The sequence below is a fragment of the Lynx canadensis genome, chromosome B2 (assembly GCF_007474595.2).
Source record: "Lynx canadensis isolate LIC74 chromosome B2, mLynCan4.pri.v2, whole genome shotgun sequence".
NCBI lineage: Eukaryota > Metazoa > Chordata > Mammalia > Carnivora > Felidae > Lynx > Lynx canadensis.
Window position 1 is genome coordinate 272,986 of NC_044307.1, and position 72,089 is coordinate 345,074.

At 39.3% G+C, this 72,089-nt stretch overlaps 4 protein-coding genes across 4 annotated transcripts; 2 read left to right on the forward strand and 2 right to left on the reverse strand.

Moving 5' to 3' along the window:
• Positions 1-9,404: 9,404 nt before the first annotated feature.
• Positions 9,405-10,385, reverse strand: LOC115514857 (olfactory receptor 12D2-like). Its single transcript, XM_030317037.1, has one exon. It carries the CDS (start codon positions 10,356-10,358, stop codon positions 9,405-9,407), a length of 954 nt encoding a protein of 317 aa, XP_030172897.1. The 5' UTR covers positions 10,359-10,385.
• A 22,752-nt stretch (positions 10,386-33,137) lies between these two features.
• On the reverse strand, positions 33,138-34,073 carry LOC115514675 (olfactory receptor 24-like). Its single transcript, XM_030316800.1, has one exon. The coding sequence runs from the start codon at positions 34,071-34,073 to the stop codon at positions 33,138-33,140; it is 936 nt and encodes a 311-aa protein (XP_030172660.1).
• A 130-nt stretch (positions 34,074-34,203) lies between these two features.
• On the forward strand, positions 34,204-49,953 carry LOC115514677 (olfactory receptor 5V1-like). The gene is given in 3 exon segments (XM_030316804.1): positions 34,204-34,266; positions 48,990-49,483; positions 49,485-49,953. Coding segments are annotated over 3 exon segments (1,026 nt in total).
• A 10,250-nt stretch (positions 49,954-60,203) lies between these two features.
• Positions 60,204-62,853, forward strand: LOC115514684 (olfactory receptor 12D3). The gene is made up of 2 exons (XM_030316811.1): positions 60,204-61,123; positions 62,811-62,853. Exons 1-2 carry the CDS (start codon positions 60,204-60,206, stop codon positions 62,851-62,853), a joined length of 963 nt encoding a protein of 320 aa, XP_030172671.1.
• The last annotated feature ends 9,236 nt before the right edge of the window (positions 62,854-72,089 follow it).

Below are 72,089 nucleotides of genomic sequence, written 5' to 3' on the forward strand. Positions count from 1 at the left end.
GTCCTCCTTAATGCCCAGCACCCTTTATAGCCAACCCCCTTACAAACCTCCCTTCCAACAACCCTCAGTTTGTTTTCTGTATATAAGAGTCTCTTATGAATTGTTTCCCTCTCTCTTTTTTTAAAACTTACTTATTTATTTGAGAGAGAGAGAGAGAGAATGAGCTGGGGAGCAGCAGAGAGATGGAGAGAGAGAGAGAGAGAGTGAGAGAGAGTGAAGGAGACAGAGGGTCCAAAGCAGTGACTGTGCTGACAGCAGAGACTCTGATGTGGGGCTTGAACTCAGGAGCTATGAGATCATGACCTGAGCTGAAGTCGGATGCCCAATCAAGTGAGCCACCCACGCATTCCTCCTTATTTTTCCTTTCCTTCCCCTATGCTCACCTGTTTTGTTTCTTAAATTCCACATATAAGTCAGATGATATGGTATATGTATTTCTCTGATTTGCTTAGCATAATATACTCCAGTTTCATCCACATTGTTGCAAATGGCAAAGTTTCATTCTTTTTGATCATCGAGTAGTATTCTATTGTATATATAAACCACATCTTCTTTATCCATTCAAAATCGATGGACATTTGGGTTCTTTCCATAATTTGGCTATCGTCAATAGTGGTGCTGTAAATGTTGGGGTGCACGGGCCCCTTTGAATCAGCATTTTTGTATCCTTTGGGTTAATACCTAGCAGTGTAATTGCTGGGTAGTTCTATTTCTAATTTTTTGAGGAAGCCCCATACTCTCTTCCAGAGTGGCTTCACCGTTTTTCGTTTCCACTAACATGCGTAAGTGTTCCCCCTTTCTCGGCATCCTTGCCAACATCTGTCATTTCCTGAGTTGTTAATTTTAGCCATTCTGACAGGTGTGAGGTGGTATCTCATTGTGGTTTCGAGTTGTATTTCTCTGATGATGATGTTGAGCATCTTTTCATGTGTCTGTTAGTCATCTGGATGTCTTTTGAAATGTGTCTGTTCATGTCTTTTGCCCATTTCTTCACTGGATTATTTGTTTTTTTGGGCGGTGTTGAGTTTGGTAAGTTGTTTATAGATTTTGGATACTTGCCCTTTATCTGATAGGTCATTTGCAAATGTCTTCTCCCATTTCATCACTTACCTTTCAGTTTTATTGATTGTTTCCTTTGCTGTGAAGAAGCCTTTTATCTTGCTGAGATCCCAACCTCTGGAGACATGTCGAGTAGGAAGCTGTTGTGGCTGATGCCAAAGAGTTCCTTTATATTTTCTCCTCTAGGATTTTGGTGGTTTCCTGACTCACTTTTAGGTTTTTTAGGATTTCTGAAATACTTTTGATTATGATGTAAGGAAGTGGTCCAGTTTCATTCTTCAGTCTATCACGTCTAGTTTTCCCAACACCATTTGTTGTAGAGACTGTCTTTTTTTCCATTGGATATTCTTTCCTGTTTTGTCAAGAAAAGTTGATCATATACTTGTTGGTCCATTTCTGGGTTCTCTATTCTGTTCCATTGATCTATGTGTCTGTTCTTGTGCCAGTACCAAACTTTTTTGATGATTACTGTTTTGTAACATAGCTTGAAGTCTGGAATTGTGAAGCTTCCAGCTTTGGTTTCTTTTTTTAACATTTCTTTGGCTATTTGGGGTCCTTTCTGGTTTGATACAAATTTTAAGATTGTTCTAGCTCTGTGAAGAATGCTAGTGTTATATTGATAGGGATTTCATTGACTGTGTAGCTTGCTTTGGGTAGTATTGACATTTTAACAATATTTGTTCTTCCAATCTATGAACAAGGAATGTTTCCCACTTATTTGTGTTTTCAAGTTTTCATAAGCTTCTATAGTTTTCAGCATACACATCTTGTACCTCTTTGGTTAGGTTATTCCTCTGCATCTCATGGGTTTTGTGCAATTGCCAATGGGATCAATTTCTTACATTCTCTTTCTGCTTCTTCATCACTGGTGTTTAGAAATACAACCAGTTTATGTACATTGCTTTTATATCCTGCGATTTTGCTGAATTAACATATCAGTTCTAGCAGTTTTTTGGTGGAGTCTTTAGGGTTTTCCAAGTAGAGTATCATGTCATTTGCAAAGAGTGAAAGTTGACTTCTTCATTGCTGATTTGGATGCCTTTTATTTCTTTTTGTTGCCTGATTGCTGAGGTTAGGATTTCCAGTACATTGTTGAACAATAATGGTGAGAGTGAACATACCTGTCTGTCATGTTTCTCATCTGGAGAACTTTTCCCCTATGAGGATGATATTAGATCTAGGTCTTTCCTATATTGCCTTTTATGTTGTTGAGGTATGTTGCTTGTATCCCTACTTTCTTGAGGGTTTTTTTTTTTTATCAAGAAAGATGCTGTATTTGTCAAATGCTTTTTCTGCATCTATTGAAAAGATCGTATGATTCTTCTCCTTGCTTTTATTAATGTGGTGTAGATTTGCAAATATTGAACCATCCCTGCTTACCAGGAATAAACCCTACTTGATTATGATGAATAATTATTTTGATGGTCTATTGGAATTGATTTGCTAGTATCTTGAAAATTTTTGCATCCAGTTTCATCAGGGGTATTGGCCTATAATTCTCTTTTTTAGTGGGGTCTTCGTCTGATTTTTGAATCAAGGTAATGCTGGCCTCATAGAATGAGTTTGGAAGCTTTCCTTCCATTTCTATATTTGTAACAGTTTGAGCAGAATAGGTATGAACTATTCTTTAACTGTCTGGTAATAATACCCCAGGAAGCCATCTGGCCCAGGACTCTTGTTTGTTGGGAGATTTTTAATAACCAGTTCAATTTCTTTACTTGTTATGGTAAAGTTTTCTATTACTTCCTGTTTGAGTTTTGGTGTTGCATCATTTTCTAGAATTTTTTTTCCATTTCTTCCAGACTGCCTAGTTTGTTGGCATCTAAATTTTCATATTATTCTAATTTCTTGTATTTCTGTGGTGTTGGTTGTGATCTCTCCTCTTTTATTCATGATTTTATCTATTTGGATTCTCTCCCTTTTTTCTTTTTGATAAGTGTTGCTAGGGTTTATCAATTTTTAAAAATTCTTTTAAAGAACCTGCACTTAGTTTCATTGATTTGTTCTACTATTTCTTTTATTTGTTGTGTATCATTCATTTATGCTCTAATCTTTATTGTTCCCTTTTCCTGCTGGCTTTAGGCTTTATTTGCTGCTCCTTTTCTAGCTCCTTTAGATTTAATGTTAGGTTGTGTGTTTGGAACCTTTGTTGTTTCTTGATATGGGTCTGAATTGCAGTATACTTTCCTCTTAGGACTGCCTTTGATGTATCCCAAGAATTTGGGCTGTTGTGTTTTCATTTTCATATGCTACCACGTATTTTTTAAATTTCTTCTTTAATTTCCTAAGTAACCTATTCATTCTTTAGTGGGATGTTGTTTAACCTCCATGTATTTGAGGACTTGTTTCCAATTTTTTACTCGTGGTTGATCTCAAGTTTCATAGCACTGTGTTCTTAAAAAATGCATGGTATGATCTTGATCTTTTTATACCTGTTGAGGGCTGATTTGTGACCCAGTATGTGATCTATCCATGTGCCCTTGAGAAGAACTGTATTCTGCTGCTTTAGGATGAAATGTTCTGAATATATATGTTAAGTCCATCTGGCTCAATAGATCATTCAAAGGCATTGTTTCTTTGTTGGTTATCTGCTTAGATATTCTGTCCATTGATGTAAGTGTGGTATTAAGGTCCCTACTTTTTTTGTATTATTATCAATGAGTTTCTTTATGTTTGTGATTAATTGATTTATATATATTTAGGTGTACCAAGTTGGAGACATAAATATTTGTAATTGTCAGATCTTCTTGCTGGATGGTCCCCTTAATTGTGATCTAATGCCCTTCATCTCTTGTTACAGTTGTTTTAAAATCTTGTTTGTTTTAGGCTCCTGGGTGGCCCAGTTGATTGGGCATCTGACTTCAGCTGGGGTCATGATCTTACAGTCCGTGGGTTTGAACCCTACACTGGGCTCTGTGCTGACAGCTCAAAGCCTGGAGCCTGCTTCAGATTGTGTCTCCCCCGTCTCTCTGCCCCACCCCTCTGCTTGTGCTCTCTCTCCCTCAAAATAAATATAGAAACATTAAAAAAATAAAGTCAGGTTTGTCTGATATAGGTATGACTATTTCAGCTTTCCTTTGATGTCCATTAGCATGATGGATGGTTCTCCATCCCCTCACTTTCAATGTGCAGATGTCCTTAGTTATAAAGTGAGTCTCTTGTAGACAGCATATAGATGCATCTTGTTTTTTTTTTAATCCATTCTATGTCTTTAATTGGAGTATTTAGTCCATTTACATGCAGATTGATTATAGAAAGATATGAATTTAGTGCCACTGTGTTACCTGTAGAGTTGGTGTTTCTGGTGATGTTTTCTGTCTGTTGTAGTCTTTGTTGTTTTGTCTTTTTTTTTTTCTCTCTCTTCTTTTTTTCCACCCAGAAAGACCTTTTAAAAATTCTTTTAGGGCTGTTTTAGTGGTCACAAACTCCCTTATCGTCATCATCATCATCATCATCATTATTATCTTTTTTGTCTGGGAAACTCTCTCTCCTATTTTGAATGGCAGCCTTGCTGGATAAAGAATTCTTGGCTGCATATTTTTCTTATTCAGCACATTGAATATTTCCTGCCACTCCCTTCTCAGCTATAATTTGTTCAAATAAATTTTCTGTCCCCTTTTTCTGCTCTTCTAATGAGACCTGTAAGATATAGATATTGTTTTATTTCATGAAATCACTAAGTTCTCTAAGTCTTCCCTCATGATCTAATAGTTTCCTTTCCTCTTCATTTCAGTTTCATTGTTTTCCATAATTTTATATTCTGTATCACCTGTGTCTACTCTGCTCTTTCAGTCCTCATGGTGACTGTATCCAGTCAGTATTGCCTGTCAGTTATAGCATTTTTTATTTCATCCTGACTAGTCTTAGGTCTTTGGTCTCTGCAGCAAGTGTTTCTCTGGTGTCTTTTATGCTTTACTCAAGACCAGCTAGTAGTCATATGAGTGTTTTAAATTCTTGTTCAGATCTATTGCTTATATCTGTTTTGAGCAAGTTAATGACTGTGATTTACTCTTGACCTTTCTTTTGGGGAGAATTCCTCCCTCTTGTCCTTTTGGCTAAGTTTCTGTCTCGTGTGTTTTAAAAGCTTTGTTATGTTTCCTGCACCTGAGAGTAGTGCAATAGTAAAAAGGGGTCATATGCTGTCTAGGGCCTCGCACTTCAGAGAGTGTTTCTGGTGTATGCTGTATGCCTTCTGCTGTTGTGTTTTGGCTGCTCTTTCCCACTGGTCAGTTCTCTGCAGAGCTCCTCCTTGCTTGCTGTGGGGAGTGTTTGGAGCTTTAACTAGGTGGGCCTGGATAAAGGGAACAAATGCGGGTCCCCTAAAAAAGAGAATAAGAAAGGCAACAAGAAAACCCCCAGAGAATCAAAAAAAAAAAAAAAAACTATAAGGTTGATTTCAAAGACAATGAAAAGAAAAAAAAAGAGAGAGAGAGAGAGAGAAGAAAGAAATAGAAAAGAGTAATGAAGCCTGAGGTCCCCAAAAAGTAGAAAAGAAATTGAAAAAAAAAAAAAACACAAGAAATTATGAGGCTGATTACAGAAGTAAAAAAGAAGAATTGAAAAAAAAAAAGAACAAAATGTAAGCATGGTTCTGTCTCCGGCAGAACGGCAGGTGTCATTTTGATGCATTGTCTTTTTAGTTTACTTGGTGCATGTGGGGTGTGGCCGTGTTGGTCTGAAGGAGAGGCCTGATGGCTCAGTCAGTCCTGCCCCAGTGAATAAACAGTTGCCAGGTACAAAGGGATGGGGTTTTGTCTAAGCAGGTCCTGCCTCCACTGGGAAGTCCCACCATTTTGGTGTTTGGGGGAAAATGGCCCCAACCCAATCTCTCTTCCTTGGATTGGGGATGTCGACCCCTGCTGTTCAGCCAGCAATCACGTAATAACGAGGGCCAATAGCTCACCCTACACCAGAGCTTTCATGCGTTCTTTGGTGCAAAGCTGGGATTCACAATTTGAAGTTTTAAAGGACCTTGCACTGCATGGACCCGCTTCTCTACCTTGGAGTAGAGACTCTCCATGCTATGTGAAGTCCTTTGTCCCTGAAAAACTGTCCTACACCTGTGCATTGCACGGAATCTGTGGTATAGCACCGCTAAGTGCAGAAAAGGTTATATTCCTTCTGGGTGAGTCTCTGTCCCCTGCTGATGAAAGACTTTTTACTGGCACTTGCAGGGTCTTTTTCCCTGATGAGGCAATATACCCTCTTCCCAAGCACTCCAGGAAGGGGACTGTTCTCTTCCGGTTCACCCCAGAGATTGCTACTCCACACTATGCACTCCAGGCCCACTCCCTTCTCCCCAGGAGCACACACCACAATTCCTCTCCTGAGAAAGTCACCCATTTCCAAAATTTCAGAATTTGAGCTCCACGTACTGTAAAACAAACAAACAAACAAACAAACAAACAAACAACTGGGACACTCAGTACTTCTCACTCCCCAGTGTGTATCCAGAGAGGTTTTCTTCTGGTACAACCTCAATGCAACACTTTTTCAACCCCTCTCACTTTCTCTCCCCTTTGTCTCTCCCCGGAATGGGTTCCCCCACCTCTGAGGAACTGCCTTTTTTTTCCTCCCCCAATTCACTTCTATGTACCTCATACCTTTCAAGCTGTGAAATCACACTGTGATTCAACATATATATGCATTATGGAATTTCCTACCACGATTATTGCAGTTACTATATGTCACCATATGAAGTTATTATAATATTGTTGACTGTATTCCTTCTACTGTACTTAAATCTCTGTGATTTATTTTCTCTATAATTGGGAGTGTGTATCCCTTAATCCCCTTCTCCTATTGCACCCATCCACCCACCTCTCTGCCCTCTGGCAAACACCAGTTTGTTCTCTTTGTTTATGTGTATGTCTGTTTGTTTTTCTTTATTTTGTGCTTTCAGATTCCACACATAAGTGAAAGATATGGTATTTCTCTTTCTCTGACTGACTTATTTCATTTGGCCTTATACCCTGAAGGTCTGTCCACATTGTCACAAATGCCTGCACTTCCTCTTTTTTGCACAACTGAAAAATATTCTATAATATACCTAAATCTATGTCTGTCTCTACCTAGGGCAGATAACTTGATCCTTTAATTTCAAGTTCTTTAGATCAAAAAGAACCATACTTGAGGAACTGTACCCAGCAAGCCCCGTGTATACCTTGACCCAGTGTAGGTGAAAAGATGTAGATTCTGACTGATGTTGTAATGGGAAGAGATTTTAAGATCATTTGGAGGGAGAGAAAGTATGTGGGGACAATGTTAATTATTAGTAGACAGAGTTGGGACTATGGTGGATTAAGGATGTCCACAAAATTTTTGATATTCTTTCCAGTTAAAGGTGAGGATTTCCTCTTTCTGAAGTTTGGTTGGCCTGTGTCTATTTTGTCCAAGGTGACAGAGGTGATGTCAACACTGGTTCTTGGGTTTGTTCGAGAGATGACTGGCAGCCTTTGTCCTGGTCCGTTGGCCCCCACGTAGAGTGTCAAACCCGAGGCCTCCATGCTGCAAAAGCACAGAATAGCCACTTGGAGAGAGTGGACCAAGGGAGACCCAGACAGAGACTTTGCCAGCTCTCAACTCTTCCACGCCAGGATGCTCAAGTCAGCTCAGCCACGGCACAAGCATGATAGAGGAGATCCAGCCCTGCCCTGCTCTGTTCTTCCCAGTTCCCGAGCCTCAGAAAAATGCAATTGACTGGTATAGGTGTCTTCAGCTTCTGTGTTTGGGGATGCTGGTGTGTTAGGCAGCAGTAGCCAACCAGATAATGACGTGTTCTTCTCTGGTTCACAGCCTGTGTGGAGCTTGGATTTTGTAAACAATTCTGATCAACAGAAATGAGGGGCTGAGACAGTTCAGGGTAGAAGATGCCTTCTCCACAGACATATTTTATTTTTTTTTATAAACAAAAGTAGAATTGGGGGACCAAAAACAGTGGATGAGATCAAACCACATTGTTTGTTTTCACAAAAGTGGATGCAGAGATTTGAACAGTCAGTCCCTGAGCTCATCAAGGCCTGTCATAGTCTTTATCTGCATCTCTAGTCAAAAATGCTGCCCCCACCATCCTTCAGGCCCAGTAACCACTCCCAAGACTTAGAAAGTAGGGAATATAGTGCCTCCTGACATTAGCTCCAGAAATGCCTCAATTCATACAATTATGACATATTATCTTTCACTATGTATGGGTTTGGTGACAAGTAGGGAAAACAGACAACATTTTGATGAATTCTGAGCTTTTCCCCAGTGTTACAATGTATGGTATCATTTATAATCTATGAAGAAAGCATAGAAATAGGAAAAGAAAATAGAAAAACAGGTAGGTTTTTGAAACTCATCATTTCTTGTGTCCAAAGATTGAGGGAAAAATAATATACTTATTAGCTAGGGAGGGATTTTGAGATTTTTTTTCCAGTCCGTCTCCACTTTTGGTAATATTTAACAGTATTCAATTACAGTTTTTCCAGTTGACTTTAAGACTTCTCTAGAGATAAGGTTTCCAAAACTCATTAGATAAACATTGGCTAATTTGTCCATGTTTATTAGTGCTTAAATCATTTGTTTTAATCACTTACTTGCGTCCTGCTTAGGGAGATACATACTGACTAAAAATTCCTTTAACTCATTTGTGAATTACCATTTCTTTAAAAAAAATTTTTTAATGTTTATTTATTTTTGAGAGAGAGAAAGACAAGGTGTGAGCAAGGGAGGGGAAGAAAGACACACACACACACACACACACACACACACACACACACACACACAGAATCCGCAGCAGGCTCCAGGCTCTGAGATGTTAGCACAGAGCCCGACGCAGGGCTTGAACTCACAAACTGTGAGATCATGACCAGATCCGAAGTCGGAGGCTTAACCGACTGAACCACCCAGGTGCCCCTGAGAATTACCATTTCTTATCCTATTCAGTAAATGTGGCTCAAAATTCATCCTCAAAATGTAACAATATAAGAATTTTTTTTTTACTCACATAAAATATGTTAAGTAGATGGGCCACACAAAGAGCCATAAGTAGTATTCTTGTACCTAATATATGAGTATATAGGCATATTTCTATCCCTGATGTCATTAGAGAATCCATAAAAATACATTAAAAATCATTTTCATGAACTCATATCCTGAACACAAATTGAACATTAGGATTCTATGGCTGGTGTCCCATGGGTTCATGTTTCCATTATGGTACCTAGGAATGCTTTATTTAACACAATCAGGCTGGACTTTCTCATTCATCTTTGGACAGCTCCACCTATTACACATATTCTACATGATCTGAGAAGCAGTCTAACCTCACACACCAACTTTATCATTTCCTGTTGATTCCTTTCTTAGAAGTGTGCTCTGAATTTGCTCAGGTCGTCCCTCCTTCTGAAGACCCTACTCAAGGCAGCCTTCACGTCCTTGTTCCTCCGTGTATAGATCAGTGGGTTCAGCATAGGAGTGACCACAGTGTACATGATGGCAGCGACCTGGTCCTGGTCCATGGAGCTGCCTGAGGTAGGGGATATGTAAATGAAGATAACAGGAGCATAGAAAAGAATGACCACCATGAAGTGAGAGGCACACGTGGACAGTGCTTTGTGGAGTGCACTACAGGAGTGGGTCTTGGAGAAAAGAGAGATGATTATGGAGAAGTAGGAGAGAAGTGTTAGGAAGAAGGGGCCCATGGCAATGGTCCCGGTAACCGTGTTGAGAAGCCACTGGTTGAGCTCCGTGTTCCCGCAGGCCAACTCCAGCAAAGGCTTGACATCACAGAAGAAGTGATGGATCTGATGAGAACCACAGAAGTTCAAGCGAGAGGTCATCATGGAGTGCAACAGGGCATGGAAAAAACCAATGGTCCAGACCGTGACAGCCATCTGGGTACAGAGCTGGTAATTCATGATGACAGAGTAATGCAGTGGCCTGCAGATGGCCACAAAGCGGTCAAAGGCCATCACGGCCAACAGCATGGCCTCCGTGCTGCCCAGGAAGTGGAAGAAGTGAAGCTGGCTTATGCATCCCAAGAAGGAAATTGCCTTGTGTGTAGAGAAGAAGTTCTCCAGCATCCTTGGCATTGTCACCGTGGAGTAGCAGATATCTAGACACGAGAGATTTCCCAGGAAGAAATACATGGGTAAATGGAGTCTTGGATCAGAGACGACAACCAGGAGGACTGCTCCATTGCCAACCACACTGACCATGTAAATTGCAAGGAAAACCACGAAGAGATAAGGCTGCAGTGCTTGGATGTCTGTGACTCCCAGGAGGAGAAATGCAGTGGCTGAGGTTTGATTCAGCATCGCTTAAGAGAAAGGATGAATTACTCTATGGAGCGTACCTCTGTTGAGAATCAGAGACTTTGCAGCTGAGGATTTTCCTGTCTACACAATGGTACCTTGAGGTTGAACATTATTGTTTTACACAGTTCCCACATCAGACCTTTTATAGGATTTGCCTCATTAAACTATTAGATATTATGGTGAACTGTTGGTTTTGGGCCATTGGTCCACCATTTTTTCCCTTTATTTGATTGTCATTAATATGTTTCTTTCTCCCAGAGACTCAGAGCGCGTAGCCAACCTACCATCTTCTCTGGCTGTGCACATCTACCTTCTGAGAAAACTTGAATGGGTGTCCAGACTGCTACCTCCAGACCTTGTAAGAAAGCCCCTGAAGGGTTTTTAATTAAGGAAAATAGACAAGGAGAGAATGAAAACAATGGAAGGAAATCTGAATGGAGATGCAGACATGGGGGTGCCTCCTACAAAAAGGGGATTTTTTTTCTAAGCTTGGGAAATCCCTGAGAGGAGAATAGAAAGATTTGATGTGAGAGGAATAAAGGAGTGGGTTGATGAGGCAGTACTTCTCCATAGCCTGGGGGATTCTACGCTGTAGAGTTGAAGGAATTTAGAGAACATACCTGATCTGTGCTGTACCTCTGTAAAAGGCTGGCTTCATGCAGGTCAGAGTAGCTTTCTTTGACAGTATGTTTTGCACACTGTTAATCCTACCTCTCCTGTGTAAGATACAAATGCTATGGCAAATATCATTTTGGGTTCTCTGACTCACCAAACAAAATTGGATCAAAAATTCATTTGGGGAAGAAACCTTTTTCTAACATTAAAGACGACTTGTCCTTACTCAGTCATTTATTTCACTGCAATTTTAATGCTGAGAGATTACATATTTACTCTGGAGAATATTTAGAGAAACAGGCCTCCTGAGGTGTGAATGAGATATGGCAATAAAAGTGTATGAAGAGTGGGGCACCTGGGTGGCGCAGTCGGTTAAGCGTCCGACTTCAGCCAGGTCACAATCTCGTGGTCCGTGAGTTCGAGCCCCGCGTCAGGCTCTGGGCTGATGGCTCAGAGCCTGGAGCCTGTTTCCGATTCTGTGTCTCCCTCTCTCTCTGCCCCTCCCCCGTTCATGCTCTGTCTCTCTCTGTCCCAAAAATAAATAAACGTTGAAAAAAAATTAAAAAAAAAAAAAGTGTATGAAGAGCCTTCACAATCCATAAATGCAATCAGGAATCCATCATAAAATAGGAAACCAGATCTAGATCTGGGAGCTTAGTTGCATATAAACAAGCATGCAGAAAATCTGGGGTCCTCTCAGCCCGAGTCCTAAGGCATTCTCTTACCTGATTGTCGGATTCACAGCCTGCCCAGCTTTTCAGGTTTACACTCCCCACAGCTGAGAATGGCAGGAAGATATTTGAAGTGAGTGTTCATATTGGGATTGCAGCATGAGCTCTTCATGTTCAGAAACGTCTTTGTCTCCTTCTGACATTCTTCCTGCCTCTCAGGAGCCACAGACCTTAGGCATATAAACACGGAGAGAGTGTCCCCTGGGTGTGAGCAGGATCGCTGTGAGAATAAACAGGATATTTTCCCACACATGAAATTCAAGACAATTCCTCTTGGGTGTTACTATCTTGAGTTCCATTGTTCCCCCTCCCCCTCCCCAGCCTAAAATTTTCTTTTCTATGTTTCTTCTTTATTTGTAGAGTCATGGACAGCACAATTGTCAGGGGCCTCCTCTGTTTTCTTAGTTCAATTACCTTTTCTTCCTTTGTCATCATGGGCACTTCCCTGGAAAAACTTTGTATAAAATGAAAGAAATCTGGCAAATTTTATTAAGGAATGGGGGCCGGTTATGTTCCATTGATCCATATAGAATGATGATAACCTTTAAAATTCTACGTATTCATTACTCTGATTCTATGGAAAACAAAGAGAGGAATGAGGAAAAGTGTGATTGCTTCTGTTTATTCTAAACCCAATTCTTCACTGTTGGTATTAGCACTAAATTAGTTTCTTTAAAATCGGGATACCAAAAGTCACATATCTCTCTAAGGAATGAGGCTGGTCTCTCCCATGTGTATCCCTACTTCTTTCTGAATCCTTCAGGTGAAAATATTCTGTGAGCCTCATCCAAGGAATATATGCAATGCTATCTATGCAAATTTTCTTATAACAATTATAAACACCACGTACCCTGTCCATCTTTGTGTTGAGATCCATTATTGTTGCTTTGCAGGAATTCATTGTAGGTTTATCACAATTAAATTCCTTGTTCACATATATGCTATAAATAGAAGGGAAATAACTTTTATTGTGCGCTTATTGTATTAGTTCTTATTCTGAGTTCCTTACAGGTGTTAGCTCTTTTTTTTTTCTTCCAAACACCCAGCAAGAGAAGTAGTAAAATCATCTCTCCTTATAAGAAAATGGGGGCTCAAATGATTTAAGTAATTTTGCTGTTTCCCCATGTTGTTGAGGAATCATCGACAAATATATCTGTATATGTGTCAAGTGTGCATGTGATGATTTGACTTCCCTGTATTGTCGTATGACCACCACCATGAAGGTAATGAACTCATCCATGGTTTCACATGTTGATGCTTGTGTGTGGAGAGAATGCTCAGGGTCTACTGTCAGCAAATTTCACTGCCGTTAAATGTGCCTGTGTTACAATCAATTGTGAAGCTGGGATTTAAACCAAGACTCCAGTTCTTCAGCTGACTGCAGTGTGGTCTAATTTCTTTCAAAATACCACCCACATCAACTTTATCTGAAGTTTCTACAGATGTCAAGAAATCCGGCATTTTGATGAAGTAACGAGGAACGATTTTCCTCTTTATGTGTTGTCTCTCTGAAGTCTTGTTTATAAATTATTTTCAAGTCAAAATGAAATAGTCTTGAACATTCTTTGATTGTATGGAAGCTTCATAGACATGCTGCAGCCACCATGGGCTCTGTGCCTGATTTGATGCTCTGTTTCACCATCTTGAAAGTCTCAGTAACTTTGAACGAGGAGCTCTGAATTTTTTAAATTTTTATCTATTTTTGAGAGAGAGAGAGAGAGAGAGAGAGAGAGAGCGAGTGAGCGAGTGTGGGCAGAGAGAGAGGGAGACACAGAATCTGAAGCAGGCTCCAGGCTCTGAGCTGTCAGCACAGAGCTTGACGCGGGGCTTGAACTCACAAGCCATGAGATCATGACCTGAGCCAAAGTCGGACACTCAACTAACTGAGCCACCCAGGTGCCCCAGAATTCTGTATTTTTATTTTGCTTTGAGCCCCACACATCATGTAACTCATTTGTTTATTAGAGTTTTACATTTGCTGTTTAGAACTATAGTCTTTTTTTTTTCTTCCAAGACTTTATTTAAATTCAAGGTAGTTTACATATAGTGTACTAGAATTTAGTGATTCATCACTTGTATACAACCTCCATTTCTCATCCCAACAAATGCCCTCCTAGTACCCATCCCCCACCCAGCCTATCCCCCACCTCCCCTCCATCAACCCTCAGTTTGTTCTCTGTATTTAAGAGTCTTTTAAGATTTAATCAAACAAATGCCTTCCTAGTACCCATCCCCCACCCAGCCTATCCCCCACCTCCCCTTCTTCAACCCTCACTTTGTCCTCTGTATTTAAGAGTCTTTTAAGATTTTATTTACTGTTATTGTCTTATTTTGCCTTCCTTTTCCCTATGCTCATCTGTTTGTTTCTTAAAATCCACATATGAGTGAAATCATATGGTATTTTTCTTTCTCTGACTGACTTATTTTGCTTAGCGTTATACACTCTAGTCCTATGTCTTTATAAATGGCAAAGTTTCATTAATTTTTATTGCTGAGTAATATTCCATTGTATATACACCACATCTTCTTTATCCATTCATCAGTCAGTGGACATTTTTGCTCTTTCCATAATTTGATTATTGTTGATAGTGCTGCTATAAACATTGGGGTGCATGTGCCCCTTCAAATCAGCATCTTTGTATCCTTTGTATAAACACCTAATAGTGCAATTGTTGAGTCGTAGGCTAGTTCTATTTTTAACTTTTTCAGGAACATCCATACTGTTTCCCAGAATGGCTGCACCAGTTTACATTTCTACCAACAGTGCAAAAGTGTTCCCCTTTCTCAATATTCTCACCAACACCTGTTGTTTCCTGTGTTGTTAATGTTAGCCATTCTGACTGGCATGAAATGATACCTCATTGTAGTTTTGATTTGTGTTTTCCTGATGATGAATGATGTTGAACATATTTTCTTTCATGCGTTAGCCATATGGATGTCTTCTTTGGAGAAGTGTGTGTTTATGTCTTCTGCACAGTTTAACTGGATTATGTGTTCTTTGGGTGTTGAGTTTGATAAGATCTTTATAGATTTTGGATACCAGCCCTTTATCTGATATGTCATTTGCAAATATCTTCTCCTATTCCATCAGCTGCCTTTTAGTTTTGTTGTTTTCTTTGCTTTTTATCTTGATGAGACCCAGTAGTCCATTTTTGCTTTTGTTTTCCTTAACTCCGTGGACGTATCTAGTAAGAAGTTGCTACAACTGAGGTCAGAGAGGTTTCTGCCTGTTTCCTACTCTATGATTTTGATGCTTTCTGTCTCACATTTAGGTATTTCACCCATTTTGAGTTAACAAAATGTAAGAAAGTGGTCCAGGTTTATTCTGTATGTCACTGTCCAGTTTTCCCAGCACCATTTGCTGAGGAGATGGTCTTTATTCCATTGGATATTCTTTCCTTCTTTGTCAAAGATTGGTTTGCCATATGTTTGTAGGTCCATTTCTGGGTTTTCTATTCTGTTCCATCTATCTGAGTGTCCGTTTTTGTGCCAGTAACATACTGTTTTGATGATTACAGCTTTGTAATACATCTTGATGTCTGGGATAGTGATGTTTCCAGCTTTGGTTTTCTTTTTCAAGATTGTTTTGGCTCTTCAGGGTCTTTTGTGGTTCCATACAAATTTTAGGATTGTTTGTTCTAGCTCTGTCAAGAATTCTGGTGTTACTTTGATAGGGATTGGATTTCATGTGTAGATTGCTTTGGGTAGTATCAACATTTTAACAACACTTGTTCTTCAAATCTATGAGCATGGAATGTTTTTCTATTTTTTTAAAAAAAAATTGAATATTTTTGAAAGAGAGAGAGAGACAGAACATGATCAGGGGAGGATCGGAGAGAAAGGGAGACACAGAATCCATGGTGGGTTCCAGGCTCTGAGTTGTCAGCACAGAGCCCAACGTGGGGTTTGAACTCGAAAACCATGAGATCATGACCTGAGCCGAAGTTGGATGCTTTAGCGACTGAGCCACCCAGGCGCCCCACATAGAATGTTTTTCTATTTCATTGTGTCTTCTTCAATTTCTTTCAGATGTATTCTGTAGTTTTCAGAGTACAGCTCTTTTACCTTTTTAGTTAGGTTTATTCCTAGGTATGTCATAGTTTTTGGTGTAATTATGAATGGAATTGATTCCTTGATTTCTCTTTCTGCTGGTTCATTATTGGTGTATAGAAATGCAACAGTTTCTGTATGTTGATTTTATATCCTGCAACTTTGTTGAATTCATGTATCAGTTCTAGGAATTTTTTGGTGCAATCTTTTGAGTTTTCCACAAAGAGATCATGTTGTCTGCAAAGAGCAAAAGCTTGACTTCTTCCTTGCCAATTTGGATGCCTTTTATTTATTTATTTTTTTGTTTCTGATTGCTGAGGCTAGGACTATCCAACAAGAAGATCTAACAATGGTAAATATTTATGTCCCCAACTTGAAGGAATCTAATTACATAAATCAGTTAAGACCAAATTTACAGAAACTCATTGATGATAATACAATAATAGTAAGGATTTAACACCCTACTTGTAGCAATGGACAGATCATCTAAGCATAAAATCAACAAAGAAGCAATGACTTTGAATTACACATTGGACCAGATGGACTTAACAGATATATCAGAACATTTCATCCTAAAGCAGTAAGGTACACATTCTTTTGAAGTGCCCATGGAACTTTCTATAGAACAGATCACATACTGGGTCACAAATCAGGCCTCAATGAGTGCAAAAGGATTGAGATCATCCCATGCATATTTAGACCTTATGAAACTCAAAGTCAACCACATGAAAAAAATAAAACTTGGAAATATAACCAATACATTGAGGTTAAAGAACATCCTATTAAATGATGTATGGGTTAACCAGGAAATTGAAGAAGAAATAAAAAAAAATACATGGAAGCCAATGAAAATGAAAATGCCATAGTCCTCAACCTCTGGGCTGCAGCAAAAGCAGTTATAAGAAGGAAGTATATAGCAATTCAGATCTTCCTCAAGAAGGAACAAAAGTCTGAAATGTACAACCTAACCTTACATCTAAAGAAGCTGGAAAAAGAACAACAAATAAAGGGCAAAAACCAGCAGAAGGAGGGAAATAATAAAGATTAAAGCTGAAATAAATGACATGGAAATCAAAATAATAGTAGAAGAGATAAACAAAATGAGGAATTTTTTGAAAGAATTAACAAAACTGATAACCCCCTAGCCAGTCTTCTCAAAAGAAAATAGAAAGAACCCAAATAGATGAAATCACGAATGAAAGAGGATAGATCACACCCAACACCACAGAAATACAAAAAAATTGTAAGAGAATATTATGAGCAATTAATGTCAACAATTTGGGAAATCTGGAAGAGATGGATAAATTCATAGAAACATATAAACTACTGAAACTTAAACAGGAAAAAATAGAAAATTTGAACAGATTCATAGTTGGTAAAGAAATTGAATTAGTAATCAAAAATCTCCAAACAAACAAGAGTCCAGGGCCAAATGGCCTCCCAGGGGAATTCTACCAGACATTTAAAGAAGAATTAATACCTATAGTTTTGAAACTGTTCCAAAAAATAGAAATGGAAGGAAAACTTCCAAACTAATTATATGAGGCCAGAAATACCTTGATTCCAAAAGCAGACAAAGACCCCACTAAAAAGGAGAACCACAGAGCAATATCCCTTTTGAACATCGACACAAAAGTTCTGAACTCTATACAGCTAATTGAATTCAAGAGTACATTAAAAGAATTATTCACCACAATCAAGTGGGATTTATTCCTGGGATGCAGGGCTTGTTCAATATTAGCAAATCAATCACTGTGGTGCACCACAATGAGAAAAGAGAGAATAAGAACCATATGGTTCTCTCAATAGATGCAAGAAAAACATTTGAGAAAATACAGCATTCTTTCTTGATAAAAACCTCCAGTAAGTAGGGATAGAAGAACATAACTCAAGATCATAAAGGCCATATACAAAAGACCCACAGCTAATATCATCCTCAATGTGGAAAAACTTTGAGCTGTACCCCTAAGGTTGGATACACAGCAGGGATATCCACTCTCACCACTGTTATTCAACATGGAACTATAGACTGTTTACATGCTGTGAGAGTATCAGCCAGACCTGGCTCTACTTTGTATCTCTGCAGACACACTAGTGATCCTTTCTTCACAAATGTGATACCAGCTCCAAAAATCCCAAGTTCCCTCCTATACATAACCTATTCTTCCACTTTCCCCCCATTGAACAAACTATATATTAATTAATATTGTTTTATTTTAGGTCTTCTTATCTTATAGAATGTTCTTTTAAAAAATGTCTTGAGGCTGGAAAACAGTGTGGAGATTCCTCAAAAAATTAAAAATAGAACTACCCTATGACCCAGCAATAGCACTGCTAGGAATTTACGCAAGTGATACAGGAGTGCTGATTCATAGGAACACATGTACCCCAATGTTTATAGCAGTGCTTTCAACAATAGCCAAATTATGGAAAGAGTCTAAATGTCCATCAACTGATGAATGGATAAAGAAGATGTGGTTTATCCACACTCAGATATCACCTCACGCCAGTCAGAGTGGCCAAAATGAACAAATCAGGAGACTATAGATGCTGGCGAGGATGTGGAGAAATGGGAACCCTCTTGCACTGTTGGTGGGAATGCAAATTGGTGCAGCCACTCTGGAAAGCAGTGTGGAGGTTCCTCAGAAAATTAAAAATAGACCTACCCTATGACCCAGCAATAGCACTGCTAGGAATTTACCCAAGGGATACAGGAGTACTGATGCATAGGAGCACTTGTACCCCAATGTTTATAGCAGCACTCTCAACAATAGCCAAATTATGGAAAGAGCCTAAATGTCCATCAACTGATGAATGGATAAAGAAATTGTGGTTTATATACACAATGGAGTACTACATGGCAATGAGAAAGAACGAAATATGGCCCTTTGTAGCAACGTGGATGGAACTGGAGAGTGTGATGCTAGGTGAAATAAGCCATACAGAGAAAGACAGATACCATATGGTTTCACTCTTATGTGGATCCTGAGAAACTTAACAGAAACCCATGGAGGAGGGGAAGGAAAAAAAAGAGGTTAGAGTGGGAGAGAGCCAAAGCATAAGAGACTCTTAAAAACTGAGAACAAACTGAGGGTTGATGGGGGGTGGGAGGGAGGGGAGGGTGGGTGATGGGTATTGAGGAGGGCACCTTTTGGGATGAGCACTGGGTGTTGTATGGAAACCAATTTGACAATAAATTTCATATATTGAAAAAAAAAAGAACATGTGGTTTATATATACAATGGAATACTACTTGGCAATGAGAAAGAATAAAATCATGCCATTTGCAGCAATGTAGATGGAACTGGAGGGTATTATGCTAAGTGAAATAAATCAGTCAGAGAAAGACAGATATCATATGTTTTCACTCATATGTGGATCTTAAGAAAGTTAACAGAAGACTATGGGGGATGGGAAGGGGGAAAAATAGTTACAAACAGAAAAGGAGGGAGGCAAAGCATAAGAGATTCTTAAATACAGAGAACAAACTGAGGGTTGATGGGGTGTGGGGGAGAGGGAAAAGTGGGTGATGGGCATTGAGGAGGGCACTTGTTGGGATAAGAACTGGGTGTTGTATGTAAGCCAATTGGACAATAAATTATATTTAAAAAATAAAATATAAAAATGAGGACCTTTGATCACTTCCCAAGTGATTTCAATGTTCTAGGCAACTTTGTTTATAGAAGACAAAGCTAAGGTCATCACATGTAATGAGTTAAAATGGAGATACTCGGGTAAAGCCAGGAATCTTGAAAGGTGAAATTGTAGTGAAAGCCTACCCACTACAGAAAGATGCTGTTTCCATAATTTGGCTATTGTAAATAATGTTGGCTATAAGTATAGGTGTGCATGTATTTCTTTGAATTAGTGCTTTTAAAAACTTCTGGATAAAAATAGTGTGATTACTGGATAATAGGGTAGTTGTATTTTTAACCATTTGAGGAACCTCCATACTGTTTCCCAGAGTGGCTGCACCAGTTTGCATCCCCACCAACAGTGCAAAAGGGTTCTCTTTTTCTGCAACCTGGCCAACATCTGTTGTTTCCTGTGTCATTAATTTTAGCCATTCTGACAGGTGTGAAGTCATATCTCATCGTAGTTTTGATTTGTATTCCTTGATTTTGAGTAGTGTTGACCATCTTTTCATGTGTTTATTGGCCATCTGGATGTCTTCTTTGGAGAAATGTATGTTCATATTTGCTGCCCATTTTTAGGTTGTTTTATATGTGTTTTGGGTGTTGAGTTTTATAAATTTTTTAATGTTTATTTTTATTTTTGAGAGAGAGAGACAGAGCAAGAGCAGGGGAGGGGAAGGGAGAGGAGACACAGGATCCCAGCAGGCTCCAGGCTCTCAACTGTCAACACAAAGCCTGACATGGGGCTTGAACTCATGAACCACGAGATCATGACCTGAGTCGAAGTTGTCACTTAACTAACTGAGCTATACAGGCACCCCTAGGTGTTGAGTTTTATAAGTTCTTTATATATTTTGGACACAATTCCTTTATCAGATATGTCATTTTCAAATATCTTCTTCCATTCCATAGGTTGCCTTTTAGTTTTGTTGATTTTTTTCTTTACTGTGCAGAAGCTTTTTATTTTGATGATGTCCCAATAGTTTATATTTTCTCTTATTTCCCTTGCCTCAGAAGACATATCTAGTAAGAAACTGCTACAGCTGATGTCAGAATAATTACTGCTTGTCCTCTGTTCTAGGACCTTTATGGTTTCAGGCCTCATATTTATGTCTTTAGTGCCTTTTGAATTTATTTTTGTGTATGGTGTAAGAATGTGGCCTACTTTCCTTCTCTTGTGTATAGCCGTCCAATATTCTAAAAAGCATTTTTTGAAGTTACTGTGTTTTCCCCATTGGATGTTCTTTCCTGCTTTTCAAAGATTAATTAGTTTTTTAATTTTTATTTTTTCCAAAGCTGTTCCAGAATTCATTTATGTATTTTATTCCGGAATTTACTTGTGTATGTTTCTTTCTGTATTTCACATATACTACCCATATACATTAGAGAAATCAAGGAAAAAATTGTCTTTCATTTTCCTTTCTGCCTCCTCCCTTCTCCTGACATGAAATAGAATTAAATTCTTTTTTTTTTGCTTTTATGTTATTATTATTATTTTTTAAAATTACATCCAAATTAATTACCATATAGTACAACAATGATTTCAGGAGTAGATTCCTTAATGCCCCTTACCCATTTAGCCAACCCCCCTCCCATAACCCGTCCATTAACCCTCAGTTTGTACTCCATATGTATGAGTCTTTTATGTTTTGTCCCCCTCCCTGTTTTTATATTATTTTCATTTCCCTTCCCTTATGTTCATATGTTTTGTCTCTTAAAGTCCTCATATGAGCGAAGTCATATGATATCTGTCTTTCTCTGACTGACTAATTTCACTTAGCATAATACCCTCCAGTTCTATCCACACAGTTGCAAATGGCAGGATTTCATTCTTTTTGACTGCTAATACTTCATTGTGTATACATATATACCACATCTTCTTTATTCATTCATCCATCTATGGACATTTGGGCTCTTTCCATACTTTGGCTATTGTTGATAGTGCTGCTATGAACATGGGGGTGCATGTGTCCCTTTGAAACATCACACCTGTTTCCCGTGGATAAATGCCTAGTAGTGCAATTGCTGGGTCGTAGGGTAGTTCTATTTTTAGTTTTTTGAGGAACCTCCATACTGTTTTCCAGAGTGGTCGCACCAGCTTGCATTGCCACCAACAATGCAAAAGATATCCTCTTTCTCCGCATCCTCACCAACATCTGTTGTTGCCTGAGTTGTTAATGTTAGCCATTCTGACAGGTGTGTGGTGGTATCTCATTGTGGTTTTGATTTGTATTTCCCTGATGATGAGTGATGTGGAGCATTTTTTCATGTGTCAGTTGGCCATCTGGATGTCTTCCTTGGAGAAGTGTCTATTCATGTCTTTTGCCCATTTCTTCACTGGATTATTTGTTTTTTTGGTGTTGAGTTTGGTAAGTTCTTTACAGACTTTGGATACTAACCCTTTATCTGATATGTCATTTGCAAATATCTTCTCCCATTCTGTTTGTTGCCTTTTAGTTTTGCTGATTGTTTCCTTCACTGTGCAGAAGCTTTTTATTTTGATGAGGTCCCAGTAGTTCATTTTTGCTTTTGTTTCCCTTGCCTCTGGAGACGTGTTGAGTAAGAAATTGCTGACGCCATGATCAAAGAGGTTTTTGCCTGCTTTTTCCTTGAGGATTTTGATGGCTTCCTGTCTTACGTTTAGGTCTTTCATCCATTTTGAGTTTATTTTTGTGTATGGTGTAAGAAAGTGGTCCAGGTTCATTCTTCTGCATGTCACTGTCCGGTTTTCCCAGCACCACTTGCTGAAGAGATTGTCTTTATTCCATTGGATATTCTTTCCTGCTTTGTCAAAGATTAGTTGGCCAGATGTTTGTGAGTCCATTTCTGGGTTCTCTATTCTGTTCCATTGATCTGAGTGTCTGTTCTTGTGCCAGTACCATACTGTCTTGATAGCTACTATGAAAATTGACCTCCTCCTGGTCGGTTTGGATGCCTTTCATTTCTTTGTGTTGTCTGATTGCAGAGGCTAAGACTTCCAATACTATGTTGAGTAACAGTGGCGAGAGTGGACATCCCTGTCTTGTCCCTGACCTTAGGGGGAAAGCTCTCAGTTTTTCCCCATTGAGGATGATATTAGTGTTGGGTCGCTCATATATGGCTTTTACGATCTCGAGGTATGATCCTTTTATCCCTACTTTCTTGAGGGCTTTTATCAAGAAAGGATGTTGTATTTTGTCAAATGCTTCCTCTGCATCTATTGAGAGGATCATATCGTTCTTGTCCTTTCTTTTATTGACGTGATGAATCCTGTTAATTGTTTTGCGGATATTGAACCAGCCCTGCATCCCAGATATAAATCCCACTTGGTCATGGTGAATAATTTTTTTTAATGTATTGTTGGATCCGGTTGGCTAATATCTTGTTGAGGATTTTTGCATCCATGTTCATCAGGGAAATTGGTCTATAGTTCTCCTTTTTAGTGGGGTCTCTGTCTGGTTTTGGAATCAAGGTAATGCTGGCTTCATAGAAAGAGTTTGGATGTTTTTCTTCCATTTCTATTTTTTGGAACACCTTCAAGAGAATAGGTGTTAACTCTTCCTTAAATGTTTGGTAGAATTCCCCTGGAAAGCTGTCTGGCCCTGGACTCTTGTTTTTTGAGAGATTTTTGATCACTAATTCGATTTCCTTACTGGTTATGGGTCTGTTCAAATTTTCTATTTCTTCCTGTTTCAGTTTTGGTAGTGTATACATTTCTAGGAATTTGTCCATTTCTTCCAGATTGCCCATGTTATTGGCATATAATTGCTCATAATATTCTCTTATTATTGTTTTTATTTCTGTTGTGTTGTTTGTGATTTCTCCTCTTTCATTCTTGATTTTACTTATTTGGGTCCTTTCCTTTTTCTTCTTGATCAAACTGGCTAGTGGTTTATCAATTTTGTTAATTCTTTCAAAGAACCTGCTTCTGGTTTCTTTGATCGGTTCTACTGTTTTTTGTTTGTTTGTTTGTTTGTTTGTTTGTTTTTTGGTTTCAATAGCATTAATTTCTGCTCTAATCTTTATTATTTCCTGTCTTCTGCTGGTTTTGGGTTTTATTTGCTGTTCTTTTTCCAGCTCCTTAAGGCGTAAGGTTAGGTTGTGTATCTGAGATCTTTCTTCCTTCTTTAGGAAGGCCTGGATTGCTATATACTTTCCTCTTATGATGGCCTTTGCTCTGTCCCAGAGGTTTTGGGTTGTGGTGGTGTCAATTTCATTGACTTCCATGTACTTTTTCATTTCCTCTTTAACTGCTTGGTTAGCCCATTCATTCTTTAGTAGGATGTTCTTCAGTCTCCAAGTATTTCCTACCTTTCCAAATTTTTTTGTGGTTCATTTCGAGTTTCATAGCATTGTGGTCTGAAAATATGCATGGTATGATCTCGATCTTTTTGTACTTACTTAGGGCTGATTTGTGTCCCAGTATATGGTCTATTCTGGAGAACGTTCTATGTGCACTGGAGAAGAATGTATATTCTGCTGCTTTAGGATGAAATGTTCTGAATATATCTGTGAAGTCCATCTGGTCCAGTGTGTCATTCAAAGCCATTGTTTCCTTGTTGATTTTTTGATTAGATGATGTGTCCATTGTTGTGAGTGGGGTGTTAAAGTCTCCTACTATTATGCTATTACTATCGATGAGTTTCTTTATGTGTGTGGTTGATTTATATATTTGTGTGCTCTCACATTTGGCACATAAATGTTTACAATTGTTAGGTCTTCTTGGTGGATAAACCCCTTGATTATGATATAATGCCCTTCTGCATCTCTTGATACAGTCTTTATTTTAATGTCTAGATTAAAAAACATTAAAAAATGAAAAAAATTTAAAAAATGAAGTCTAGATTGTCTCATGTAAGTATGGCCACTCCAGGTTTCTTTTGTTGAACATTAGCATGATAGATGGTTCTCCATCCCCTTATTTTCAATCTGTAGGTGTCTTTAGGTCTAAAGTGGGTCTCTTGTAGACAGCATATAGATGAATCTTGTTTTCTTATCTATTCTGTTACCCTATGTCTTTTGATTGGAGCATTGAGTCCATTGTCGTTTAGAATGAGTACTGAAGGATATGAATCTATTGCCATTATGATGTTTGTAGAGGTGGAGTTTCTGGTGGTGTTCTCTCGTCCTTTCTAATCTTTTGTTGCTTTTGGTGTGTATGTGTATGTGTGTGTGTGTGTGTGTGTGTGTGTGTGTGTATTTTTTTTTTCATTTTTTCTCCCCTCAGAGAGTCCCCCTTAAAATTTCTTGCAGGGCTGTTTAGTGGTCACAAACTCCTTTAATTTTTGTTTGTCTGGGAAACTTTTTATCACTCTTTATCTTTTGTATGACAGCCTTGCTGGATAAAGAATTCTTGGCTCCTATTTTTCTGATTCAGCACACTGAATATATCCCACCACTCCTTTCTGGCCTGCCAAGTTTCTCTGGATAGGTCTGCTGCAAACCTGATCTGTCTTCCCTTGTAGGTTAGGGACTTTTTTTCCCTTGCTGCTTTCATGATTCTCTCCTTGCCTGAGTATTTTGTGAATTTGACTATATATGCCTTGTAGATGGTCGCTTTTTGTTGAATCTAATGGGGGTCCTCTGTGCTTCCTGGGTTTTGATGTCTGTGTCTTTCCCCAGGTTAGGAAAGTTTTCTGCTATGATTAGCTCACATAACCCTTCTACCCCTATTTCTCTCTCTTCCTCCTCTGGGACCCCTATGATTCTGATGTTGTTCCTTTTTAATGAGTCACCGATTTCTCTAATTCTTAACTCGTGCTCTTTTGCCTCAATCTCCCTCTTTTTTTCTGCTTCCTTATTCTGTATAAATTTGTTCTCTATATCGCTGATTCTCTGTTCTGCCTCATCCATCCTTGCTGCCGCTGCATCCATCTGTGATTGCAGCTCAGTTATAGCATTTTTAATTTCATTGTGGCTATTTTTGACTTCTTTTATCTCTGTAGAAAGGGATTCTAATCTATTTTCGACTCCAGCTAGTATTCTTATTATCATGATTCTAAATTCTGGTTTAGACATCTTGCTTGTGTCTGTGTTGGTTAAATCCCTGGCTGTCGTGTCTCCATGCTCTTTCTTTTGGGGTGAATTCCTTTGTTTTGTCATTTTGAAGGGAGAAAAGGAGTTAATGAGGTAGAAAAGTTGAAATTACAGAAATTAAAATTTAAAAACATTAAAATTAAAAATTAGAAACACACACGCAAGTTGAATAGATGATGCTAGATCCTAGGTGTGTTTTGGTCTGGATGTTGAAAGTAGTTTGATAGAGTAGAGAAATGAAAAAAAAGGGGGGGGGGAGAAAAAAAAGGAAATTGTTTGAGAATTTGAAAAAATGGATACACTAAGGTAGACTAAAATGAGATGATGTGGATAAAATAGAATTTGAAAAAATATACCCCAAATTAGAGAATATAGGAGAAAAAAATGAAAGAAAAATATTTTTAATAAAAATTAAAAGGAAACATGATTTTTTTCATTTTCTATATGTAAGAAAAATGAAAAGAAATGAAAAAGAAAAAAGACAAAAAAGAAAAAAAATGAAAAAAGAAATCGTTTGAAAATTTGAAAAAGTGAACACACTGTAGTAGACTGAAATAAAGTGATAGGAGTAAGATAGAATTTGAAAACAAAATTACATAAAAGAAAAAAGTGTATGATAATTAAAATTAAATAAAAATATTTTTAAAAGAAATTGAAAGTAAAAATGAAGTTTTTCTCTTTATTCAAGAAAAAGTAAAGAAAGGAAAAAGAAAAAAGAAAAAGAAAGAAAAAAAGAAAAAAAAAGAAAAAATGTTTGAAAATTTGAAAAAGTGAGTACACTGAAGTAGACTAAAATAAAATGATGGAACTAAAGTAGAATTTGAAAAAATTTACATGTGATAGTAATAAAAATAGTAATAAAAATTAAAGACAGATATTTTTAATAAAAATTGAAAATAAAAATGAGTTGCTTCTCTTTCTGTATTCAAGAAAAAGAAAAGAAGTGTAAAAGAGAAAAAGGAAAAAGAGAAGAAAAAAAAGAAAGAAATTGAATAGATGAATCTGCTAACAGATTGAAGTAGGACTGAAATTGCTTCCTTTTACCCTAGAAGTCAGTCTATGTAGCTCTTCATAGTCAATAAACTAAGCTGGCGGTGAGACTTGTGTTCTTGAAGAGCAAATTTGGCCCAGTTGTGTAGGGCTCGGTGTAACCTCTCCACTCTCCCCTAGATGGCGCTGCTAGCCTATGGGGGTGGATTGTTGCGGCGCTTGTAGGTGGGCATGCGCGGGAATGGTGAAAATGGTGCCACCCAGCTACCCAGTCTGTTCTCCCAGAGCAGGAATGATGCATCTGTCCTGTCTTCAGCTCTCGTCCATTCCCCGTGTTTTCACTCTCTGTGACCAGGCCCCAGGCAGCACCTCTCTCCCAAATTTTGTCTCAGATGTGGCTGTTTTTCCCAGCCCCTTACTTCTGAAGGACTGAGGCTTTGACCCGGTCTGCCCCTCTGTGGGAGGGTCTCACTGAGCAATGGCCAAATGTCGGCTGCACCCAGGAATGCCCACTGGACCCTTTTGTTGCCGGTGCCCGAGACTGCAGCCAGGTGGCAACCCTTCCCAGAAAATGTTCGCAACAGTGTGGCAGCAGCATTTTAGGGATTATGGAAAATCACAACACACATCAGGCACCAGGCTTCACCCTTAATGACCTTGCCCCAGCACCAGCTAATGTGGCCACCTTCTGGGGTCTGCTGGGACCAGGTGGCTTCAACAGTGTCTACCAAACGTCCTTCCAGCAGTGGAACCGCTTTTTCCCGTGTGGCCTCAGAACCTCCCAGACCCCATTCTGTTCTTGGGGATTCACCTTCCCACCAGAGCACCACCAGGTATCGAGCTGCGGAGTTGCAGCCTTTGTGCTCCCCTTGTTTACTGTCTTAATGGAATTTAAACCCTCTCTTTTCTCCTTTCTCCCTTTTTGGTTTAGTTCCTGTGGCTGTTTCCAATTTTCTACTTTCTCTCCAGCTGCTTTGGGGATGGGTGTTTTTCCCCTATGCTCCCCCCTCCCCAGTCTCTGGCCTCTCTCCTCCCACAAAAGGGGTTCCCTACCTTTCATGGCTTCTTGTTCCCCACGTTCATCTCTTCGTGAGATACACAAAAAGCTTCACACAAAAGAGACACACAAAAAGCTTCACACGTGAGACACACAAAAAACTTCCATGCTGTTCCGCCATCTTGGCTCCTCCTCGGCACCTTACTTCTTAAGGACTCTGGCTTGGACCTGTTCAGCCCCTCTGTGGGAGGCTCTCACCAAGCAATGGCTGAATGCTGGCCACACCCAGGAACGTTTGCTGGTCCCTGCTGCTGCCAGTGCCCCGAGCCTGCTGTAAGGGTTAAATTGTAGTGTAAGGCTAACACTTAGCTTGAAAAATAACAACTTTGTTTTGAAACTGAAGGTCAAAAGATAACAGCCTTGCTTTTACTCTTGTAAATCATACTTCATACTCTTGTGAATCAGGCTTTACCAATGAAGGAAACAAAAGCTCAAAAAAAGAGCATCAAAGACAAGGTCAAGGAGATCCACTGGTTGCAACTTAGGGGCAGAAAGTCTAAAATAATCACCTCATTCAATAACTGTTTCTGACTCATCTGGCAACTGTTTCTAACTAATCTGGGAACTGTTTCTCTGTTCTGTTCCCAGATAATGATAAAACGATGTGATCGGCTTTAAAAACTCCGTACCCCGGCTGTTTGAGGCCATACGCTTATCAAGAGTGTTGGTCCCAATCAGTCGGCCTTGCCTCTCATTGTAATAAACTTTGTTGTGACTGTCACTGGTGCCCGTAGCATTGTTTCAGGAGTCGTGTGGATGCAACACAGCAGCCAGGTGCCAGCCCACCCCAAAAAAAGTTTGCGAGATAGTGTAGTAGCAGCATTTCAAGGATTATGGAAAATCACAACACACATCTGGCACCAGGCTTCACCCTTAAAGACCTTGTTCCAGTACCAGCAAATGTGGGCATTCTTTGGGGTCTGCTGGGACCAGGTGGCTTCAACAGTCTCTACCAAATGGCCTTCCAGCAGTGGAACTGCTTCTCCCTGTGTGGCCTGAGAACCTCCCAGACCCCACTCTGCTCCTGGGGCTTCACCCTTCCCACCAGAGCACCACCAGGTATTGAGCTGCGGTGTTGCAGACTCTGCACTCCCCCTGTTTATGGTCTTAATGGAATTTAAACCGTCTCTTTTCTCCTTTCTCCTTTCTCCCTTTTTAGCTTAGTCCCTGTGGCTGTTTCCAATTTTCCACTTTCTCTCCAGCTGCTTTTGGGGATGCGTGCTTTTCCGTATTCTCCCACCATCTCCGTCCTATCTCTGCACGCGAAAGCACCTTCCTGCCTGCCTCAGCTTCTCTCTTCCCCACTTCACCTCTCTTCGCCATGGACCTGCTGAATTCTGTGGTTCGGGTTGTGCAGTTTGTAGTGTTAATCCCCAGATCACTTTTCTAGGTGTGTAGGATGGTTTAGTGTTGGTCTGTACTTCATGGATGCGAGACACGCAAAAAAACTTCCATGCTGTTCCACCATCTTGGCTCCCACCCTGTCCAGTGAGTATCTTTATGAGCATTACTGTAAATTATCTATCAGGCATATTACTTGTATCTATTTTGCTTAGATATTTTGCTGTGGTTTGGTTCTATTCTTTCATTTGGGATCTTTTTTTCTGTCATCTCATTTTTTTCTAACTTTCTGTGTCTATTTCTGTGTGTTAGTAAAGTCAAAGCATTTCCTGCTCTCGTAGGCACTTAACCTTACGAGGAAGTCCTGAAGTGCCCGCAGTGCAGTGTTTCCTGTTTCCCAGGAGCTGGCACTTCCATGGAGTGTCTCTGGTGTGAGTTCCATGTGCTCTGTCGCATTATTGCCTCTTTTTCCTTCAATTCAGGTGTCTGCAGTGGCTCTCTTTTCCTGTTTTGCATAGTGTTTGGTCCCTGGCAGATGTGTGGTGTATTTTAAGAAGATATACAGTGTTGTACTTGCTAATTGAGACCTGGAGGACTGCTGCCAGGACAGGCAGCCCAGATGTATCTGCAAAGGCTGTGTGGGTGGGCCCCACACTTTTAACAAGGTGTGCCTCAGGCTTTAGGGTGGAAAATTATTAGGAATAGACATATGACACCCAAACTGAAAGAACACCTCAGGTCTTTTCATTCTGAAAATTCATGAAAGCAAGGTCTGGCCTTTATGTTTTTCATGTAAAGGGAACTCAGCTTGAAGAAGTTGGGACACTCAGAGATTAGGATTTGCTGCTTCACAGAAACCTTTTCTTTGAGGATGCTACAAAGTCGCTTTCAGATTGCCATAGAAGAAAAGCCTGATGGAAAAGCTTTAGTGAATGCTGATGCCCTGGAAATGGGGCGGGTGGTTTATGGAAGAGCACTCACTTAAATAATTCCTAAAAGATCACATTTTCTAAGAATTCTTTTCAAAACAGTTAGGGACTCAGCATATGGCTGTAGTTAGAATGAAACATTTAGCATAATCTGTGCCCATGTATAGGTTGAACCATATGTAATGTTAATATTTAACTGTCTTTTGTCCTCAAATCCAATAATTTCTTATTTTTTAACATAAAACCTTTAAAGATAATTTAGTGTGTATCCTTGAGCTGTCTCTGATCGTGAGATTCTTAACCTTCCAGGCTGCAGATGTGGAGTTTAACTATTCTATTTGCCTGTTCTGGACAAATGATTCTGGATTAGCACTCTATTATGCCATCAGATCACAGAAAGTGAGGATTGAATGTGTTTCCCTTTGCACAGGTTCGAACACAGCATGGGAGAGGCATTGCAAGGAGACTTCTGTGTTCTCATTATCTGAGTCAGAGTAGATGAGATCTTGTTCAATGAAGGAATAAGGAGGGAACATATTTTGTAGTGAAGTAGTGAATTTTATCTGGGATTCCTAGTTGGGGACTTGGGAATGCATTAAGTTCTTTTAAGGGAGAACAATTCTTATTGATATATACTTAACCTAAACTGAACACATAGAAAAGGAAGCCTCAGAGGAAACTTAGGCATGCAGAGTTACAATTAACATTTGGATGGATAAATATAGTAGTACTGACATTATCAGGACATGAATTTAACCTTGATTTACAACTTTTGAAGGTTTCTTTCTTCGGAGTGCCTCTAACGATGGAAATATTAAAAATATTCATCATTAAAACTGAGGTCAATACATTATACATTATATCACATAGGATATTCTTTTATACAATGTACAGAAAAGGTATAGGGGCGCCTGGGTGGCGCAGTCGGTTGGGCGTCCGACTTCAGCCAGGTCTCGATCTCGCGGTCCGTGAGTTTGAGCCCCGCGTCGGGCTCTGGGCTGATGGCTCAGAGCCTGAAGCCTGTTTCCGATTCTGTGTCTCCCTCTCTCTCTGCCCCTCCCCCATTCACGCTCTGTCTCTCTCTGTCCCAAAAATAAATAAACGTTGAAGGAAAAAAAATTAAAAATAAATAAAAATAAAAAAAGAAAAGGTATAATGTCAGTTAGATGGAGGGCTAGATGGTCCCAATGCTCAGCCCCCACCAAAACACAACAGAAACAATAAGCAACTACAGACTGACCAAAATAGCTCTGGAAGAGCTCTGGAAAACACTTTACTAGACTGTAATGATAATAAACAGTGCACCTCTATCTAAGGTTCAGTGGTGCCAGTGGATCACCCTTTTCAGTGCTTCTCACAATAACTTCTTCATAGTAAATTGCTCAATAGATGGTGTAGAATTAGCTTATATTTTGTGGAAAGGTAATGAGGGAAATGATGGTGGTGGATAGTAATGGGTGGTGTGGTGCTGGACAGGCATGAGAAGTGACTAGTGACAGCTACTGTCAACTCCTTGTTCCAAAATCCCTGGTCACAAGTGTGGATCTTTACCAATGCACAACTCATGGAGGAAGGTACACAAGTCATATGTCTGTGTTTTGTTTTGTTTTGTTTTGTTTTTTAATTTAGGAGACATAATTCTATTCTTCCCATCTTACCTTTAGCCAAGGTTATATACTATCAATAACAATCAAAAGACAGTTCAGAAAGGGGGTTCTGTTAGCTCTCAGAAACCAATTCTTATGATGTAAAGTTTCTCTGTATCCATCTATTCTCCTTTATCTTCACTTAATATTCCCAAGCCAGATTTCAGCTTTGGTTCTGGTTCTCAGGAATCCTATAATATGTCCTCCAATTAAGCGCTGAATGAACTTGGTGTTACATTTTACTACTGATTCCCTGGATTATTGTTACCCTTACTGTCTTCCTGATCCTTTAGTGGACTTTTGACCTCTGTTGTTCACCTTCACAACATCCAGTGGTTGGATTTCCTCTGATAAGTTATTTTTCAGTGCCATCTAATATCCTGCTGAAGGGGGGACATTCAGGGAAAGAAAAAAGCCTGTATTCACAGATCCTGGGGACCAGGAGAAACTGCTTGGGAAGCCAGAAGGGATGTGAACTCAGATTGTCCATTCATTTCAAAATAACTTCTGAATATATGCCGTGACAGGTCATTAGGTTGGATATGAAAGCAAAGGATTGACTTCTAGATGATCCAGGAAGTATGTCCAGGCTAAGAATTGGTCATCTGCATTGCTGAACAGAAACCCCAGCCTGAGAATGTCAAGTTTAGTCTTCCCAATTTAGGGTTCTTTCTAATCCATTGTAGCTTGAGTTGTTCTTCTGAACAGAATTAATCATCAGGCACTACACAATGCATAATGTGCAACCACATGATCACAGGAGCACCACAAAGAGATGTAACATGTATTCTCTGCCTTAACGTCGTGCATGGTATGTAGAGAGAGACGAGCGGACATGTCATAGTGACTGAACTGGAGTGTATTCTCTCTCTTTTTTTAACGTTAATTTATTTTTGAGAGAGGGAGACAGAGTGTGACCGGGGTAGGGATAGAGAGAGGGGAAGACACAGAATCTGAAGCAGGCTCTAGGTTCTGAGCTCTCAGCACTGAGCCCGACTTGAGGCTCGGATTCATGAACTGTGAGATCATGACCTGAGTTGAAGTCATATGCTCAACTGACTGAGTCACCCAGGCACCCCTAGAGGGTCATCTCTTATCACATGATGTAATAACCCTTTCTCTGCAGCAACCATGACCGTCTATGAGAGAAAGAAGAATCTATTCATTGACTAATTTGTAGACAACTTTATTTTTACAGAACTAAAGCCATGAATAAAACTTATATGGGGAAAACCCCTTTAGGTATAGCATATCTATATAATATACCTAAATATATATATCTTATTATGTTGTATGTGTGTGTGTATTACCCTCAATATGCTGTTGTTCAGTGGCAGCCAGTATCCAGCTGAAGGGTAGACATTCAGAGAAAGAAAAATGCTGTATTCATATAAGCATTTATCTGTCTATCTATTTATCTATCTATCTTGGATTAACTGTTCTTTAAATTGCTTTCTAACACTAATGCTATCAAAAATTGATCATCTGTTGCCATCCCTACTGCCATTTTTTTTTATCATTGCCATTTCTATCAACAGATTAATAATGAAGATCCTTACCATTATATCTATCTATCTAGAGAAAGAAAGAAACAAACAACCTCCCCACCCCCCACACTGGAGTGGGACTAGATTTTAGTTCTCTTTACTTCTAGTTCAGTGTTCTTTCCCATAGACTATGTAATGCTCTATTCCAGCCTTAGTGTTGACTGACTTGCTCTGTAAATATGATATGGAGAGTGATTTTCTCCAAAGTGCTTGTTTATGGGGATTAGTCATAATCCCATGAACCCTCTATGCCCAGAACCCTTTTCAGTGAACTCTTCACATCCTTGTTTCTCAGACTATAAATGAAAGGGTTGAGAGTGGGAGTTACCAGGGTATACATGACAGCAGCAGCCAGCGCCCCCACAGAGCGAGAGGTTGATGGTGGCTTCAGGTAGGTGGCAAAGACTGTGCTGTAGAAGAGGATGACCATGGAGAGGTGGGAGCTGCATGTGGCCAGGGCTTTCTTTTTCCCCTGTGCCGATGGAACCCTAGCCACAGCCTGGAAGATATGGGTATAAGAGCTTATGATGCAGAGGAGAGGGCCGATTCCTAACAACCCGGTCAGAAGCATCATTAGGATCTCATTAGGGTGGGTATCTGAGCAAGAAAGACGAAAAAGTGGACCAAAATCACAGAAAAAGTGGGGAATCTCTTGGTTAGTATAGAAATACAACTGGGATAGAAACAAGATGTGCACCAGAGAGACAAAATGGGCCACCCCCCACAACCCACCCACCAGCAGCCCACATCTACAAGGTGTCATTAGCAGTGGGTAGTGCAGAGGATGGCAGATGGAAGCATAGCGGTCGATAGCCATGGCAGTCAAAAGCAGGTTGTCCATATCGGCAAAAACAGCAAAGAAATATAATTGGGACAGACATCCAGAGAAAGAGATGGATCCGTGGCTGGTCCGTAGATCCTCAAGCATTTTGGGGGCTGTGGTGGAAGTGAAGCAGAGATCCACCAGGGAGAGCTGGCTGAGGAAGAAGTACATGGGAGTGTGGAGGCGCACGTCAGCTCCAATGGCCAGCAGAAGGAGCGCGTTTCCTAAGAGGCTTACCAGGTAGAGTACTAGGAAGACACCGAAGAGGACTGGCCTGTTCCCTGGGCCCCTGGACAGCCCTGCCAGGACAAAGTCCGGGGTCCTGCTGCAGTTCATTCTAGGTCCTGGAGTGCTGTAAGAGAGGGGCCATCATGAGGGGGAGTTGCTCACTATCGGGAGCCGAGGAAGACAGAACGCTGGACCCTGTCTCTTGCCAGTGGGTTCCCCTGAGCAATCGATATGGAGAATGAGTGAAAACCTAGAACAGCAATGGGAGGTACAAGAGCTGGACGTCAAAAAGGGTCACAGTGTGAGACACAGAGATGAGAGAAGGCAGGGAACGGCGAGGCTTCCTGGAGTTCTTTGCATGTAAAAGAGAAACTTGGTATTGTGGGATGGTAGAAATACTTGTTTGTGAATCTGTATCACAAAAGCATGAGTCTTTGAAGGCAGAGGCTGCATCTCTTAGTTTAGGGCTTCGCACACAGTGGGAGCTCAGTAAATGCTCCCGCCCATCTACACAGTCGTGACTGAAGCACAGTGAGCCTCTAAAGAGTTTAATATGCCCACCCTTGCCCCATCAGTGTGTTCTCCACACCGCAGCCATAGTGATCTTGTCAAAAAAGAAAATCTGATTATATCACTTCCTTGTTTACAAATAAGTGTCTGGAGGACATTGGTATTATGAGAATTCAGAAATCCCAGCCATGTCCTACAGAGCTCAGTTTTTATTGAGCCTGTGGCATCTCACCAACTTCACCTTGAATCACTCATTTTCTGCTCCCTGCCACCCCAGCTGCGTGGCCTCCCTTCCCTGAGTCCCTGTACTCATCTCCCTACCTCAAAGCGGTTGGTAACTTTCTTTGGGAGATTTCCTTTGCTTCTTTGATTAAACCAAACCTACCTTTTATTTCCTGTGATAGCATCTTTGTAGAATTCATTACAGTTGTGATGTAGGAGGTGTGATCACATTCATCTTGTGTAAATATTTATTGAAGGTATTTAGTTGATGGTGGAGTCATCTTAAGACCAGACGGTGCCTTGTGGCAGAGACCGCATCTAGTTGTCTTCTCTGTTGAATGCCCAGTGTTTGTCATACGAAAGGCTGAGTTTGCCTCAAAGTGAACAAGTATATTAATTATTGGAGAGTGAAGGCCAGAGAGGGCAATATGCTGTCCTTCCCAAGTGGTTCCCTTCCATGTCAACACTTTGTGAATAAAAGTTCTTTCTTCCAGTATCCTCCTAGGATGTGTGCTGAAAACATTGATGCATCTGCTTCCTTCATCCTGCAAATCCAGACCAAGGGCTCTGACACTTATTTTCTTACAAAGTCTTGCTCCTTTCTGTCTTCCCCATCTTCACAGTTACCTTCTATGGACTTCTGTCAGCTCACTCCCAGCTTATTCCATCAACAGCTTATTCCATCAGCACCTTACCTCCCCCTCTGATTGCTGTGATTCATGCTGAAAGCATCTGCACTGGGCCTGGCCCTGCCATGCTCAGGCTCCTCTAACACCTTATTTCCTACTGCATCACATCTGTCCATCTGTGCCTGCTTATCAAGAACGTCCACAGCAGGACCCTCCCACCTATAAAACAGGGCTCCCACTGCTCACCAGCACCCGGTGCTCTCTCTCCTGGGCTGCCCACCTCGTGGTCACTTCTGCCTTCTTACATGTCCTTTCCTTGACCTAAAGCCCCAGGCCTTTTCTCTCCTGATGTCTTTCCTTCCTGTCCAAATATCTCCAGGTCTCTGTGGAAAATATATTGCCTTTACCACCACATTTCTCAAGTATTCTAACACTCATTATTTTATATCTTCTGAAATATATAAACAGGATGATCTAGCCCTTAAGTGGATATTGTCTTAAGGTGTTTTCTACTTTTTATGACATATTTTCTCTTACCAATTGTAAATACCTTGGGAGTAGAAATGATGTTTTCTTTTTAGTAGTTCTGTATAGCACGAGCCCACATCTGAGCGCATGGTCTGTCTCAAGATTATTGCTTCATGACTGCTCTCTAAGTGTTTGCTACAGTGTCCTTTTCATTTTCCGTGTATGTGCTAATTACCTCCTTTTTTCTACTAATCGTAAAGTATTCTGATAGATGAGTGGTCTACTGTAAAGGGACAAATCTTTTCCCTCTTTATGTAGAGCATTTTTTATGTACTTGAGACTTGAGTTTCTGAAACTTTCACATGGTTAAGGGTCACCTGGAGAGCCAGGTAAGTCACAGGTTTCTGGGCTCCACCCCAGATACTGTCTTTAGTTTTGGAGTGAAACATGAGAATTTGCATTTCTGTCTCACTCAAACCTCAGGCAATGCTGACCCTGCCTGTCTGCTGAATTGAATTCAAAATGTGGGGCATCCTATTCTCCATACTTATATGAGTTTTTCTATTTTTTTCAACTCTTTTTAAAAAAATGAAAACTGGAAGATGTCCTTCTCTTACAAGATTAAGTCTTCCCTTACTCTTTTTTCTGTTACAAATAGCACATCTTTTGTCCAGATATGGCCATACCTCTCAATGTTTCCATATCTTTCCCCAGGTTGGATCTTCTTGATGATTTTGCTTGAATAATCTCAGTGCTACTATAGCCACTTTGAGTAATTCTTCTGGAAAATATATAGTTCATGTTGAATCTCAGATATCCCAGTTCATCTTGGGTTATCTGAATAATATTTGGGCATCTAAAATATGTAAGATCCTAACTATCTAAAATTGTGAGGTCTCAGCCTTCTAAAACCTTAGCCTCAGATGGATGATATCCCTAATAAACTAACCTGCCCCCACAGCCTTCTGCAACTATTCCTCTACTTTTCTATGCTTTATGGCAAATCCTTCAAAAAGTTAATTGCCTCCATCACTCACTGTCCATTATGGTCCATGCTCTTTTGAAATCTCAATCATGCTTTTGCCCTAATCATGCCACTGAAAATACTCTCATCTATACCAACATGCAGTCCTCAGTCCTTAAGTTACTTGACCTCTCAGCAAGATTTAGAATGGTTGGTTCCTCTTTTCTTACTCCAAACGCATTCTTCCCCTTGCTCCCAGGACCTGCCACACTCTCCCATTGCTATCACTGATGAACTCTCTCTTAGCTTCCTTGGTTGACTCCTCCTCTGTTTCCTTATTCACTTTTGGGCCTCTTCTGGCCACTTTCTTACAGTTCCAGGCTTTAAGTATCTATAAAAACATAGCTCCTAAATTGTGTTTTCAATTCTACCATCTTTTCAACCCTCTAGACTCATCTATTTAACTTCCTGCCAGATATGTCCTTATGAATGTCTGTTGGTAGCTTTACCACATAAGGTATTTCTTACAATGGGACTGATTGACATACTTCTTTGGAAGCAAGTACAGATCTGGACCCAAGGACAGAGTTTCCATCCACTATGTTCCTCTCTGAAATCTGAGCCCCTTACTCTGTCAGGTGCTACCCTCCATATTTACCACCTAGATTCCCTCATCTCCACCCCATGAGTGTTGCCCTTAAAAATATGTATTCTCCCCAATGCTCTTACTGAGATAGTATGACATTCTAGAGGATCCAGACCCTTTGACTGCGTTGGTGATACTGTGTCTGAAGGTAGAGAAGATACAGCTTGGGAAATGAACATTATTAATCTGCATTTCTCTTGGGACTACAAGTGGCTGGGCTGAAGAACGAAGCTTTCTTGACCTCAGAGACTTATTCCCAGAGATACTTATTAGTGGGAAATCTGAAAGTATTTTCTGAAGAAAAAGCCAAAGTTTTTACAATGGCATGGGAGATCCAGTATGATTTGTACTCCTATTAACTCTCTGATAACATCCTCTCCTCCTACATTCTTCTCCACTAGCTCTGAAATAGCTCAACCAACCTCCTTGTTAGGACTGAATTCCACCAGCCATTCTCCTTCTTTAGCTGCATTGCTCCCCCTGCTTCCTTACTTTGAACACAGTCCATTTCTCCCCAACCCTTCATTTCCTTCATGTCTTTGCTTAATGTTATTTTTCAATGAGACTTATTCTGGTGACCCTAGTTTATGCTATAAACTACATCCAACATTCCCAGTTTCCCTGATCCTAGTCTACTTTCTAACATACTATATAATTTATTTATTCATTATCTATCTTCTCTCCCCATAATGTAAACTGTATGGGAGTAGAGATGCTTGCTTGTTTTGTTTGCTAATGTCTCCCCAGCACATGGAATAGTGCACAGCACATGGTAGAGACACTATAAAATATTGAACTGATGACACTTCAGGCCGTTGCTTTTCCCATTGATCTCATTGTCAGTCAGTGTCAATGAACCAATATGGACAGGTTCAGGTCTATCAAGTAATAGCTTACATATCTTAGATCTATATTATTATGAAAGTTCTTATTCTAAATAAATGAAATGCATAATTTTGCCTAAACTGCGAAATCTGGTTCTCAGAGTGGGATACAGGGGAGTTCAGCTCCTCACTAGTGCTTATGAGTTGAATTGTGATGACAGCTATCACAAAGGCCTCCTACTTACATGAAACTTCCTTGTCACTTTATCTGAAAAACAGCCATCAATCTGCATGAATACAGATCATGGAAGACAAAATTTCAGTCTAAGAAATGAAACCATAGGGAATAAGCTAAGAGTTTAAATTAAAAGAGAAATGTGTGGGGGGAATCCTACTATATTAATAAAATTAATTCAAGGAACCTCAGCATGATTTTCTTGAACATAAATTCTGAAGGCAAAGGAAAAGCAGTGTCATATAGGGGTCAGGGATTTGAGTTTTGACATCTACTCCTGTACTTTCTGTTCTACTACAGGCAAGTATTGGTTTTCTTCTCCTTGTTCCCCTTCCTACTGCTTCTCTTCTTTTCTCTTAACTCATAGATTAATGATCTTCTTCAACTATGGCTTTTGGAAAGCTGTAGGCAACAGTTGGGAAGATAAGAAATTAAGGATTTCATGGAGCTCTCTTTTAGGGAGGCAGACAAGGTTGTGTCCTTGCTTGGGGTGGGGGCAGCCCAAGCACACGTAAACTGTGAAGCTTCCTTTAGCAGCTAATTTGATCACTGCAGGAGAGGTGTTTGCTCCATCTGTGATGCTGATTTTCTGAGTTCTTTTAACGAGAGAAGTCTCTCAGTCCATGACAGTGAAAGGACAAAATCCTACTGGATGGTAGGGCACACTGACTTGCTAGCACCTAAATGACTGTTATCAAGTCCATATTATATGAAAATCAAAGAAGTGAAATGTACCAGTGTAGTCTGGAGAGTCACTGTTTCACGCAGTCAAGTCTTTTATATAGAAGAGGGAGCAAACTTTACCTGTGGTTTCCAAGGGCAGACCTAGGACCAAATACGTGACATAACAACAGAAATAGTAATGTCTACCATTTCTTGTTATAATGATGTACTCTACACTTCCTTAGGGGCTCAATGCATCACTTCACTCAATGCTCACAATTTTATTTTGAGGAAGGTATTGTTATTTTCCCTCAGGAGGAGAAGGTTATAACTTGTTAGTGGTCACACAGCTAGGAGCTGGAGGTGCCTGAGCTCAACTGTCCTGCCAGCGATGGAGATTAAAGCCAGTGACCCACACCCTTTCTAGCACTAGGTGTGCTCCATCCATGCAGAGCTCAATCTTAGGCTGGATTATCACCTAGAAAATAATTGTGCAGGGTATTACCGTGGCCAGACTAAAGGACTTTTAAGCCTCCTTCTAAACTGGAAGTACAGATTCTGCTTGTGAAAGGTGGTCCACGAAAGCTGGTCCAGGTATGTTGTTGAGTTCCAGCACCAAGCATGATGCCCAGCATTCTAAATGCTGGCCGACTGCACACACAGCCACAGGTTAGCACATACAGTTCAGTGTGGGAAGGGGTGGAGGGAGTACACCATGTGGAAGTGTAGAGACAAGGTTCACTAGGATTTCTGCCTCCTCTGTTTTTTTTCAGGTGATGAGTGCAGTGCTGTTTGTCCTAGAGAAATCACTGATTAGTGATTACCACCGAAAGACTTCTCACAATGGGATTCTTTCAAGATGGTAGTTTCTTGTTTGTATACAGGACAGAACATTCAGATGATGCAAAGGAAAATTTGTTGTATAAATGAATTCAGATGAGATATGTCATTTTAATATTGATAGAAATTCTGGAAACCAGTTTTTATCTTTCCTTAGCTCTGGGCCAGAGCTTTGGGATTGCTGTTTCTTTATTGTCCATTCAGTTCTCCAATGAGATGGAATTCAGCCAAGCACTGTCCCCTGTAGATTAACTCATGAGAGATTTCCTTTATAAAAAGCTTATTTTTCATAACACTTAAACAATGCATGACATCCATGAAGTTAAGTAGAAATAAAATAATTCATATTGATTCATTGTGTTTTTTATTGTCCCATAATTTTAAAACACAAGACTATCAGACCTAATATTAATTTGTTTTTTCAAATTTCTTTTTTAAATTTAAATCCAAGTTATGTTAACCATGTAGTGTAATAATGATTTCAGGGATAGAATTTAGTGATTCATCACTTACATATGACACCCAGTGCTCATCCCAACAGGTGGCCTCCCTAATGCCCATCACCCATTTAGCCCATCCCCTGCCACCTCCCCTCCAGCGACCCTCAATTTGTTCTCTAAGAGTCTTTTATGGTTTGCCTCCCTCTCTGTTTTTATCTTATTTTTGCTCACCTTCCCCTATGTTTATATTGTTTGTTTCTTGAATTACACATGTGAATGAAATCATGATATTTGTATTTATCTGACTTATTTTGCTTAGCATAATATACTCTAGTTCCACCTACATTCTTCCAAATGGCAAGATTTCATTCTTTTTCATCATCGAGTAATAGTCCACTGTGTATATATATCACATCTTCTTTGTCCATTCATCAGTAGATGGACATTTGGACTTTTCCCATTCTTTGGTTATTGTCTGTGTGTGTGTGTGTGTGTGTGTGTGTGTGTGTGTGTCTGTGTGAAATGTATTTATTAATATGGGGGTACAACTGGCATTTCTATATAATTAAGACTTTCCATCCACAAAGAGGATGTATTTCTTCATTTATTCAAGCCTTCTTTGATAAGCTTTTGTCATTTTGGTCAAAGTTTGTCATGTATGGCGTATGTAGGCCATACACATTTTTATGACATTATTTTAGGGTATATTTTATATGTGGTTGCTATTGTCAAAGGGTTATTTTAAAAATCCTATTTCCCGACTAATTTCTGATATATTTAAAGGCTCTTGATATTTGTTTATTTACCGTGTATCTGGACACATTATGTAAATTTCTTATTGTTTTTAAGTTTTACTTATTTATTTTGTGAGAGAGAGAGAGAGAGAGAGGCAGCATAAGTAGAGGAGGGGCAGAGAGAGAGGAAGACATAAAAGATCCCAAGCAGGCTCCACAATGTCAGCACAGAGCCCCATAATACTTTGGCTATTGTTGATAGCACTGCTATAAACATTAGGGTACATGTGCCCCTTAGAATCAGCATTTTTGTATCCTTTGGATAAACACCTAGTAGTGCGATTACTCAGTCATAGGGTAGTTCTATTTTTAGTTTTTTGAGGAACCTCCATACTGTTTTCCAGACTGGCTACACCAGTTTGCATTACCACCAGCAGTGCAAGGGGGGGGGGGGTCCCCTTTCTCTGCATCCTCACCAACATCTGTCGTTTCCTGAATTGTTAATTTTAGCCATTCTGACAGGTGTGAGGTGGTATCTCATTGTGGTTTTGATTTGTATTTCCCTGATGATGAGTGATGATGAATGTCTTTTCATGTGTCTGTTAGCAATCTGGATGTCTTCTTTGGAAAAGTGTCTGTTCATGTCTTCTGCCCATTTCTTCACTGGATTATTTGTTTTTTTTGGGTATAGAGTTTGCTAAGTTCTTTATAGGTTTTGGATACTAACCCTTTATCTGATATGTCATTTGCAAATATCTTCTCCCATTCTGTTGGTTGCTGCCTTTTAGTATTGCTAATTGTTTCCTTCACAGTGCAGAACCGTTTTTCTTGATGAGGTCCCAATAGTTCATTTTTGCTTTTGTTTCCCTTGCCTCCAGAAACATGTGAAGTAAGAAGTTGCTGTGGCTGAGGTCAAAGAGGTTGTTGTCTGTTTTCTCCTCCAGAATATGGATGGTTTCCTGTCTTATGTTTAGGTCTTTCATCCATTTTGAGTTTATTTTTGTGTATGGTGTAAGAAAGTGGTCCAGCTTCATTCTGCATGTTGCTGTCCAGTTTTCCCAGCATCATTTGCTAAAGAAACTGTCTTTTTTTTTCATTGTATATTCTTTCCTGCTTTGTCAAAGATTAGTTGGCCATATGTTTGTGGGTCCATTTCCGGGTTTTCTATCCTGTTCCATTGATCTGATCTGTTTTTGTGCCAGTACCATATTGTCTTGAAAACTATAGCTTTGTAATACAGGTCAAAGTTTGGAATAGTGATGCCTCCAGCTTTGGTTTTCTTTTTCAACATTACTTTGACTATTCAAGGTAATTTCTGGTTTGATACAAATTTTAGGATTGTTTGTTCTATGAAGAATGCTGGTGTTATTTTGATTGGGATTGCATTGAATGTGTAGATTGCTTTGGGTAGTATCGACATTTTAACAATATTTGTTCTTTCAATCCATGAGCATGGAATGTTTTTCCATTTCTTGGTGACTTCTTCAATTTATTTCATAAGATTTCTGTAGTTTTCAGTGTGTAGATTTTTCACCTCTTTGGTTAGGTTTATTCCTAGATATTTTATGGTTTTGGATACAATTTTAAATGGGATAAATTCCTTGATTTCTCTTTCTGCTGCTTCATTAATGGTGTATAGAAATGTAACCAATTTCTGTATGTGGATTCTATATGCTGCAACTTTGATGAATTCATGTCATTTTTCCAGTTTTTTGGTGGAGTTTTTTGGGTTTTCCACATAGAGTATCATGTCATTTGCGAAGAGTGAAGGTTCAAATTCCTCCTGGCCAATTTGGATGCCTTTTATTTCTTTTTGTTGTCTGGTTGCAGAGGCTAGGACTTACAACACAATGTTGAATCATAGTGATGAATGTGGACATCCCTGTCATGTTCCTGACCATATGGGGAAGGCTCTCAGTTTTTCCACATTGACAATGATATTAACTATGGGTCTTTCATATATGGCCTTTATGATATTGAGGTATGTTCCTTTTATTCCTACTTTCTTGAGGGTTTTTATCACATGAGGATGCTGTATTTTGTTAAGTGCTTTTTCTGCATCTATTGAGAGGATCATGTGGTTTTTATCTTTACTTGTATTAATGTTATGTAACACACTGATTGATTTGTAAATATTGAACCCACCTTGCATCCAAGAAATAAGTCTGGCTTTATTGTGGTGAATAATTCTTTTAAGTATTGTTGGATCCAGTTTGCTAATATCTTGTTGAGGATTTTTGCATCAATTTTTATCAGGGACATTTGTGTGTAATTATCTTTTTAGTGGTGTCTTTGTCTGATTTTGGATTCAAGGTAATGCTGGCTTCATAGAATTTGGAAGTTTTCCTTCCATTTCTATTTTTTGAAACAGCTTCAAAACTATAGGTATTAATTCTTCTTTAAACATCTGGCAGAATTCCCCTGGGCAGCCATGTGGCCCTGGACTATTGTTTGTTTGGAGATTTTTGATTACTGATTCAATTTCTTTACTGGTATGGGTGTGTTCAAATTTTCTGTTTCTTCTTGTTTCAGTTTTGGTAGTTTATATGTTTCTAGAAATTTGTCCATTTCTTCCAGATTGCCCAAATTGTTGGCATTTAGTTGCTCATAATATTCTCTTATTACTGTTTTTATTTCTGCTGTGTTGGTTGTGATCTCTCCTCTTTCTTTCTTGATTTTATTTATTTGGGTCCTTTCCTTTTTCTTTTTGATCATTCTGGCAAGGGGGTTATCATTTTGATAATTCTTTTAAAGAACCAGCTCCTGGTTTCATTGATCTGTTCTACTGTTTTTATTTTGTTTTGTTTTTGTTTTGTTGTTTTATTTATTTTTTTTTGATATCATTGATTTCTGCTATAATCTTTATTATTTCCCTTCTGCTGGTTTTGGGTTGTATTTGCTGTTCTTTTTCCAGCTCCTTTAGGTGAAAGGTTAGGTTCTATATCCGAGACCTTTCTTCCTTTTTTAGGAATGCATGGATTGCTATATAGTTCCCTCTTATGACTGCGTTTGCTGCATCTCAGAGGTTTTGGACTGTCGTGTTTTCATTTATTTTTTTCCATGGACTTTTTAATTTCCTCTTTAATTCCTTGGCTAACCCATTCATCCTTTAGTAGGATATTCTTTAGTCGCCAAGTATTCATGGTCTTTCTAAATTTTTTCTTGTGGTTGATTTTGAGTTTCATAATGTTGTGGTCTGAAAGTATGCATGGTATGATCTCTATCTTTTTGTACTTGCTGAACACTGATTTGTGACCCATTATGTGAGATATTCTGGAGAATATTCCATGTGTACTCGAGAAAAATGTGTATTCTGCTGCTTTAGGATGAACTGTTCTGAGTATATCTGTTAAGTCCATCCTGTATAAAAGCCATTGTTCCTTGTTGATTTGCTGTTTAGATTATCTGTCCATTGTTGTAAGGGGGTGTTGAAAATTCCCTACTATTATGGTATTATTGTCAATGAGTTTCTTTATGTTTGTGATTAACTGATTTTTATATATGAGTTCCTCCACATTGGGAGCATAAATATTCACAATTAGATCTTCTTTTGGGTAGACCCTTTAATTATGATATAATGCTTTCTCCATCTCTTTTTACAGTCTTTGTTTTAAAATCTAGTTTGTCTGATATAAGTATGGCTACTCTAGCTTTCTTTTGATGACCATTAGTGTGATAGATGGTTCTCCATCCCTTTATTTTCAACCTGCAGGTGTCTTTAAATCTAAAATGAGTCTCTTGTAGGCAGCATATAGATAGGTCTTGTTTTCTTAATCATTCTGATACCCTGTGTCTTTTGTTTGGAGCACTTAGTCCATTTACATTCAGAGTGAGTACTGAAAGGGGCCCCTGGATGGCTCAATTGATTAAGTGTTGGACTTTGGCTCAGCTCATGATCTCACAGTTCGTATGTTTGATCCCCACATCAGGTTCTATGCTGATATCTCAGAGCCTGAAGCCTCCTTCGGAGGCTCTCTGTCTTTCCCCCAGTCACATTCCCTCCCTCTTTCAAAAATAAATAATAAAAAATATTTAAAAACTTTTAAATTTAGAGTGAATACTGAAAGATGAATTTAGTGCCATTGTGTTGCCTGTAGACTTGGTGTTTCTGGTTCTTTTTAGGTTTTGGTGCTTTTTGTCTTCTTTATTTTGTTTTGCCTTTTCTCCACTCAAAGAATCCCCCTTAAAATTTCTTGCAGGGCTGGTTTAGTGGTCATGAACTCCTTTGGTTTTTGTTTGTTTGGGAAACTCTTTACCTCTCCTTCTATTCTGAATGATAGCCTTGCTAGATAACATTTTTCTGATTCAGCATGTTGAGTATATCCTGCCACTCCTTTCTGGCCTGCCAAGTTTCTGTGGATAGGTCTGCTGTGAACCTATTCTGTCTTCCCTTGCAGGTTAAGGACTTTTTTACTCTTGCTGCTTTCATGATTCTTTCTCTGTGTGTGTGTGTGTGTGTGTGTGTGTGTGTGTGTGTTTGTAATTTGTGAATTTGACTATGGTATACTTGGTGATGGTCATTTTTGTTGAATCTAATGGGAGTTCTCTGTGCTTCCTTGATTTTGATGTCTGCATCTTTCCTCAGATTAGGAAAGTTTTCAGCTATAATTTGCTCACATAAGCCTTCTGCCCCTTTTTCTCTCTCTTCATCTTCTGGGACTCCTACGATTCAGATGTTATTCTTTTTTAGTAAGTCACTTAGTGCTCTAAGTCTTGTATAGTGATCTTTGGCCTTTGTTTCACACTTTTTTTCTGATTCATTGTTCTCCATAACTTTATCTTTTATATCGCTGATTCACTTCTCTGCTTTGTCCACCCTTGCTGTCATAGCATCCATTTGAGATTGCATCCCAGTTATAGCATTTTTAATTTTGGCCTAGTGAGATTTTACTTCTTTTAACTCTGTAGTAGGGATTCTCTGCTATTTTCTATGCTTTTGTCAAGCTCGGCTAGTATTCTTATAATTGTGGTTTAATTCTACACCAGACATCTTGCTTATATCTGTGTTGATGAATTCTCTGGCTGCCATTTCTTTCTGTTCTTTCTTTTGTGGTGAATTGCTTCATTTTGACATTTTGGGGAAATAAGAAATCAATAAAAGAAAAAATAAAAATTAAAAGAATTTTAAAAAACAAAAAAATTAAATAAAGAAAGCTAGATCCTAGGTGTGTTTTACTCCGCTTGTTGAAAGAAGCTTGATAGAGTAGAGAAAAAAGGGAAAGGGAAAAAAAGGTAACAAATATTTAAAAAATTAAAAAGTATATATAACTGAATACAATAAGATAAAATGAAATAGAATAAAAAATTTAAAAAATTAAAAATAAAGTAAAAAATAGTAAATCAAAATAATTTTTTCTCTTTTGTACCCAACCAAGAGGAAAAAAAGAAAGAAAAAAGGAAACAAAGCATAAACAGAAGCAAAGAAAGCAAACTAATATATGAACCAGCAAACGGAGTGAAACCTGAATGAAATTACATCTAGTTTCCTCTAGAACTGAAACCATGAGCCACTCTGTAGTCCATACCCTAAGCAGGTGGAGTGACTTGTGCTGGTCTCCTAGGGGATGTGCTTGGAGGGTGCAGTTGGGTGGGACTTGGTATAATGGCTGCGTTCTCCACCATGTGGTACTGCTTAGCTTACCGGAGTGGCCAGTGTGGCATGCATGTGTGTGTATGTGCATGTGCGTGTGTAGGAGACGTGGTAATGGCTTCACCCAGGTCCTTAGTCTCTGTCACAGGAACTTCGAACTCTCATCCACCTGTGATCAAGCACCCCTCCTTTGTCTCAGGCCTCCATCCGCTCCTCGCCTCTACCCTGTCCATGTCCAAGCTGCCTGCCAGAGTTCTATCTCAGATGAGGTTGTTTCAAAACTCCACACTTCACACTTCAGAGACGCCTGTGGCTTAGACCTGTGCTTAGTCTCTGGGGGAGGGTCTCACTGAGCAATGGCTTGGGGCTGGCTCCCCCCAGAAAATGTTCATGAGATCCCACAGCAGCAGAGGTTCAGAGATTTTGGCAAATCACAACACACAGTTGGCACCAGGTTTCACCACACTCTGGTATCTTTGTCCCGATACCAGTAAATGTGGCCATTCTCTGGGGTCCACTGGGACCTTTGCCTGTGGGGAGGCCATATGGCCTCTACCAGATGCTCTCCAAGCAGGGGAACCACTTCTCCCCTTGTGGCATACAGACCCTTAAGACCCTGCTATCTGCTCCTGGGGATTCACCCTGCTTCCTCACCAGAGCACCACCAGCCACTGAGCTCTGAAACTTAAGATTCCATTGTTTGTAGAATCCTGGTGGTATTGAAACCCTCTCTTTTCTTTCCTGTCTCTGGTTTTGGGGAACAGATTTCTTGTTCAGTCCCCTATGAGTGTTTTCACTCTTTCTCTCAATGTCTCCCCAACTTCTTTCAGGGGGGTGTTTTTCTTGCATGATTGATGCACCACACTCTCCCCTTTCCTTTTTCTTTCTCTGTCCTCTCTCTGCAAAAAAAGCTCCCTACCTTCCATGGCTTTTCTCTCCCCAGTTCACCTCTCTATACCACATACCTGCCAAGTTCTGTGGCTCAAGTTATGTAGATTGTTGTGTTAACCCTCAGATCAGTTTCCTAGGTGTACAAAATGGTTTGTGCTGATATAGCTGTGTCTCAGGGACAAGAGCAGCTCAAGGTCTCCATGCTGCTCTGCCATATTGATTCCTCTCCCTGAACCTCAATTTCAACAATATTTCTTATGATGTTCTTCCTGCCTTCAATTGTTTATAGTGTGTGTTATGGAAGCAAATAGTTTGGTTGACTTAGGAAAAAAAAAAACTAAACAATTACAAATAAAAAGCCAAATAAAATTTATTATTTGGCCTTGAATTACCAATGATCATTTTAGATACTACTTTGTTTCCTTGAAAACAAATATCCTACCCAGTTTTTTTACTGTTTATTATTTTGACAATTTTAAGTATGTAGTGTAAATAAAGTTTTATCTTACATCTAAGAAATCCAGGTTTAACATTCTCCTTTATTTTGTGTGTGAATGCTTATAAATTCCAACATTTGAATCAGAGTAATTCAAACTTTTCATGGATCTGGAGAAATTTAGGAATGAGAAAGACCAATGGATTTTGGTTTTATGAGCACCAACCCTGTACCAAGCATTATTTACTTTACTCAGTGTTTTATTTCGTATTTCCTCTCTGAGTCATAATATGCTGCGATCATTATTATAATACTTAATTTATTTGGGTCATGAATGTTTGGCTCTGTGCAAGTCTGGTGCATCCATATGATGGATGTAAATGTGGCCATTAGAAACCATATTGTAGAAGAGTGTTAATGACAGGAGGAATGTCATAATATGGTGTAGGATACAAAACTATAATCTTATCTCTATTTTGAATGTATGTGCATAGGAAAATATTGGAAAGATATATACAAAAAATTAGCACTCAGTGACATGAAGGATTAAGAGGATAAGAAGGACAAGGAAGCTTCTCAGGAAGAGACTCAAATGACCCCACAGCTCATACAAAGTGTCTGATGGATATTCACCAACCATCTCCAGGACATGGTGGAGAGTGAGGAAAGGGGCCTGCCTCTTCCCATATGGGCTTTTAAATATTTACTTATTTCTGTAAAGATGTTCCTAATGTCCTGAAGAGATATGTCTCATAGGAAATTTTGAGTATGGGGGTTTCTGGTGATGATTGTTGCATGCCTCTGTGATTTGTTGTGGATGCTAAATGCTCAGTGTTTATGCTGATAGAGATGATGATTGTTTTACCTATCAAGCTATATCTTCTTGTTTTGTAGATTTCACTCTTGTACTATTGGAATAACACAATTTGTAGGCTTCTCATTCTCAAGAGGAAGAAAGATAAAACCAAACTCTGTTCAAATTCATTATCTTGGGATTCTCCAACCTAAATGATTCACAACTTTTACTCTTCACCGTCTTCTTTCTGACCTATATCTGTACTTTGGGAGGAAATATCTTCATTATCCTGGTGACCGTGGCTGATCCACATGTACACACCCCCATGTATCATTTTCTGAGGAATTTGGCCTTTCTTGACATCTGCTACACCACCACCAACGTCCCCCAGATGATGGTGCATCTCCTGTCAGAGAAGAAAAGCATGTCCTATGGGGGATGTGGGGCACAACTGTTTGCATGTATTTTCTTAGTAGGATCAGAGTGTCTCCTCCTGGGGGCCATGGCGTATGACCGTTACATTGCAATCTGCAAACCTCTACAGTACTCAGTGATTATGAACAGAGCCCTGTATGGCCAGTTAGCCACCTCATGCTGGACTGGGGGGTTCCTCAACAAGGGAGTACACACTTCTGACCTTCTACCTGCCCTTCTGTGGCAACAACCAGATTCAGTATTTCTTCTGTGACATCTCCCCTTTGCTGCTGTTGTCTTGTGGGGGCACTTCCGTCAATGAGTTGGCATTGGTGTCCATTGGGGTCTTCATTAGGTGGGCTCCTTTCTTGGGTATCGTCCTTTCCTGCTTCTATATTATCTCTGCTATCTTGAGGATCCGCTCCTCAGAGGAGAGGCAAAAGGTATTTTCTACCTGTGCCTCCCACCTGGTCATTGTCCTTCTGTACTACGGTAGTGCCATCTTCACATACGTGTGGCCCGTCTCAACGTGGTCGCTGGAGAGAGGCCAGCTGGTCTCTCTCCTCTGCAGTGTTGTCACTCCCATGTTAAATCCTGTCATCTGTACTTTGAAGAATAAGGACATCAGAAAGGCCTTGAAAGCGGTGGGAGAAAAGGTTGCAACCTTCAAATTTCATTTCCCTTGAACTGTAGTGTTTACTTTTCTGTGATGATTAATAATAGAAAATTAGCTTCTTAGTGATACAATCTCATTGCTTCTTGCCAACATTGCTAATTAAAAGTTAATTTCAATGATTAAACAAAGAGGCAAAGTAAAGGGTTACTATATATTTTTGTCCCCTTCCTATTCTTGAAACACTTGTGTCTTTTCTGTATGTTTGAAACTTTTTCTAAATAGTTTAAGAAGTTAGTTTGAAGCTCATGGATATAACTACAAATATAATGCTTGTCTCCACATGTACATGATTTTTGATTATTTACCATCTGTGTCAAATATATTCTTTAGTTACTCTACTGTTCTTCCATTTTGCTTTTGTCCTATGGTGAACTATCTGTTGGCCTGCATTTCTGGTTCTTGCTACATTTGTCTCAAGGTCATTTTCTTTTGTCACCTTCCTTCTTATTTTCACTGTGCTTTCAAAATCTTGAGAAAATTTTCTCTCTAAGGATGTAGAAGTTCTCCTTGTTTTCATCACTGCCAATACATTTTTCTATTGAGACTACACAAATAATTATGTCTTAATTTAGTTTCCATAAAATGACTCATTCACTTCAATTTGGACAGCAATTTAATAAACATCTTAAATTCTGCATTATGCCTGAGGGATGTAGACCTCCACAGAAATGTGTACATCAGTATGAAATGGGTTCTCTTAAGTTCAGCTCTGAAGGGACATTTCGGATTTTTTGCTGACTGTGTAGAACAAATTCTGATTTATCTCCATTTGGAAAAGACCATGCCATAGTCTCTATACTCTTGTCTGTGTTCTTCACCTCTAAATATGTGGCATGTTCCCATCTTCTTTAAGGTATCTCTGTAAATAACTCTACTTCTTTTTAACTTTAAAAAATGTTTATTTTTGAAAGTGAGAGAACACACACATGCGAGTGGCAGAGGGGCAGAGAGAGAGGGAGGCAGAGGATCCTAAACAGGCTTTGTATTGACAGCAGAGAGCCCGATGTAGGGCTCAAACTTACAAACCCTGAGATGATGACCTGAGCAGAAGTCAGACACTTAAGGGACTGGAGCCCCCAGGTGCCCCTGAAAATAACTCTACTTTGTAGATCTGATGCTTCTGTGCTTCTTAGGTTGGGACACATTTTTATAAAAACAGCCTTGTACACACAATAAAATTCAGAAGGACAAAAATGTCTTATTTTTTTTAAAGATATAAAATATTTGGTTCACATGCTATTTAAATTTAAAACAGGGAACACAACATACATCTATAAAGAAAGGCAATTGCATGGATTTTAATTCAGATGTGAGGTGATATTTCAGTCTGGTTTGATTTGCATTTTCCTGATGGTTAGTAGATTAGATATCTTATCATATACCTGTGGGTCATTTGTATGTCTTCTCTGAAAAAAAAATGTCTATTCAAGTCCTTTGCTAATTTTTAATTTTTAAATTTTTTTTGGTACTGGGTTGTAGGGATTCCTTATATAGTTCGGATATTAACCCCTTATCATATACAGGATTTGCACATATTTTCTCCTGCTCTGTAGGTTGCCTCTTCCTTTTCTTGATTGTCTCCTTTGCTGGGTAGAAGCTTTTTAGTTCAACATAGTCCCACTTGTTTAGTTTTGCTTTTGTTTTTTGTGCTTTGGTGTCACATCCAAAAAAATCATTTCCAAGGCCAATGTCAAGGGGTTTTCCCCTATTTTTCTAGTAGCAATTTTATGGTTTTAGGTTTTGTGTTTAAATTTCAATCCATTTTGAGTTGATTTTTGTATATGGTATAAGATATGGATCCAACTCCATTCAATTGTATGTGGAGATCCAGTTTTCCCAGCAATTTTATTGCAGAGACTGTCCTTTACTCATTTGCTTTTATTCTTGGTGGAAGATTAGTTGACCATGTATGTGTGGGTTTATTTCTGGGCACTCTATTCTGTTCCATTGATCTATGGGTCTGTTCTTATGCCACTACCACACCGTGGTGTTTGCAAGAGCTTTGTAATGTAATTTGAAATCAGGAAGTACCTCTAGCTTTGGTTTTATTTCTCAATATCAGTTTGACTCTTAAGAGTCTGTTTTGATTTCATATGAATTCTAGGATTATTTTTTCTATTCCTTTAAAAAATGCCATTGGATTTCTAATAGGGATTACGTTGAATCTATATATCATTCTGTGTAGTATGAGTATTTTAATATTATTTGTTTTTCCAAAGCATGAACATGGGATATTTCTCCATTTATGTCTCTTCTTCCATTTCTCTTGTCAATGTTTTATAGTATTTAGTGTGCAGATCTTTCATCTCCTTGGTTAAATTTGTTGCTGAGTATTTTATTCTTTTACCATTGTAAATGTGATTGTTTTCTTAATTTCTTTTTCAGATAGTTTCTTATTAGTGTACAGAAGCACAACTTATTTTTGCATGTTGATTTTGTATCCTGCAAGTTTACTGAATTCATTTATTAATTCTAACACTTTTTTGTGGGTGGCATTTTAGGTTTGTTTTGTTTTGTTTTGTTTTGCTTTACAAGATCATGTCATCTGTGCAGAGAAACAATTATATAGCTTCCTTTCTTATTTGGGTGCCTTTTATTTCTTCTTCTTGCCTAATTGTTCTGGCTACAACATCGAGTACTATGTTGGAGAGAAGTGGTGAGAGTGGGCATCCTTCTCTTGTTCCTAATCTTAGAGGAAAAGAACTCATTTTTTCACAGAAAAGTGTCTTTCATAGTTACTCCATATTTATCATTTCTGTTGCTCTTCATTTCTTCCTGGAAGTTCAAGTTTGCACCGGGACACGTGCCCATTTAGCTTGAAGTACATCCTTCAGCTTTGCTTTTATCGCAGGTCTCTCGGTGATGGATCCTTGCAATGTTCTTTTAAGTGAAAATGTTTTAATTCGCCTTCATTTTTAAAGAATATTTTGACCAGATATAGAATTCTGAGTTGACAATTTTTTTTTCTGCCAACACTTTAAAATTGTAGTTCCACTGTTTTCTAGTCTCCATGGTGTATGATGCTAGGGCAGCAGTTACTTAAATCTTCTTACCCCGTATGCATTTTGCCATTAAAAAAAATCAATGTAGTGGCCTCATAATCACACCACCTCCCTCCCCCCCGCATAAATTGATATTTATGGGAATAGAAATATGGAGGAGAATAAGTCTTTGGAGAGAAAAACCCCAAGACATTAATTCCCAGGATGCCACTGGGGCGGTTTTCCAAGATTTAGTCTGTTTGTTCTCTGGTTAGAATGAGAGATGAAATTTGCTGAGATTCAATCTTTTAGGTATAAGCTGTTTGTAATAAAAATGGACATAAGAAGTTTTGAGCAGCCAGAACTGTCTCTGATAAGAGAGACATCTGATCTCTGAATTCTGAGCAGACATTATGTCATTGTGAGGTACGTGCAGAGAGAAGTACAGGGCAAACTGGCTGAGAGAATGGTTTTCTGATGTTGGGTCAGGGTGCCTGGAAGGTGCGGGTGGGGATAACTGGGAACTCTTTGAATATAGGCTGTGAAAATCAGAGTGGGACACACCAGGTGGCTCCCAGCACAAGTCATCAGCTGCGAAGCTTCAAACTCCCTAATCAATTTGTGTGTGTATTTTTTACTTTTTTTGTTACAGTGTTTTTCAGAGCAGATTGTTATCAAGTATAGGTGTATGTTTTGATAGAATTTCTTAGTGTGTGTTTTACAAAGAGAGGAGATAAAGGGAAGAAGGAAGTGAGGGAGAAAGAAAAGAATTAACTGAATAATGTCTTAATGTATGTGGCAGGTTCTAGTCCTAGCATTAGAGTGCTACATTGCACCTTGTGTCAGATAGTTACATAACTTTGCAGTAGTATTATTGTTAGTGGAGGATGGATGGTGTGACCATTCAGGAAAAAGGAAAATAATTTTCAGAACTATAGTATAATCATGTGTTTTCACATGGGTACATCTCAAATCCCTGATGTTTATCCTGGTTACAATGTCCTTCAATCACATATGTGATTCCTGAGATGAACCCTCTTCCCTCTGCTACTAATAATTCCAGTTAGAATATTTCTCCTATTGTCCACATCCATGGAAAACAGCTCCTTGACTTTTGTGTCCTTTCACTAATCATATGATTATTTAAAATTTAAAACTGTTTACTGATGCTAAATAATCACTAAGAATCACTAGTGTCCTTGAAGTCAGTTTATGATAAAGGTGATTTGCTAAAACAACAACTGGCCTTACATAGTTAAAAACCATTTACTTGATTGCAAATATCCATTCCTGACTTTCTGTGTTGCTGGAGGCTCTGATAAAGTGGAGGAGTCCTTTGTGACATAGCATCACATTCAGGGGAATACTGCAGGTACATTGTAGATTACTGGACTTAGTAAAGCACAGATCTGACCTCTTTGGGGTAATTTTAATAGTTGACAAACACTGAACTGGTAATAATAATCTACTAGTTAGTTCAATCAATATAGAGACAGCACCAAAAACAAAAAAAGTTCCAGTTTTAGATGCTGGGGGGTGCAATAGTGAATAAAATGGACAATAGTTTTTGTTTGTTTGTTTATTTGTTTGCTTTTGGAGCTTATATTTAAGTTGAGGATGAAAGACAACATGTATGATAAAATCCAATGTACCAGTGTAGGACGAGTGCCATTGGTGACACCATAGCAGGGAAGAATGACACAGTACACTTTTCTCATTTTTTGGTAAATTAACACAGGGCAATCAGAGCAATCTACATTGAGGGAGCGCCTGTGGGGCAAAGACTAAGAGATGTGGGGATTAGTTATGCAGATTTCACAAGTGTAAGAGTGCCCAGACCCGGACAGCTGTGCCTGGACCCTGAACTGAGTGTGATTGGTGTGTTCCAGGAACAGCAGTGAGCCGGGGCAGCTGAACACTCACAAGGGCAGTGGAAATAGACTCAGGTTAGTGTACTGACTTTGAATGTTTACTCTGATAAGATGGGAATCACTAGAGGGTGTAGCGCATTAGGCTTATATTTAGCAGAGTACTCCTGGATGCTGCTGAGAATGGCGGGTTGGGCAAGAGTGGAAAGACTGGCGCAATAACCCAGATGCCTGAGGAGGTGGCTTCACACCCAGGATCACCAAGCAGACAGGAAGAAAGGGACTCTGCACCTGTGTTCGTGAAACACAGGAGGTTGCAATTTTCTGTTCAGTCCTTTTCAAAGTGTTGATATTCAAAGTTATGCTGCCTTCTAAAGGAAGTTGAGACGTTTCACCCTTTCTTTATTTGGAAGAATTTGTGTGAGTCGCTATTATTTCTTTCTTAACTATTTGATAGAATTCGCCCGTGCAATATGGACTTGGTGTTTCCTTTTGGGGAAGATTTTAAATAGCAGCTCTGGTTTCCTAGAGTTATCAATCACATTTCCTCTTTGTTACTGAAAGTTTTTGTAATCCACTTTTGGTTTGAATTAATTTGTAAATTATATCTGCATTGTTAAGTTCATTGGCATGAAGGTGTTCACGATGACTTTTACATTGGACATTGACTTTCACTAATCTTTTCAAACTTCTAGGTTTTTATTTCATTGACTTTGCTCTGTTGTGCTCTTTTCTACTGTAATGATTCATGTTGTAATTTTCATTATTCCTTTCCTTCTACTTTCTTCAGACTTGGGTTGCTGGTATCCTTCCTTTATCCACCTGGCTTCTTAAAATGAAAGTTTAAGGTATTGGTTTTCAATATTTTTTTCTTTTCTAGTGTATGAATCCAAGGCCAAAAATTCCCCTCTATTTCTTCCTTTAGCTGAAGAACAAGAGCTTTGATATGTCTTATCTTCATTATCGTTCACTTAAAAATATTTTCTAATGCCTATTTCTCCTTTTATCTGTGAATTACTTGGTGTGTATTGCCTAACTTCAAGCATTTAGTGAGTTTCTAGATATCTTTTTAGTGTTTTCTAATCCCACCATAGTCAAAGAACAGTCTTTGGATGGTTCCATCTTTTGAAAATTTTGAAGCTTTTTTTTAAAAGATTTTTTTTTTTTAAGTAATCTCTACCTTCAATGCAGGGCTCAAGTTCACGACCCCAAGATCAAGAGTTGCACACTCCACCAACAGAGCCAGCCATTTTTTTTTTTTTTGGTAAAGACTCAACCTATGCTTGATTTTTTAAATGTTATGTGTGAAAATAATTTGAATTCTTTTCTTGTTTTTCATTCATGCATTGTACTCTATACAGTTTGAACATCCACAGGTCATAATCACTCTTGCTTTATATAGTATTTCTCACCTGTCTGGAGTCTGTTTTCCCTTGTGTGTGCCCAGATGTGCACCCATTCTGCAGTTCTCAGTCTCTTTCTGCATTTCCATTCCTCTGTCTAGTATCCCTTACTTCTTCCTCAAGAACTTCTTTTAGGGTATATTTAGTGTAGTGATGAATTCTCTCAGTTTGTGTTTTCTCTCTGTGTGTGTGTGTAAATTCTTTCTTGTTGGGTTAAGTGTTCTATATATGTTAATCAAACTTGTAAATGATGTTGTTCAGATGTTTATATTCTGATTTCTTCTCTAATTGCCTGGTTGACCCACTCATTCGTTAGTAGGGTGTTCTTTAACCTCCACGCTTTTGGAGGTTTTCCAGACTTTTTCCTGTGGTTGATTTCAAGCTTCATAGCATTGTGGTCTGAAAGTATGCATGGTATAATTTCAATTCTTGTAAACTTATGAAGGGCTGTTTTGTGACCCAGTATATGATCTATCTTGGAGAATGTTCCATGTGCACTCGAGAAGAAAGTATATTCTGTTGCTTTGGGATGCAAAGTTCTAAATATATCTGTCAAGTCCATCTGATCCAGTGTCTCATTCAGGGCCCTTGTTTCTTTATTGACCGTGTGTCTAGATGATCTATCCATTTCTGTAAGTGGGGTGTTAAAGTCCCCAGCAATTACCACATTCTTATCAATAAGGTTGCTTATGTTTATGAGTAATTGTTTTATATATTTGGGGGCTCCGGTATTCGGCGCATAGACATTTATAATTGTTAGCTCTTCCTGATGGATAGACCCTGTAACTATTATATAATGTCCTTCTTCATCTCTTGTTACAGCCTTTAATTTAAAGTCTAGTTTGTCTGATATAAGTATGGCTACTCCAGCTTTCTTTTGGCTTCCAGTAGCATGATAAATAGTTCTCCATCCCCTCACTCTCAATCTAAAGGTGTCCTCAGGTCTAAAATGAGTCTCTTGTAGACAGCAAATAGATGGGTCTTGTTTTTTTATCCATTCTGATACCCTATGTCTTTTGGTTGGCGCATTTAGTCCATTTACATTCAGTGTTATTATAGAAAGATATGGGTTTAGAGTCATTGTGATGTCTGTATGTTTTATGCTTGTAGTGATGTCTCTGGTACTTTGTCTCACAGGGTCTCCCTTAGGATCTCTTGTAGGGCTGGTTTAGTGGTGACAAATTCCTTCAGTTTTTGTTTGTTTGGGAAGACCTTTATCTCTCCTTCTATTCTAAATGACAGACTTGCTGGATAAAGGATTCTCGGCTGCATATTTTTTCTGTCTAGCACACTGAAAATCTCGTGCCAATTCTTTCTGGCCTGCCAAGTTTCAAAAGAGAGATCAGTCACGAGTCTTATAGGTCTCCCTTTATATGTGAGGGCACGTTTACCCCTTGCTGCTTTCAGAATTTTCTCTTTATCCTTGTATTTTGCCAGTTTCACTATGATATGTCGTGCAGAAGATCGATTCCAGTGACGTCTGAAGGGAGTTCTCTGTGCCTCTTGGATTTCAATGCCTTTTTCCTTCCCCAGTTCAGGGAAGTTCTCAGCTATTATTTCTTCAAGTACCCCTTCAGCACCTTTCCCTCTCTCTTCCTCCTCTGGGATACCAATTATGCGTATATTATTTCTTTTTAGTGTATCACTTAGTTCTCTAATTTTCCCCTCATACTCCTGGATTTTTTTATCTCTCTTTTTCTCAGCTTCCTCTTTTTCCATAACTTTATCTTCTAGTTCACCTATTCTCTCCTCTGCCTCTTCCATCCGAGCCGTGGTGGTTTCCATTTTGTTTTGCATTTCATTTAAAGCGTTTTTCAGCTCCTCGTGACTGTTCCTTAGTCCCTTGATCTCTGTAGCAAGAGATTCTCTGCTGTCCTGTATGCTGTTTTCCAGCCCAGCGATTAATTTTATGACTATTATTCTAAATTCACTTTCTGTTATATTATTTAAATCCTTTTTGATCAGCTCATTAGCTGTTGTTATTTCCTGGAGATTCTTCTGAGGGGAATTCTTCTGCTTGGTCATTTTGGATAGTCCCTGGAGTGGTGAGGGCCTGCAGGGCACTTCCCCTGTGCTGTGGTGTATAACTGGAGTTGGTGGGCGGGGCCGCAGTCCGACCTGATGTCTGCCCCCAGCCCACCGCTGGGGCCACAGTCAGACTGGTGTGTGCCTTCTCTTCCCCTCTCCTAGGGGCGGGATTCACTGTGGGGTGGCGTGGCCCGTCTGGGCTACTTGCACACTGCCAGGCTTGTGATGCTGGGGATCTGGCCTATTAGCTGGGGTGGGAAGGCAAGGTGCACGGCGGGAGGGGGGGCAGGCTTAGCTCACTTCTCCTTAGGTGATCCACTTCAGGAGGGGCCCTGTGGCAGCCGGAGGGAGTCAGATCCGCTGCCGGAGGTTTGGCTCCGCAGAAGCACAGAGTTGGGTGTTTGCTCGGAGCGAGCAATTTCCCTGGCCGGAACCGGTTCCCTTTGGGATTTTGGCTGGGGGATGGGCGGGGGAGATGGCGCTGGCGAGCGCCTTTGTTCCCCGCCAAACTGAGCTCTGTCGTCCGGGGGCTCCTCAGCTCACCCTCCCTTTGTCCTCCAGCCTTCCCACTTTCCGAGCAGAGCTGTTAACTTATGACCTCCCAGACGCTAAGTCGCGCTTGCTGTCGGAACACAGTCCGTCAGGCCCCTCCGCTTTTGCAAGTCGGACTCGGGGGCTCTGCTTGGCTGGCGAGCCGCCCCTCCGCCCCGGCTCCCTCCCGCCAGTCGGTGGAGCGCGCACCGCCTCGCCGCCCTTCCTACCCTCTTCCGTGGGCCTCTCGTCTGCACTTGGGTCCGGTGACTCCGTTCTGCTAATCCTCTGGCGGTTTTCTGGGTTATTTAGGCAGGTGTAGGTGGAATCTAAGTGATCAGCAGGACTCGCGGTGAGCCCAGCGTCCTCCTACGCCGCCATCTTCCCAGAATCCCCTAGATGTTTATATTCTTACTGACTTGTTGGCTAATTCTTCTGTCTGCATACAGAGAGGTATGTTAAAGCTTCTTATTCTGTGGTGGATTTGACTGTCTTCACTAGTTCTGTCACCTTTTGAAGTTGGGAGCTTACATTGGACTATGATATTTTGGACCAGTAGTCAGCAGGAGACTCTCAGTGTAGGTGGGTAAGTATAAGTTTTTCCAATTCCTTAGGTCAAGGGCCCACTTTTCAGTTGACAGGGTGGTGATTATTTTATTTTACAAACAGCAAGGGTTTCTTTGTTCTTATACTTCCTGTGCCTTTTCTCTCTTCCTCAGGGTTTATGCTTTGCCTTCTTCTAATTTTTTTCGCTTGTAGAAATTCCTGCTAATTGTGGAGCACTTTTCTTTTTGGGCTAAAATATTTGGGGTATATTCAAAGTTCTCCCACTGTTAGGACTTCTCACTATTTCCAGTTTTTCTCAACTACATCAACAGCCCCACTGCCAGGCTGCAATCTTGTGATTACTGATCCTAATTGTGTGTTTTTATCTTCTCCTTACACAATATTTGAAGTTTCTGGGATTTGCATCTCTTAATTTTACTGAAGGTTTGGGTGGCCAGGAAGGTGCTGGTTTCCTGGGGCTTTTATGTATCTTAGAAGAAGAGGGAAAAAATCCTCACAAGGCTATATCTGCATTGCTTCCAGAACCTGGAATTATAAGCTCAACAATTCCCCTTACTTGTGTGTCTTAAATTTGCCCAACCTTGGATTCTAATATATTTGTGAGGTTATGGTCATGTCCCACATCTCCTACTTTAAAAAGTTCTCTTTATAGCTGCTTTTATTAATCTAATGTCATTTTGCTACATATGAATTTATGAGGTATGTTAATCTTCAATTTTATTGTAAGTAAATTTAGCTTTACTGCTCCTAAATATTCTCTACATTGTAGCTCACTCCTAGGGTCTTCCAAATAGTAATCTTGCCTTACTTAACATCCATGATGTAAAATTAAAAATTCAGAAAAATTAACTCACTGTTATTGTTACATTTGCTCCCCAGGCAATGGAGAACGTCACTACAGTGAGTGAGTTTCTCTTACTTGGCCTGACCAGTGTTCAGTATCTGCAGCCTTTCTTCTTTGTGCTTTTCTTAATCATTTACTTGATAAGCTTGGTTGGAAATGGAGCTATATTGGTGATCATTATTTTGGAGCCCAAACTCCACTCCCCCATGTATTTTTTCCTGGGAAACCTTTCTTGTCTGGACATCTGCTATTCTTCGGTGACACTGCCCAAGCTGCTTCTAACCCTCTTGTCCACTCGCAGGGTCATATCTTTCCTAGGCTTCATCACTCAGCTACACTTCTTCCACTTTCTGGGCTGTTCTGAGGCCATCTTGCTGGCCATTATGGGCTTTGACCGATTCGTGGCCATCTGCTACCCACTTCACTATGCCATGCTCATGAACCACCAGGTATGTGTCCTCTTGGCTGCCGTAGCCTGGCTCACCAGCTTCCTTTATGCTCTGATGCATTCTGTCCTGACTGCACGCCTGAACTTCTGCCACTCTCTGAAACTCCACCACTTCTTCTGCGATGTGAAGCCTCTCCTGGAACTGGCCTGTGGTGACACGCAGGTCAATCAATGGCTTATTTCCATCATCACAGGTGGGATTTCCATGGGTGCCTTCTTCCTGACTCTTCTCTCCTACCTCTATGTCGTTGGTTTCCTTCTGTTTGAGCATCAGTCCTGCAGCACACTTCACAAGGCTCTGTCCACGTGTGCTTCGCACCTCATGGTGCTGTGTCTTTTCTATGGGCCTGTGGGCTTCACATACATCCGTCCAGCCTCAGCCACTTCCATGGTTCAGGATCGGATGGTGGCTGTTATATACAGCGCAGTCACCCCAGTGCTGAACCCACTGATATACACTCTTAGGAATAAGGAAGTGTGGTTGGCTCTGAAGAAGATCTTCAGGAGGAAGTTTTGTTGAAAGACTGACAGGAGCACCTCTGGGACTAACAGGGCGGATGTCTGATGTCCATTAAGAGTCATCCCTTCGTTGTGGTGAATGGTCTACTTGATTTGTTTTTCTCTCAGGGATTTGTAGCACTTGTCACTGTGTTCTGCACTTATTTATGTATAATCATTCTTGGTTCAGTATTTATTCACTGATTTACTTAAGAAATGGTCATTGAGCGTATGTTATATCAGACAATGTAGTAGGGGCAGAAAACACAGGAGTGAGAAAAACTCCACAGTCTTGTGAAAATCAGTTTGGTGTAATGGGGACCACCCAACAAGCAAACCCGTAAGTAAACATGTAAGGATAATAGTATGGGATTGAGAACTAAAAGGAGGTAGGAAGGATGAGGAGCAAATGGGATGGGCACATATGATATAATAAAGAATTTATGTGCTCTCTGTCCTGAGTTTCTGAAATAGAGCTTCTAAAACTCTCAGAATTCCCCAAGTGGCACAGTGTCTTTGTTATTCATAAACCACTTTGATCACACCTGGGGTTATGCTCATAAGATGACCTTATATGGGCCCCAAGACAGCTTCAGGATGGGGCTGGTCCTGCCAGAAACACCAACCATATGGCTAGAGGTTTGCAGCTTTGAGTCATGGTGATACAAACCTGACTTCCAGAGAGGAAGGAGGCTGGAGGCTGAGCTCAGCTACGTGGCCAGTGATTCTGTCAGTCACACCTGTATAACAGAACCTTAATAAAAAGGACACCATGGCCAAGCAACCTTCTTTGGTTGGCACTGTACACTCTGAACATTGTGATGGTTGTTTTTATGTGTCAACCTGACTGGGCTAAGGGATGCCCAGAGAGCTGGTAGAATGTTATTTCTGGGTGTGTCTGTGTGAGGGTGCTTCTGAAAGAGATAAGTGTCTGAACTGGTAAACTGAGAAGCTGAGCCAAGAAGCCCCCCCCCCCCACGAATGCAGATGGGCATCATACAATCCACTGAGGTCCTGATTAGACTGAAAAGATGGAAGAAGGGTGTATGTTGATATTGACCTATTATAACTAACCAATTCTTAGTGGGTAGAAACACCACATTTCCTTAGATATGTAATTAACAGAGTATCCATTAGACAAGATTCTGTACCAGGCAGCAAGGTTGAAATGAAAATTAAGGGCATCTGACTTGTGTGGTTTGATGGTAATGGAAAATGGATCATAGGATCTCCAGTTCTCTGAGTTCTTTGTCCATGTTGGATATTAACAGCTTATCAGAAATGTACAGAGCAATAGCAGATGGCAGTGCAGCTGCAATGATGGATGGGCCAAAGGGGGGGACACAGGACAGATTCCTGGGGGTTCTTCTTTTTTCCCCAAGTGGTGAAATATCTCTGAGGTGATCCTTCTTAGCATCAAGCTGCTCTGGATGTGTAATGGGATGAAGCAGGTAAAATTATTCCTATGCTTTCCTATGTAGTTTGCTCAGTTAAGTTTTGGGGTAGTCAAAATTTACATGTTTGTGCTCCTAAGCCCCATGTTGTCCAAGGTCAGCTGTAAATGACAGACACTAACAAGAGAACATAAAAGTCATCAAAACAACTTTGGGTTTTTGAAAATGTCACCAAAAGTTGACAATCCTTTACCTAGATAAACCAAGAAAGAGAAGATTCAAATAAATACAAGTACAAATTAAAGGGGAGACAAGCTTGATACCACAAAAATACACAGAGACTTATGAACAGTTGTTCACTTTGTATAGCTTAGAAAAAAATGAAAAAATTCCTAAAAACACACACCCTAATCTGAACAGATCAATGATGAGTAAGGAGATTACAGCAGGGTTAAAAGCCCTCCCCCAAAAGATCAATCAGCTCTACAGATTTCTATCAAACACTTAAATAAGAATTAAGTCATTCCTCCTCAAATTATTCTAAGAGAAGGGAACACTTCAAAACTCATTTCATGGGCAAGCATTAACCTCAACCAAAGCCAAACAAGTTACAGGCCAATATCCCTGATAAATACAGGGATTTCCTCAGTAAAATACTAGAAAATGGGATTCAACAGCATTTGTAAAGGATCATACAGCATTATTAAGTGGGATCAATCCCTGGATTGAAAGGGTGGTTCAAAATACACAAATCAGTAAATGTGATGCACCACATTAACAGAATGAAGGTTTAAAACTGTATGTTCATCTCAGTGAATAAAGAAAATGCATTCGACAAAATATAATATCCTCAGATCAGACTAGGACTTCAATATTCAAGTGAATACCTGATAGTGTATTATTGGAAAGTGATGTCATCATACTGCCCACTAACAAAAAGAAATCAGGGATAAGTAGATGTATGAGTAGATAAGAAAAAATGAAAACAATCAGCATGAAAATGGACAACAGAAACCTAACCTCAGTTATTAGTATTTATTGAACAACTGGCCACAGACTATTGTCACGCTGCTTGGTGCGACACAAGACTGAAAGCATTACTCAGAGTCCAGATGGTTTGAAATGATGAGAGGCTGGAGGGACTGCACCAAGAAAAACTTCCTTAAGCAAGAGAGGGCTGGGTAGCTCTCTTGTATTTATTGGGGAGAGAACAATAGTATGTGGAAATGAAAGGAGAAACATAAGTTAATAAATCATGTGAGACATACCATGACTTAACTATGTGAGTGTCTATGCATATACATTGGCAAACTCACGAAGAATACACGGGGCAAAGTAAGGGGTAAAGGTGGACTCAACCTTCCTTAGTAACCTGAGCATTTCATCCTGGAAAGAAAAACCCTTCTGCTTCTTCCAGCACGTCTTGTGTTCCCTTGGTTGAGCAGTTACTGTGTTCAGCACGTGCTGCATTCAGCACGCACTGCTCTTGCCCTACTTTATCTCTCCTGTCCTCTGTACTCCCACAGACTATATGAAAAACATACAATGTTCATGGAGAACATTTCCAGAATTTAGTAATTCAGGGAATTAGAAACCATAAAAAATAAAATTTCAGATTTGGAAAACAAACAAATAACCACAACGACAAGAAATACTAGAAATTCCAGAATGGAAAATTTTAAGAACTCAAATTAGGAGCTGAGCAGATGGATTTAATAGCAGATTAGACACGCCTATAGCAAAACTCAAGGAACTGGATGTCACCAAGAACAAAGCGCAAAGAACGTACTGCACACAGAACACAGAACATGCCTTAAGCAAAATTTGAAGGTGGTGGTTAAAAATATGCCAAACTGGAGGTACCTGGGTGGCTCAGTTTGTTAAGTGTCCAACTTCTGCTCAGATCATGATCTCTTAGTTTTTGTGAGTTCAAGCCCCGTTCCAGACTCATGTTGACAGCTCAGAGCCTGGATCCTGCTTTGGATTCTGTGTCTCTCTCTCTCTTCCCTCCCCTGCTCACACTCTGTCTCTCTCTCTCTCTCTGTCTCAAAAATAAATAAACTTAAAATATTCCAAACTTGAAAACATTAATCTGTTCTTAAAAAGCCCAAGTAAACCCAGGCATGACAAATAATAAATTCTATACACAAACATATTATCTTGAGATTGAAGAAGAGTGTGGCAAAAGAAAACTTAAAAACAAGAACAATAACCTCCAAAAGAACCACAGGAAGATTGAAAGATGATTTTTTCAACAGTAACAACAGATTAGATTATTTTTAAGAGAGGAAAATAATACCTTCAGTGGGTGAAAAAAAAGAACTAGAATCCTAGAATTTTCTACATAATGCAGTATTCTCAAAAATGAAAGTTAAATAAAGACAATTTCAGATAAATACAAGTTGACATCTCACTAGTAGCAAACAGGGCAGAAAATGATCACAAGTGGATGGTTTCTAAGTAGGATGAGAGAATCAAGAATTTAAATATATTGGTAAATCTAAATGAATATGTACTGCATAAAATAATAATAAAGGTAATATGCTGTGAAGGTTGAATTACTTATAGAATTAATATCCATTACAGCAATAGCCTTCTCCTGTTGGGAGAAGGTAAGTGGAATTAGAAGGTCCCAAAGTATTGTGCTGGAGGGGGGTAAAATACCAACTAACAACTGAGTTTTATCAACCAAGGATGCGATTTTTTGTTTAAGGCATAACCACCAATGACCAGGTAAAGAATGTATAGCTTCTAAATTGATAAAGGTCGTAAATAATTCAAAGTCCATAAAAAGAGAGGAACAAAGGAAAGAAAAGGACATAGGACAAGGGACAGAAAGAAAATACAAAATGAGATAGTAGATTTAAACTCCCAAATACCAGTTCTTACTTTAAACTTAAATGGATGACGTACTTCAGTTAAAAGGCCAGAGTGTCAGGCTGGTAGGAAAAAATCCCTGACAAGTCGATGTTGCTTACAAGAGCTACATCATCCCAAACAGAAAGGTGCAGAAAAGCTAAATGTAAAAGACAATGAAAGTTATATCATGCAAATATTAACAAAAGGAAAGGTTGTATATCTATATTTATAGCAGAACACAATTTTTAGGATGAATGGTATTATCAGACTGTGATGGTTATTTTTATGTGTCAACTTGACTGGGCCATGGTTTTCTCAGATAGCTGGCAAAATATCCAAATACGCTGGATGTTTCTATGAAGGTGTTTTTGTATGAGATTCACATTTAAATTGGTAGACTTGTAAAGTAGACTGACATCTGTAATGTGGGTGGGCCTCATGTAACCAGCTGAAGGTCTGAAAAGAACAAAAGGCTGACTCTTCCTAAGCAAGAGACTTCTCCTGCCTGACAGCCACTGAATGGGGACATCAGTGCAAACTGCTGGCTGTCAGACTTGAACTGGGTGCAGGTTGTGGACTTGATGGCCTCCATAATGACGCTGGCCAATTCCTTATGAAAATTTCTTGATGGATAGATAGATAGATGATAGTTATAGAGGTGATAGATTATCAATAGATAGATGATAGATAGATGGGTAGATAGGTGACAGGATAGATAGATGATAGAGACATATAAAATAACACACACACACACACACACACACACACACACACACACACACTCTCTGTTCTGATTCTCTGGATAACCTTGATTCATGCCCAGGGATAAAGAGGATCACTAAAAATCAATGTATATTAATTCATCTGTAAAATGAAACAATTCTAAAGTTGTATGCTCCTGTTTTTAAGTGGCCTCAAAATATATAAACAATCTACAACACCAATATCAAATATACATAGATTTGCAATTACATGGTGAAAATGTTACATTTCACTCAGTAACTGTTAAGACAAGCGGACTAAAACGAGTAAAGATTAAAATTTGAACTATAATTACAGATGAGTTCATCATGATCATCATAGGACATTAAATTCAATGATTCAGAGTATGTGTTTTTCAAAAGGCACGTGGAATATTTGTAAAAATTGACTATACATTGGACCATTAAAAGTTTTAACAAACTCAGAAAATTGAAGGCATTCAATATGTTCAGTTAGTCATCAACAACAAAAATAAAATATTTATTTGGGAATTAAGGACTACATTTCTAAACAATGCATGGGTTAATATAATATTGCATTGGAAATTAGAAAACATTTTGGAATGAGAGATAAATGACATTTCAAGTTACTGGATTCTGTTATGGGTGTGCTCATGAGGAATTTATAGCCTTACATACATATATTAGAATTGAGGAGGGGCGCCTGGGTGGCGCAGTCAGTTAAGTGTCCGACTTCAGCCAGGTCACGATCTCGCGGTCTGTGAGTTCGAGCCCCGCGTCAGGCTCTGGGCTGATGGCTCAGAGCCTGGAGCCTGCTTCCGATTCTGTGTCTTCCTCTCTCTCTGCCCCTCCCCCGTTCATGCTCTGTCTCTCTCTGTCCCAAAAATAAATAAACATTGAAAAAAAAAAGAATTGAGGAAAAACCGAAAATGTATGATGTAAATATCCATCTCAATGTGTTAGACAGGAAGAGGAAAACAAACCTAAAGAAGGTAGAAAATTTGAAAGAATGAATATAAGAATAAAAATACTAACAATTAAAGTGAAGTGTTGGTTTTTTCAGACATCCAATTAGGAATGAATAAGTCACAGGGTAAAAGGCACAGGGTAGGGAATGTGTGCGTGATGCTGTAACAGTGATGTCTGGAGACAGGTGGTGGACACAGCATCATGTGTGAGCCTGTCAATCACCATGCTGTGCACCTCACAATAATGGAAAATTGCGTATCAACTGTACTCAAATTTTTAAAAAAAGCTAATAAAATTTACAATCCATGGCAAGATTGATCAGTGATAGTGAGGGAAGTCAGGTTTATCAATATCAGGAATGAAGAATGCTTCTGCTCACATAAGGAACATGCAGGTTGCTTCCAGGGTGGCAACGGTGTGCCCAGCAGTAGCAGGGGGATACCCACAGGTACTCAGCCCCCTGAACTTGTCTGACCCCTTGTCTTTCCTCTGCACATATGGCGGCTGATCTGTGACCAAACAGAAGAATCCACCTCTCAAAAATGGCGACAGTGTTGTTACAACAAAGGAAGTGGGGGCTTTCCTACCTTCTCTCAGTTGGCACCCAGAAGAAATACAAGGTGTAATGAAAGAAATCAATGTACCACTGATTTGCCAGAAATTTTACCATGATGATTATAAAAATGAAAGATACAGAGTGTGAAGGCATATCCACAGGTAACTCTGAGTTTTTCAACAAGGCCGATAATGGTTAGACAGCACCAAGGCAGAGTCACATCTCACACTGACAAGCTTAGGGGAAGTGTTATGCTGGAAGAAGATGGTGGAATCATCACACAGGCATAGACTGATGGAAATGCAGAAGTCTGTAATGAAGAATTAATAGAGATGATGGTTTGGAAATAAAGTATTTTCAACTCATTCTCCTTCCCATTAGGATAAAATTCAATCTTTTACTTACGTCTTACAAAATAATTTCATTCCAAACACACAAGCTAGCTTCATGAATTATTTGACTGGTGCCCTGTCCCCAACTGATCAAGCTAAAATGAGTCTTACACAGCTTTAAATATAAGAAAGCATGTAGTGGACTCTTTAAAATCATGTTTGCCAATAAATATTACACTGTTGAGCTGGCCCGTTTTTCATGCCCACATTTATTTATTTATTTATTTTCAATATATGAAATTTATTGTCAAATTGGTTTCCATACAACACCCAGTGCTCATCCCAAAAGGTGCCCTCCTCAATACCCATCACCCACCCCCCCCTCCCTCCCACCCCCCATCAACCCTCAGTTTGTTCTCAGTTTTTAAGAGTCTCTTATGCTTTGGCTCTCTTCCACTCTAATCTCTTTTTTTTCCTTCCCCTCCTCCATGGGTTCCTGTTAAGTTTCTCAGGATCCACATAAGAGTGAAACCATATGGTATCTGTCTTTCTCTGTATGGCTTATTTCACCTAGCATCACACTCTCCACTTCCATCCACGTTGCTACAAAGGGCCATATTTCGTTCTTTCTCATTGCCATGTAGTACTCCATTGTGTATATAAACCACAATTTCTTTATCCATTCATCAGTTGATGGACATTTAGGCTCTTTCCATAATTTGGCTATTGTTGAGAGTGCTGCTATAAACATTGGGGTACAAGTGCCCCTATGCATCAGTACTCCTGTATCCCTTGGGTAAATTCCTAGCAGTGCTATTGCTGGGTCATAGGGTAGGTCTATTTTTAATTTTTTGAGGAACCTCCACACTGTTTTCCAGAGGGGCTGCACCAATTTTCATTCCCACTAACAGTCATGCCCACATTTAACAATTGTGCTTTGTTGGGCAGTTTTATTTGAAAATGAAAAAAAAAAACTTATTCAAATGAGTTAATTTGTTAGTATAAAATTTCATATCTGGTTCACTAAAAATAAATGAAACAAATGTAGTTTAGGATCTGAGGGAAAAATGAATGTCAAATTTTTGTATAGTGGTTTCTTTACATGTCAGTGTGCATTTATCACTACTGGTGATTTTTAAGCTTGTCTGGTGTGCCTACCCCATGTTGGGCTAGCATCATCTGCACTGAACAACAAGAAACTGAAATTTAGGGGCTCCTGGGTGGCTCAGTTGGTTAAGCGTCCGAACTCAGCTTGTCATGATCTCATGGTCCATGAGTTTGAGCTTTGCTTTCGGCTCTGTGCTGATAGCTCAGAGCCTGGAGCCTGCCTTGGATTCTGTGTGTCTCCCTCTCTGCCTGTCCCTCCCCAACTCATGCTCTGTCTGTCTCTCTCTCTCAAAAATAAATAAACATTAAAAAAAATTAAAAAAAAAACAAATTTATGTCATTTCCAAATTATAATTGCTCTTTTCCCCCAATTGAAAAATATACGGCACTGTGATGAACAACTTTATGTCAACTCTTTTGAAAATTTGCATAAAAAGACAACCTAACTTACCAAAGTTGACACAAGAATAAAAAAAGCTGGAGTCATGCATTCATCATAGAGCTTTGGATGAATTCACTCTGTAATTGTAACTTTCCTATAAGAAAAATCAGGTGGTTTTCCTGGATGGTTTTATTAGGTGGTTTTATTGGCAAATTCCATAAAAAATAAAATAAAATTATGCCAATCTTACCAAGTCTTCCATAGAATAGAAAAAGTAAGAAGTATCTGTTAAGCATTCAATGAAGCTATTAGAACATTCATGTAAAAACCATCAATAATAGTACAAGAAATAGAACTTGCAGGCCTATATCAACCAGGAACATCAAAGTGAAAATCCTGAACAAAATAGGATCACATCGATTCCAGTGAAAATACACATTGTGGCTAACATTGCCTTCCTTCAGGTATTTAAAGTTGATTTAATAGTAACACTCCATCAGTGTGATAAATTATGTGGACACAAAAGAAAGAAATATAATATATACTGATATGCATAGAAAAAGCATGCGCTAAATCCAATGTTTATTCATTATAAAAAAACACAATTCATGGAAATCTAGGACTAAGAGAGAATCTCCCTAAACTGATAGAAAATCTCTACATAATACCCACAGAATACATGGTTTTTGATAGTGAAATGTTGAAAGGGAAGGATTTCTGCTAACAATACTTCTGTTCTACATTATACTGAAGATCCTAAAGAGTGAATTAAAATTAAAAAAAACACAACATTTTTAAAGATTAGGTAAGCAATTATTCAAAAATTATTTGAAAATCTAGGGGGAAAAGGTCTAAAATATTATTGAGAGTAAATTAAAAAGATAAAAATGGAGAGATAAACCATATTATGCATTGAAATATTTAATGATGTCACCTTCCCCCCAATTTGTATAGATTCAATTCGAAGTCTCAGTATTTTTGTGGTATCTGAAAATAAAATAAAATTTGTGTGGGAAAAAATAAAAAATAAAAAAAATAAAATGTGTGGTAATACAAATGGCCACATATTACTAAGTCTACAATTTCATGTTCCAAGCTTATCCACTAGCTCCATGTTTACAATTTTTTAATGTTTATTTATTTTTGAGAGAGGGAGAGGGGGAGAGAGAGAGAGAGAGAGGGAATGCGGGAGTCTGAGACATGGCTCCTTCCTCAGCCACCCACGGTTTCTTTTGGCGTTATCTTCCCCGTGAACTTAGATGCCTTAAATATTTATACTACTGGCTTTTATATAATTTTCCAGCTTTTACTCCCATTTGAGACTAACAACATTCTTTTGTGTAATTTTTTTCTCTTTGCTTTTTCAAAAAAAATTTACATTTATTTATTTATTTTGAGAGAGAGAGAAAGAGAGAGAGCACAAGCAGGGGAGGGGCAGAGAGAAGGAGAGAGAGAATCCCAAGCAGGCTCCACACTGTTAGTGCAGAGCCCGACATGGGGCTCGATCCCATGAACCATGAGATCATGACCTGAGCCTAAACCAAGAGTTGATGCTGGACTGAGCCACCCAGGTGCCCCTGAATTTGTTGATTTTCTTATGAAGCATTTAGGGCACAGCTGAGCATGTACCTTCCATACAAACTGTTCCTTAATTATGCACTTTGTAAATATGGACAATATATATTACATAAGTTGCCAACTATATCTGTACTAATTTTTCTGGGTTAACATGGCTTCCTTCAATTGTAGATTTTTCAAATTAAAAAAAAAAGATTCGAATGTTACTTTTATTAGTTATACTCATGAGTAACAAGTTACCCTAAAATTTAGCAGCTTAAAATAAGAAATGGTTATTACCTCCAGATTTCCAGGGATCAAAAATCTAAGTACGGCTTAGCTGACCGCCTGGGAATCAGCCAGCTGCAATAAAGATGTGTCCACCACATCAGCCATCTCTGGGCTCACGTGGCCAGCTGCCAGGATCCTCAAGTTCTCACTGGGTGTTAGAGCCAGTTATATGCTGTGTGGCAAATTATATGATTCTTTATTTTTTTTCTAAATGTGTTAATTTGTAGAAGGACATTTTATGTTAATCAGGGCCAAAGTAATGCATAGGATGAGTTGTGATGGGAAAGTGGTTGGATTCACCAAAAATCATTTAACTGAATATCAATTCCATGAAAGCGAAAACTTCTAGACTTTTAGCCTACGTATCCATGGTTAGCCCTTAAATGTAAGTTAACAAACTCTATGCAGAGATGCCTGACTTAAGTCACTTTAATCAAATCAGACATTTTTCTGTGTCTATATAATTGCACTTTAGTATTGCCTATGTTTTTCATAGATGCTGCTGCTTTCTGCTGTGTCTGTCTGCTCATTACTGTTCAAACTTTCCAAGGGCAGGAGCTGTGACTTCTATCTTCTTCGTATTGTCCTTTGCTCCTCCAGTAACAAAGATCAGGCTCTGCCCAAAGAGACATGCTGTGTTAACATTGTGGTCTACACTAATGCCAAATGATACTTGAGGAGAAGAACACAGTGGGCTCATGAGACCAAGAGGCCCTAGGTATTGACTTGGGGGAATCAGGGGACTTTGTGTTAATTGTCAAACCACAGGATAAGGATGAGATTTCTGGAATTTGTTCTTACTCTTGGAT

Excerpts from the sequence above, each read along its gene's own strand:
- LOC115514857 (XM_030317037.1), bottom strand. The coding sequence starts at position 10,358 with ATGCTGAATCAAACCTCAGCCACTGCATTTCTCCTCCTGGGAGTCACA.
- LOC115514675 (XM_030316800.1), bottom strand. The coding sequence starts at position 34,073 with ATGAACTGCAGCAGGACCCCGGACTTTGTCCTGGCAGGGCTGTCCAGG.
- LOC115514684 (XM_030316811.1), top strand. The coding sequence starts at position 60,204 with ATGGAGAACGTCACTACAGTGAGTGAGTTTCTCTTACTTGGCCTGACC. Across the intron at positions 61,124-62,810 it reads AAGAAGATCTTCAGGAGGAA|GGGAGACAAGCTTGATACCA; the intron begins GTTTTGTTGAAA and ends TACAAATTAAAG.